We start from the raw sequence: 72,089 nt of genomic DNA, 5'->3' as shown, positions 1-72,089 counted from the left end.
TCTTGGAGGTGAGGTCATTAAGAGGGGCTGCAATGGAGCCATAGTTCTTTATGAACCTCCTATAGTACCCAGTGAGGCCTAAAAAGGCTCTCACCTGAGTCTGAGTAGTAGGGGGAACCCAATCTATAATAGTTTGGATTTTCCCCTGAAGTGGTGCAATCTGTTCTCCACCAACCAGGTGTCCCAGATGAACCACCTTCCCCTGCCCTATCTGGCACTTTGAAGCCTTGATAGTGAGGCCTGCCTTTTGCAGGGCCTCTAAAACTTCCCATATGTGGACCAGGTGATCATCCCAGCTGGAGCTAAAGACAGCTATATCGTCCAGATATGCTGCACTAAAAGCTTCCAGCCCTTGCAGGACGGTGTCACCAACCTTTGAAAAGTGGCAGGTGCATTTTTCAATCCAAAAGGCATTACTGTGAATTGGTAATGGCCTCCAATGGTTGAAAATGCAGTTTTAGGTTTTGTATCTTTTGATAATTTGATCTGCCAATACCCTGCAGTAAAGTTAAAAGTGCTTAGATACTTGGCAGATGCCAGTGTATCTATGAGCTCATCTGCCCTGGGTATAGGGTGAGCATCAGTTTTGGTTACCTGGTTGAGACCTCTGTAGTCAACACAAAACCGCATTTCCTTCTTTCCATCCTTGGAATGAGGTTTTGGTACCAGTACCACAGGAGAAGCCCATGGACTTTCAGAGTGCTCAACCACTCTCAGTTCTAACATTTTCTGCACCTCTTGCTTTATGCAGTCTCTGACATGGTCAGGCTGCCTATAGATCTTACTTTTGACAGGCAAGCTGCCTCCAGTATCTATAGTGTGCTCACACCAAGAAGTGGTACCTGGCACAGTAGAGAAGAGTTCAGAAAACTGACCCAGGAGATTTATGCAGTGGTATTTCTGGTCAGCAGTAAGACAATCTGCCAGTACAACACCTTCCACTAGAGCATCTTGTTCTGTCGAAGAGAAGAGATCAGGGAGAGGGTCACTGTCTTCTTCCTGTCCCTCATCAGTTGCAATGAGCAGGGTGAGATCAGCCCTGTCATAGTAGGGTTTCAGGAGATTGACATGGAGCACCCTAAGGGGACTCCTGGCAGTGCCTAAGTCAACTAAGTAGGTGACTTCACCCTTCTTTTCAACAATTGTGTGGGGTCCACTCCATTTATCTTGGAGTGCTCTTGGGGCCACAGGCTCCAAGACCCACACTTTCTGCCCTGGTTGGTACTGAACCAAAACAGCCTTCTGATCATGCCATTGCTTCTGGAGTTCTTGGCTGGCCTGAAGGTTTTTACTGGCCTTTTTCATGTACTCAGCCATCCTTGATCTGAGGCCAAGTACATAGTCCACTATGTCTTGCTTTGGAGCTTTTAAAGGTTGTTCCCAACCCTCCTTAACAAGTGTTAGAGGACCTCTCACAGGGTGACCAAATAGGAGTTCAAAGGGGCTGAAGCCCACTCCTTTCTGGGGTACCTCCCTGTAAGCAAAAAGAAGGCATGGTAAAAGGATATCCCATCTCCTGCAGAGTTTTTCAGGGAGTCCCATAATCATGCCTTTGAGAGTTTTGTTAAATCTCTCCACCAGTCCATTTGTTTGTGGATGATAGGGTGTGGTGAACGTGTATGTAACACCACACTCCTTCCACATGGCCTTTAAGTAAGCAGACATGAAATTGCTTCCCCTGCCTGATACCACCTCTTTTGGGAAGCCCACCCTGGAAAAGATTCCCAGGAGGGCCTTTGCCACTGCAGGAGCTGTAGTGGTCCTTAGAGGAATTGCTTCAGGATATCTGGTGGCATGGTCCACTACCACCAAGATAAACCTATTGCCTGGAGCAGTAGGAGGGTCAAGGGGGCCAACTATGTCAACCCCTACCCTTTCAAAGGGAACCCCAACCACAGGCAGTGGAATAAGGGGTGCCTTTGGAGTGCCACCTGTCTTGCCACTGGCTTGACAGGTTTCACAGGACTTACAAAATTCCTTTGTGTCCTCTGACATTCTAGGCCAATGAAACAATGGAACAAGCCTGTCCCAAGTTTTCATTTGCCCCAAATGTCCAGCTAAGGGAATGTCGTGAGCAAGAGTTAGGAGGAACTTTCTGTACTCCTGAGGAATTACCAATCTCCTGGCAGTTCCAGGTTTTGGATCCCTTGCTTCAGTGTACAAGAGGTTGTCCTCCCAGTAAACTCTGTGTGAGTCACTGACATCCCCATTTGCTTGTTTGACAGCCTGCTGTCTTAGACCCTCTAGTGTGGGACAGGTCTGCTGTGCCACACTCAGCTCCTCCCTGGCAGGCCCCCCTTCACCCAAAAGCTCAGCAGTGTCTGCTTCCAGCTCCTCTGGTGTAGGTTCTGCACAGGGCAGAAATTCTTCTTCATCAGAATTAGAATCCACTGTAGAGGGAGGGATAGTAGGTAGTGCCTTACTTTTACTAGCCCTAGTTTTAGGGAGCACTTGGTCCATTGTTCCAGGATCCAAGTCACCCTGTCCTTTTTGCTTTTTGGCCTGAGCCCTGGTTAAAGCAAAAATATGCCCTGGGATGCCCAGCATTGCTGCATGGGCCTCCAACTCCACATCTGACCAAGCTGATGTCTCCAAATCATTTCCTAGTAGACAGTCTACAGGTAAATCTGAGGCTACCACAACTTTCTTTGGACCAGTAACCCCCCCCAGTTGAGATTTACAACAGCCATGGGGTGGCTAAGTGTGTTGTTGTGAGCATCGGTTACTTGGTACTGGTGACCAAGTAGGTGTTGTTCAGGGTGGACCAGTTTCTCTATTACCATTGTAACACTGGCACCTGTGTCCCTGTAGGCCTGAACCTCAACACCATTTATTAGGGGTAGTTGCTTGTACTTATCCATGTTAAGGGGACAAGCAACCAAGGTGGCTAAATCAATAGCCCCCTCAGAGACTAACACAGCCTCTGTGGTCTCCCTAATCAGACCAACCCCAACTAAGTTACCAATAGTGAACCCAGCTACTCCCTTGGATTGGCTATTAGTAGGTTTGCTCCCTCCACCACTGCTATTAGTAGGGACACTAGGTGTAGCAGTAGGGGTTGTAGTGGTAGGAGGCTTGGTGCTTTTCTTTGGACAACTGGGATCTGTTGTCCAATGGCCTTTTATTTTACATAAATAGCATCATGGTTTCTTTTCATTGTTTTGATTAGAAGAGGATTTGGGCCCAGCACCCCCACCAGAGTGTTTTTGTGGGCCTGATGAAGACTCATTTTTAGATTTGTCCCCACCCTTCTCAGAAGACTTACCATCCTTCTTCTTATTGCCATCTTTGTCACCCCCTGTATGAACTTTTCTGTTCACCCTTGTTCTGACCCATTTGTCTGCCTTCTTTCCCAATTCTTGGGGAGAGGTCAGATCAGAGTCCACCAAGTACTGGTGCAACAAATCAGACACACAATTATTAGGAATATGCTCTCTCAGGATTAAGTTACACAGGTTGTCATAATCAGTAAGTTTACTGCCATGTAACCACCCCTCCAAGGCCTTCACTGAATTGTCAACAAAGTCTACCCAGTCTTGTGAAGACTCCTTTTGGTCTCTCTGAACTTCATCCTGTACTGTTCAGTGGTTAAGCCATAACCATCCAGGAGTGCATTCTTAAGAACTGCAAAATTACTGGCATCACTTTCTTTCACAGTAAGGAGCCTATCCCTACCCTTTCCACTAAATGATAGCCATAGGATAGCAGCCCACTGCCTTTGTAGGACATCCTGTACAACACAGGCCCTCTCAAGTGCAGCAAACCACTTGTTAATGTCATCCCCCTCCTTATAAGGGGGAACTATCTTGTGCAGATTCCTGGAATGATGCTCTCTTGCAGGATGACTATGGGGAATACTGCTGCTGCCACCATGGGTTTCCAACCCAATTTTCTGTCTTTCTCTTTCTATCTCTAAGGACTGCCTATCTAAATCCAGCTGTTGCTTCTTGAGCTTCAGCCTGGATTCCTCCACTCTCAATCTATTGAGCTCCCTTTCTAACACTCTGTCATCAGGGTGGGTGGGAGGGACATGCCTAGAAACAGAAGTATGATGAGATTGAACAGAAGGAGACCTGGCCCTAACAGATGGCACCCTAATAGCTTGACTAACAGAAACAGCACTTCTACTATGATGAGAAGGGATACTCTTACTGTGATGTGAGACAACACTATCAGTATGGTGTGACTCTACATCAGTACCAGCTATGCTAGGTGGCTTGCTAGGGGGCAGGCTTGGAAGTTTCCCTCCCACATCTTTTGCTAGGGGTGCCCCAGAATCAGAGTGGGAACCATCAGCTAACTTTTCAACAGGAGTGCCAGCTCTGGCCTTATCCTGTTCAACAAGCATGTTAACCAACAGTTCTCTAGGGGGATTTGTGGTTCTAAAAATTCTGGACCCATGTAATTTACTTTGCCACAGCAGTACGATTTTAGTATCAAAAGACCGATAATGACTAGTACACTAAGCATGAGCATTTTCGCTCAATTCCAGCAGCGTTTTCACCTCGAAATCGCCATTTTCGTCCTGCACTCGTGGCTCCCTTTTTTTACACGGCAGCCATTTTTTAAAGTTGCCCTCACATAGGCTTATAATACAGTCAGATTTGATTCCAAGGACACGTACACCTTGATTGACTTTTCTCTGACCTGGGCAAACTGGAACCATTCCCTCAGGCCAAACCTGTTTGGTCAGTCCCTCTCCCAGTGGCCGAATCAGATAGCATCAAGGCACACCATGCCATAAAACCCTTATTATCGCTCACACACCCTGCCTAATCTTGCTCACACCTGCACCTGCTCTTTTCTCCTTCTTACTTTACAAGGGGGAGGTGCCCGTTTTTATTGGGGGTCCACACTTATCTGATGTAAAATACTAGGCCTTGCCGGGTAATTTATTATGGGTTGGATGACATGAAATATGAGGTTTCATCATGACACTGTTTTTTCCTTTGTAGTGAAAACATGTGAATGACCAACCAAAATGTCAAGAATGTTTGCCTGAAGCTTAAAAAACTGTATATAAGGAAACCTGACTTTGCATTGAAACACAGTCTCCTGAGAACATACAAACCGTGCTGTTGTACTTCTAGGACGCTTGTTACTTGGCTGCAGCCAATAAATTCGATCTTTGACTTCACCTAGAAGACTCTGAGTTTCTGTGGTCTGAATCAGGAAAGTACCCGAGGTCTTTGGGTGTACCCTGGCACCGCTGGGTTACCGGATCAGTACCGGTTCTGAAAAACCCAGTACCTCAGTTGGCGCCCAACGTGGGGCGATACCAGGGGTACCGGTCCAAGCCTGAGGTCCGTGGGGAGCTTCGTGTGAAAATTCTGGAGGAAGGCCGCCACTTCATCGATCCCTGCATGTCGACGTGGTCCGAAAGTCTTTGCTGCGAGGTTCCCCGCTTCCCGACGGCTACGAAGGACTGCTGCCCTGGCTATCGCCCTGATTTGGACCCTTGATGTTTGGTAGAGCGAAACGATAAGACGAGTCTTCTGGTGACGTCATCGATATTTTCAGTTAAGTATAAGTGGAGCGTCTCCCAGTCCTTAGTTGGACACTTGGTTTGGTCCTTAAGTTGGACATTTGGTTTGGTATCCCTTTGGGATCACTTTGATTTGGAACTTGCAAGTACCAAAGCCGAAGGACTAGTGTATTCACGAGACTATCGTAAACGATAATCCTTTGAAGTTTGAAGCTAGACTAGTGAGCGAAGATGCCTGGTCTTAGCAGACTTGGAAATTTGTTTTGTCTTGGTTGTAAAAGGGACTCCCGGTTGGAGGACTCATGTCCGGTTCCTCCGATTGGAACTCCAACCTATGAACTATATGTGAAGCACGGAGTAGGCCCCATCACGTTTAATAAAGTATGGGTCCGCTATTCTTGGAAATAATTGAGAAAAGTTTTCTTTTTTTCTTGTGAATATGACTTACAACTAGGATCTGCAAACGGTTCTGTAAGTAAATTGCGACGGCGCTATTTATGAAAAATGGCTAAAGCGCGCTGTATTGTGTGTACTGAGTGTTTTCTGTTTATACCTGAAATGAGCTCAATGTGTGTTTGTGGGTCTTCTTGATGTTTACAGTTTGTTAAGTAAAATGTTGGTTAATTAATATTAAGTAGAAACTTAGAAAAAATCCAGAAATGAACCATGTGATGTGCTAACATAGCTATATGTTGCTCTTTAATTTATAGAATGAGCAATTGTGCACATATACAAAACTGCCGTTAAATGCTTAATAAATTAGAAAACACATTCAATAGATATAAATAGGGCCCCAAAAAAAAACGAAATTATCTATTTTTGCACAAAAAAAAATATATACATTTACAGCATTTTTCTTAGATGCATTGTATTAGATGTTCACAGGCAAACTTTTCAGCTGCAGTATATTTGATAGGAATGTTCAATTCAGCCAGCACTTTCCCAGTTAAACATGGGTGGAATTTTGCATAACCTTCCTTTTAAATGAAAGTGGTGCAAAAATGTGACGCATTTCAAGTTAGGCTTATGCGCTTAGGCTTGTGAGTTAATGTATCCCAAATAATAGGCAAGGGATGCAGCTTGCTTTTATATGTGGAATTATCACAAAAAAAAGAATAATTGGGTTTTTATTTTATTTTTTAAAAGAAAATTATTAATTATGGAAAAATTATTTAAAAAATAAGTGCCTTTCAAAATCGTTTTTTAATATTTATAAAGCTTAATACCTATACTATGACCTCCTAACATTAAAATTTAATTTAAGTTATGTTGCACCGCTAAAATGACATTTGTATGTGCAATTTTCCCTTGGCGCAGGAGCAAACAAGCTAATTTCTATAATGTATAAGTTAATATTTTCAATGGCTGACTCATGGATTGTGTAATAGACATTCTGGTAATGCATATTATGCAAGAAAATTGTAGGATATTGATTTTTTAATGCCTAAAATATCAAAGTCGATTTTATGGCAAAATCACTGTTTAAACTGCATTTTCTTTCATTCAGAGTACTTTTTAAAGTGTCTCAGGCTTCAGTAAATGCATACATTTAGGTTTGATATATATTTGCAGGTTGTGCCTTCTTATGATTCAATGAGTCAATGTGCCAGTACAAAGGCTTGTTTTAATATCAAGGTTGAAGGTTCTAACTTCAGCTGGGCCTACTGAGACGTTCATTCATTCGAGGTTGATGAAATATGTACCATTGCATGGGATTGCAACAAGCATTTATTCTAACAACTGGTATGTGTGTTATTAAGGTTTGTGAATTATTCACAGTAAATGTAGTTTAATAATCTGGAAATAGAGATAATTGTTTTTTTAGCGCCTAAAAAGGATTTATTTTTATTTTTAAATAGAGTGTATTATTGCAGGTTAGAAGGAAAATAGGAAGGCCTACTGTCTTTGACAGATTCAGAGTGGCAGAAGCTAGGAGAGCTACAGAGGCTGGCTCAAGTCACCCTGCTGAGATGCTATCTTTAGTTTTCCCATAAACAATGGAGGAGGCTGTCATGTTGACACTTGTGACCTTTTAAATTAGGGCCTTGTCTCTGTGAAATGCAGAATGACCCTACGGGCCTCTAAAAGTGGGATTTCTGGTTTCTCCAGAAGAACATCAATACAATTAAAGAACTTAATTCAAAAGGGAAAATATAAAAAAAAGGGGTTTCTTCGAAAGTCCCAACATCATGTTAAATGCTCTGCAGAACTGATACATTTGTGTCTCCGCTCTAAAAAAATAAAATGATGCCTGCTAGTTGCTTTTACTTGACAGAAAACGAAGTGTTGCATTAAGTCTTAGACAGAAAATAAGATGCAGCCCTTTTCTAAAATTTTGAAGGCTACATGCCTTAATGAGAACGATTTGCCAATTAAGACTTATTTTTCACAGTGGAAATTGTAGGTGCCAAATTAATATGGAGTGTCAGTGTAACAATGTTTACTTTTAGAAAGGTAAAACTAAGGTGGCTTGATGTTGCGAAGTAACTGACAAGAGGGTAACAGTTAAGCAATGGAAATTTATTTTCATGTATTTGGTCCTATCATGAATTGTTCTTGCTGGTCCTGTATGTTAGAAGAGAAACAGTAAAGTTATATTTGACAGCAGATTTCCATTGCCTGGTGATCTACTGTCAAAAGGAGGGTAAGGATTTTAAACCTGACAAATTAAACAGGCCCAAATATTGGGTTTTGGGCTGCAGGTTTACAGTGCATAAAGTACATGACATGGTGTTGTGTGTCACCGCTTATTCACACATGTTATTGTTTTGTCTATGCTTTTTGTGCTTGATACACAGCAAGTATATCTGATGGCTTGACGTTTTGTGCATTTTTATTATTTTTTATTTGTTTTTTGCATGTTTGTTGCTGCTTTTGATACTATTACAAGCTCCCCTGTGTTGTGAGGGGATGGTCATGACGATGCCCATCGCTACGCAACAGTTGGTTGAACTTGTTCTGGTTACTAAATTCCACAGATAATGATATTTCATGCTGTGAACATAAAAGACAACACTTCACCAGTGCATGTCTATTTGACTATAATGGTATTGAAGGAAAATAAAAAGAGGTATACAGGATCAAAGTGTGTCACCTGCAGTTAGTCACGTTACTGCCCCTTCCCTTAAAGGAACAGGCAGCCCTACATTTATGTAGCCTTGATTGGACCTAAGGATGAAATTATAGATCTGTGACTCAAGGTGGCCTAATTTCTATATTACATTAGTTAATGATGTTCTGTTTCCTAAGTAGCATATGGCTTTTGTTCCTTAAAAGAAAACCAGGTTTTCATTTTTTCCTGAAGAAGGAACTGAAACATTAGCTAGGAGTACCGTATATGGTGTAGTCGCCAACGGTAGAGTTAAAATTTGTGTAACTTTGGCCTTTGTGTATCACCCGTACTCTCGGTGTTGTGTCACATGCCTGACTATCACCCAAATAATTTTTTTGGTTCTTCCTATAGATTTTTTCTTTTGTTACTTCCCCTGACCAATGTCGCATCATGCTTACTTATTGAGATTTTAGCTATGTCCTAGTCCCATTTCTCTTTTTCGAATTCCTTTCACCAGTCAGCCCTTTTATTATTATTGATGTATTGTTCAGGTTCACATTTCCAGACTGCAGTGATGTACCAGGGACCCCCATGTTATGTATAATTCCCTTTGGTATGACCAGACTGGTTTTCAAGAATTTGCCTTAGGCCTGCTTCAATGTTTTCCAGCCTGACTGTCAGGGTAGCGATAGACTGGTTAACTGACTCAATATTATAGTAAGACAAGTTTTCCATTTCAATAGGAGATATCTTATGTTTACCTTTTTGAACATGACGAATTTTCAATGTCTATTTTAATTTGGTTTTCGGTTCCCTTCTGTTCCTGCTACTTTAATTTTTGGTGGGATCAGATGTGTCCTAATCATGCAAATATCAGGACCCTCTAGTTCTTGTCTTTTTGTTTGCACATTTGACTATTAGCCTGTGTATTGCATAGTGCACCTGATGCACAGTTTTTAAAGGAAGGTTTCTACATGTCCCTGATAATCGGTATCATGTGATTTCTCTATTGAGATGTTCTAAGGTAAGGAGGAACACCTAGACTTAATCATTGAGGAAAATATGTGTTTACCCCATTAGACAATGCCACTGTGTGAGGAAATCCATTCAGACAGAATTCTCATGTAGCTATAGATGGCAGAGAATAATGGAGAGAACCCAATTAAAGATGCTAGAGACCCTGTTTTGCCCTTCTGCCTTTGTCTTTGTATTTTATGCCCATGGTGTATGGCTACTCCTTTGAAGATTGCAGACCACCTGCTTGCAGTCCCCTTGCTAAAAACCATGAACTGTTTTTTTACTAAATTGAAGGAAACTAACAACTGTGGCACATTTCCTACGTCACTAGATTCTGCGGGTATCAAGTCATAATAACCTGCAGGACATTGATTTAAGCCTAATTCCCATCAGTGACAGCTACAGATGAAAGACGGACGTCTTGGCCCTACAGTCTCAGCACCCAGAAAGTAGCAAAGCTGGACAGCGATCGCCAGCACATGGTATCGTACTTGCTCCATCAGACGGCGTTGGACATCACAAAACCAAAGTTTCAGTGTAAAAGAGCTAAAGAGAAGGATTCCTGTTGTTGATAGCAGAGCTGTTTTGAGGTTTCATTTCTCTACCTGTCATGTGCTGGTAACCTCTGACAGTGTGCAGTCCCTTGAGCCCCTTGGCCTGAGTTTTGGCCACACACCCCCTTTTCTTTGCTCCAACGGAAGAAGGGCAGTGCACCGGAGATTTCAAGTTTGGAAAAAGGCACTATATTGTGGTGCCCATGAAAGAGCAGCTTGAGCGTCCTCAGACACTAAATAATGAGTGTTGGAGTCTGAAAGTGCTGCTGAGCTTGAGCTATTTCCCAATTAATGGTGCTTGGGTCTGCACGAGATGATTTGTGCCCTTGATCAATGAAGAGCACATTGTTTGTAGTGTCTGCCACAGAGGAGAGACACTGGTGCATTGCTTTAAGACATTGAGACTTTCGAGTGAGCTGTGGGTGTTTGCCAGGAGGGCACTCCAACTAAGCAGTACTTTTCTCACGAAGAGGCCTGAATTGAGAGGCCCATGCGAAAGAAAACAACAAAAGAAAATTTGATGGACAATAGAAGCCTGCCAGAGAGGCTTTTTGAACGGACTCTGGGCATAGTTGGTTTCACAAGAGGTTTCCATGTGATTGTATAGACTAGGTGTTAGGAGACTGATTGTTTTGCTGGCATTGTTTTAAAGTACTATTCTGTTTAGTAAAAGCAAAATAAAGTCCGTTTTCTGTGGAAAGAGTACCCCCTTTTCACCTTAGAGCATTGATGAGAGTCACCACTGTTCCACCTGAACATACAAAAATTACTGAAATGCAGAGGAGCCCTAAAAATGTTACTAGATAATTTTAGGATTTGCTTTTTGGTTAGGGTTGTGAAAAATTATTATTTCATTTGTAATAGTGGTCACTACTTTCTCCTGTTGTCTATATGTTCTTAATAACGTGTTTTCTAGTGTCTTTTAAACATGACGTTGTCATTTATGGGTGGGATTGTTTTTCTCTACTCAATTGACTTCTGCACCCACTTCCCAACCTATGTCTTTTCCTACTATTGTTTCTTTGCACTCTTTTCACCCTTTTCCTGAACATGAGCAGGTTAGAAGATCAGAATTCGTAAGCAATTCTTTTGTACAGCTTCTGCATCAACACTAGTTAGTATTGAACATCACTAATTGTTGGGTGTGTGATCTTATGCCACCTACTGCAGATAGAGGTATTCCTTGTTTTGTCCTGCCATATGTGGCCTTTTGTGCTACTTCATGTTCGAGGAGACCTGTCCAGAGAGAATTACCAAGTACTAGAATTTTGCTCCAGCAACATCTCCATGGCCTTATAAACATAGCCCTGGACTCAGATTAGCATGAGAATAGGTTTATTGCCTATGTAAGGGCAAAAGGAGGGTTTGTGGTTCTAAAAATTCTGGACCCATGTAATTTACTTTGCCACAGCAGTACGATTTTAGTATCAAAAGACCGATAATGACTAGTACACTAAGCATGAGCATTTTCGCTCAATTCCAGCAGCGTTTTCACCTCGAAATCGCCATTTTCGTCCTGCACTCGTGGCTCCCATTTTATACACGGCAGCCATTTTTAAAAGTTGCCCTTATAATACAGTCAGATTTGATTCCAAGGACACGTACACCTTGATTGACTTTTCTCTGACCTGGGCAAACTGGAACCATTGCCTCAGGCCAAACCTGTTTGGTCAGTCCCTCTCCCAGTGGCCGAATCAGATAGCATCAAGGCACACCATGCCATAAAACCCTTATTATCGCTCACACACCCTGCCTAATCTTGCTCACACCTGCACCTGCTCTTTTCTCCTTCTTACTTTACGAGGGGGAGGTGCCCGTTTTTATTGGGGGTCCACACTTATCTGATGTAAAATACTAGGCCTTGCCGGGTAATTTATTATGGGTTGGATGACATGAAATATGAGGTTTCATCATGACACTGTTTTTTCCTTTGTAGTGAAAACATGTGAATGACCAACCAAAATGTCAAGAATGTTTGCCTGAAGCTTAAAAAACTGTATATAAGGAAACCTGACTTTGCATTGAAACACAGTCTCCTGAGAACATACAAACCGTGCTGTTGTACTTCTAGGACGCTTGTTACTTGGCTGCAGCCAATAAATTCGATCTTTGACTTCACCTAGAAGACTCTGAGTTTCTGTGGTCTGAATCAGGAAAGTACCCGAGGTCTTTGGGTGTACCCTGGCACCGCTGGGTTACCGGATCAGTACCGGTTCTGAAAAACCCAGTACCTCAGATTCTTCCCTACACTTAAACCTCTTTCTATGCAGAGACTCCTTGCTCCTTTCCAGCTAAGGTGATCATAAGCAAGTTTGGACAGATCAACAGTTTGGCCTGTGCCAGACATTTTTAGAAAGTGTTTAAGTGACAGAAAAAGTGAGGAAAAAAGTTTTTCAGAACTTTTGGAAAGACAGAAAAAAAACCTTTTAAACTTTTTAAGAACTTTTGAGACAGTTTAGAGGTACTTTCCAGCCCTTAGAAAAGAAGGGAAAAGAGGCAATGCAAAACTTTTTGGTTAGGTGTACATACACTGAACTTGTTTTGTATATTTTTCTCTTATGAAAAGTACAATGACAAAAGTGGTAAGTAGTTACAAAGCACTGATCCCACCACTGCACAACCAATGTAGGAGGCTGGACTGGCTTGTAGTGAGTTCCAAGGGGTACTTACACCTTGCACCAGGCCCAGGTATCCCTTATTAGAGTATAGGGTGTCCAGCAGCTTAGGCTGATAGATAATGGTAGCTTAGCAGAGCAGCTTAGGCTGAACTAGGAGACGAGTGAAGCTCCTACAGTACCACTAGTGTCATATGCACAATATCATAAGAAAACACAATACACCGATATACTAAAAATAAAGGTACTTTATTTTTATGACAATATGCCAAAGTATCTCAGTGAGTACCCTCAGTATGAGGATAGCAAATATACACAAGATATATGTACACAATACCAAAAATATGCAGTATAGTCTTAGAAAACAGTGCAAACAATGTATAGTTACAACAGGATGCAATAGGGACACATAGGGATAGGGGCAACACAAACCATATACTCCAAAAGTGGAATGCGAACCACAAATGGACCCCAAACCTATGTGACCTTGTAGAGGGTCGCTGGGACTGTAAGAAAACAGTGAGGGTTAGAAAAATAGCCCACCCCAAGACCCTGAAAAGTGAGTGCAAAGTGCACTAAAGTTCCCCAAAGGACATAGAAGTCGTGATAGGGGAATTCTGCAGGAAAGACACAAACCAGCAATGCAACAACGATGGATTTCCAAACGAGGGTACCTATGGAACAAGGGGACCAAGTCCAAAAGTTACAAGCAAGTCGGAGATGGGCAGATACCCAGGAAATGCCAGCTGTGGGTGCAAAGAAGCTGCTACTGGACAGTAGAAGCTGAGGATTCTGCAGGAACGACAAGGGCTAGGAACTTCCCCTTTGGAGGATGGATGTCACACTTCGTGAAGATTCGTGCAGAAGTGTTTTCCCGCCGAAAGACAGCAGACAAGCCTTGCTAGCTGCAAATCGTGCGGTTAGGGTTTTTGGATGCTGCTGTGGCCCAGGAGGGACCAGGATGTCGGCAATTGCGTCAGGGGACAAAGGGGGCTTCCAGCAGGAAAAGGAGCCCTCTCAGAAGCAGGCAGCACCTGCAGAAGTGCCGGAACAGGCACTACGAAGAGGAGTGAAACGGTGCTCACCCAAAGTTGCACAAAGGAGTCCCACACCGACGGAGGACAACTTAGAAAGTCGTGCAATGCAAGTTAGAGTGCCGTGGACCCAGGCTTGGCTGTGCACAAAGGATTTCCGCCAGAAGTGCACAGAGGCCGGAGTAGCTGCAAAAGACGTGTTTCCCCGCAATGCAGTCTGGTGTGGGGAGGCAAGGACTTACCTCCACCAAACTTGGACTGAAGAGTCACTGGACTTGTGGGAGTCACTTGGACAGAGTTGCTGGATTCAAGGGACCTCGCTCGTCGTGCTGAGAGGAGACCCAGAGGACCGGTAATGCAGTTCTTTGGTGCCTGCGGTTGCAGGGGGAAGATTCCGTCGACCCACGGGAGATTTCTTCGGAGCTTCTAGTGCAGAGAGGAGGCAGACTACCCCCACAGCATGCACCACCAGGAAAACAGTCGAGAAGGCGGCAGGATCAGCTTTACAGAGTTGCAGTAGTCGTCTTTGCTACTTTGTTGCAGTTTTGCAGGCTTCCAGCGCGGTCAGCAGTTGATTCCTTGGCAGAAGGTGAAGAGAGAGATGCACAGGAACTCTGATGAGCTCTTGCATTCGTTATCTAAGGAATTCCCCAAATCAGAGACCCTAAATAGCCAGAAAAGAGGGTTTGGCTACTTAGAAGAGAGGATAGGCTAGCAACACCTGAAGGAGCCTATCAGAAGGAGTCTCTGACGTCACCTGCTGGCCCTGGCCACTCAGAGCAGTCCAGTGTGCCAGCAGCACCTCTGTTTCCAAGATGGCAGAGGTCTGGAGCACACTGGAGGAGCTCTGGGCACCTCCCAGGGGAGGTGGAGGTCAGGGGAGTGGTCACTCCCCTTTCCTTTGTCCAGTTTCGCGCCAGAGCAGGGCTGAGGGGTCCCTGAACCGGTGTAGACTGGCATATGCAGAAATGGGCACCATCTGTGCCCATGAAAGCATTTCCAGAGGCTGGGGGAGGCTACTCCTCCCCTGCCTGAACACCTTTTTCCAAAGGGAGAGGGTGTAACACCCTCTCTCCGAGGAAGTCCTTTGTTCTGCCATCCTGGGCCAAGCCTGGCTGGACCCCAGGAGGGCAGAAACCTGTCTGAGGGGTTGGCAGAAGCAGCAGCTGCAGTGAAACCCCTGAAAAGGCAGTTTGGCAGTACCAGGGTCTGTGCTACAGACCCGTGGGATCATGGGATTGTGCCAACTATGTCAGGATGGCATAGAGGGGGCAATTCCATGATCATAGACATGTTACATGGCCATATGCGGAGTTTACATTGTGAAGCTACACATAGGTAGTGACCTATATGTAGTGCACGCATGTAATGGTGTCCCCGCACTCACAAAGTCCGGGGAATTGGCCCTGAACAATGTGGGGGTACCTTGGCTAGTGCCAGGGTGCCCACACACTAAGTAACTTAGCACCCAACCTTTACCAGGTAAAGGTTAGACATATAGGTGACTTATAAATTACTTAAGTGCAGTGTAAAATGGCTGTGAAATAACGTGGACGTTATTTCACTCAGGCTGCAGTGGCAGGCCTGTGTAAGAATTGTCAGAGCTCCCTATGGGTGGCAAAAGAAATGCTGCAGCCCATAGGGATCTCCTGGAACCCCAATACCCTGGGTACCTTAGTACCATATACTAGGGAATTATAAGGGTGTTCCAGTAAGCCAATGTAAATTGGTAAAATTGGTCACTAGCCTGTTAGTGACAATTTGAAAGAAATGAGAGAGCATAACCACTGAGGTTCTGGTTAGCAGAGCCTCAGTGAGACAGTTAGGCACCACACAGGGAACACATACCTATAGGCCACAAACTTATGAGCACTGGGGTCCTGAATAGCAGGGTCCCAGTGACACATAACAAACATACTGAAAACATAGGGTTTTCACTATGAGCACTGGGCCCTTGCTGGCAGGATCCCAGTGAGACAGTGAAAACACCCTGACATACACTCACAAACAGGCCAAAAGTGGGGGTAACAAGGCTAGAAAGAGGCTACTTTCTCACACAACCCCCCCCCAAACGAAGGACAATAAGGCTAACCTTGGCCAGTTGAGACTTTATTGTCTAAGTGGTGATAAGTAGAGAGTAGCTCTGCAATAGACTGGTTACTCCCTTTATCATCCACTATATGGTTACTTCCCTGTGGGGATGTAAACCACCCTGTTTGAAGTTTTTTAGCTAAGCAACAATGTGAAGATGTATTTTCAGAGTTTCTATCAGTAAGTTTTAGTTTAGAGCAGTGGGAATTGTCCACTGAACCTATTTGTAGTGATGGAAATGCCAGACAGGGATGCTGTCTCAGAAAAGCCATAGCTGGGCAAAAACTTTGTCCATATGGCTGGAAGAGAGAACAGGGATGCTGTTTCTCTTGGGTTGGAGCAGGGCAGGGGTGCTGTCCTATGAGCTCCACACTATGGCAGGGATGCTGTCCTAAGTGTTGTGAGGCAGTGCAGAGTTTCTGCACTAAAGTTTCTCTGGGAGGGTTGGAGGGATGCTCCATGTTAACTAAAATGGTGCTCTTTTTCTCACCAACTTTTAGTTATCCCACAGAGAAGTACTTCTACCTCAGGGAGTACAGTTTTGCCAACTGATGATTCCCTTGGAACAGGTGCCACCCCAGGAGAGGTTTCTCCCACCACAGGAATGGTATCCTGAATGGTAGGGTGGTTAGGGGATACTGTGATACCCCTTTTACCTGTTGTTGGAGAGGGATCCTGAGTTTTCAGGCCTTCTCTCCTTTGCTTTTTCATTTCAGTAGAAATGAGAGGGAACAATTCCTCTGGGATGCCCAGCATGGCTGCATGGGCATACAACTCTACATCAGCCCAACCTGTGGCCTCTAGGTCATTACCTAAGAGACAGTCTACAGGTAAGCTAGGTGATACCACCACCTGCTAGGGCCAGTAACTCCACCCCAACTAAATTGAATTATAGCTAAGGGAAGAAACTTAGTGGAGTTATGGACATCAATAATCTTATACTGTTGTCCAATGATGTGTTGATCAGGGTGCACTAGGTTTTCAGTCACCAAAGTGATACTGGCACCTGTGTCCCTGTAGGCCAAGGCCTCAACACCATTTATTGAAACTGTCTGCCTGTACTTATCCATTGTAAGGGGACAAGCAGCCAGTGTGGCAAGGCCAATGCCACTAGGTGTGACAGAAACTGTCTTGGGACTGACTACCCCAGTTTCTACTATGGACCCATAAGTGAACCCAACTACACCCTTAACTTGACTGTTGCCAGCAGTCCCACCACTAGTACCACTACTGCTAGGGGCACTAGAGCTTGATGTATTAGTGGTGGTAGGCTCAGGGGGTTTACCTGGACAGGACTTATCCCCTGGCCTATGGCCTCTGTTTTTACACACAAAGCACCAAGGCTTTTTAAATTGTGTAGGTTGAGAAGAAGAGGAAGAATTTGTTTTATCTCCACCCCCTGAAGAGTGTTTAAGATTTGAAGTGGAATCTTTGGTTTTACCCTTATCCCCATGCTTATCTTGAGATTTTTCACCATCTTTCTTCTTAGTGTTCTCTTTGTCACCCCCTGTATGAACTTTTATGTTCACCCTTGTTCTGACCCATTTGTCTGCCTTCTTTCCCAATTCTTGGGGAGAGGTCAGATCAGAGTCCACCAAGTACTGGTGCAACAAATCAGACACACAATTATTAAGAATATGCTCTCTCAGGATCAAGTTATACAGGCTGTCATAATCAGTAACTTTACTGCCATGTAACCACCCCTCCAAGGCCTTCACTGAATGGTCAATGAAATCAACCCAGTCTTGTGAAGACTCCTTTTTGGTCTCTCTGAACTTTATCCTGTATTGTTCAGTGGTTAAGCCATAACCATCCAGGAGTGCATTCTTAAGAACTTTGTAATCATTGGCTTCACTTTCTTTCACAGTAAGGAGCCTATCCCTACCTTTTCCACTAAATGATAGCCATAGGATAGCAGCCCACTGCCTTTGAGGGACATCCTGTACAGCACAGGCCCTCTCAAGTGCAGCAAACCACTTGTTAATGTCATCCCCCTCCTTATAAGGGGGAACTATCTTATGCAGATTCCTGGAATCATGCTCTTTTGCAGGATGACTATGGGGAATACTGCTGCTGCCACCATGGGTTTCAAAACCCAACTTCTGTCTTTCCTTCTCTAGTTCTAAAGACTGTCTATCCAAATCCAGCTGTTGCTTCTTAAGCTTCAGTCTGGTTTGTTCCACCCTCAACTTATTGAGTTCCCTTTCTAACAATCTGTCATCAGGGTTGGTGGGAGGGACATTTCTAGATACAGAGGTATGATGGGAATGAACAGAAGGAGACCTGTCCCTTACAGAGGGCACCCTAACAGCTTGGCTGACAGTGTAATGTGAGAGCACATCATCTGTATGATGTAACTCCACCTCAGTACCAACTATGCTAGACTGTCTTGTAATGGGAAGGCTAAGAAGTTTCTTTCCTGAACCTTTACCTGGGGGAGTCCCTGGATCAGATTGAGAACCATTAGCTACTTTTTCAACAGATGGGGCACTTTTAGCCTTATCTTGTTCTCTAAGCATGTTAAGTAACAGTTCCAAGGAAGGATTCTTCCCTACACTCAAACCTCTCTCTATGCAGAGACTCCTTGCTCCTTTCCAGCTAAGGTGATCATATGCAAGTTTGGACAGATCAACATTTTGGCCTGTGCCAGACATTTTTAGAGATAGTTAAAGTGATAGAAAAAGAGAGAAAAAGTTTTCAGAACTTTTTAGAAAGACAGAAAAAACTTTTTTAACTTTTAAGAACTTTTTGAAAGTTTAGAAGTACTTTTCAGCACTTTAGAAAAGAGTGAAAAGAGGAAATGCAAAACTTTTTAGTTATGTGTACACACACTGAACTTGTTTTGTATATTTTTCTCTTATGAAAAGTACAATGACAAGAGTGGTAAGTAGTCTCAAAGCACTTATCCCACCGCTGCACAACTAATGTAGGAGGCTGGACTGGCTTGTAGTGAGTACCAAGGGGTACTTGCACCTTGCACCAGGCCCAGTTATCCCTTATTAGTGTATAGGGTGTCTAGCAGCTTAGGCTGATAGATAATGGTAGCTTAGCAGAGCAGCTTAGGCTGAACTAGGAGACGTGTGAAGCTCCTACAGTACCACAAGTGTCACTTGCACAATATCATAAGAAAACACAATACACAGTTATACTAAAAATAAAGGTACTTTATTTTTATGACAATATGCCAAAGTATCTTAGAGTGTACCCTCAGTGAGAGGATAGGAAATACACACAAGATATATGTACACAATACCAAAAATATGCAGTATAGCCTTAGAAAACAGTGCAAACAATGTATAATTACAATAGGATGCAATGGGGACACATAGGGAAAGGGGCAACACAAACCATATACTCCAAAAGTGGAATGCGAACCACAAATGGACCCCAAACCTATGTGACCTTGTAGAGGGTCGCTGGGACTATTAGAAAATAGTGAGAGTTAGAAAATTAGCCCTCCCCAAGACCCTGAAAAGTGAGTGCAAAGTGCACTAAAGTTCCCCTAAGGACAAAGAAGTCGTGTTAGAGGAATAATGCAGGAAAGACACAAACCAACAATACAACAACGATGGATTTCCAATCTAGGGTACCTGTGGAACAAGGGGACCAAGTCCAAAAGTCACAAGCAAGTCGGAGATGGGCAGATGCCCAGGAAATGCCAGCTGTGGGTGCAAAGAAGCTTCTACTGGACAGAAGAAGCTGAGGTTTCTGCAGGAACAAAAAGGGCTAGAGACTTCCCCTTTGGAGGACGGATCCCACTCGCAGTGGAGAGTCGCGCAGAAGTGTTTTCCCGCCGAAAGAATACCAACAAGCCTTGCTAGCTGCAAATCGTGCAGTTAGCGTTTTTGGACGGTGCTGTGGCCCAGGAGGGACCAGGAAGTCGCAAATTGGACCAGGAAGTAGAGGAGACGTCGAGCAAGACAAGGAGCCCTCTTAGCAGCAGGTAGCACCCGGAGAAGTGCCAGAAACAGGCACTACGAGGATGCGTGAAATGGTGCTCACCCGAAGTTACACAAAGGAGTCCCACGTCGCCGGAGACCAACTTAGAAAGTCGTGCAATGCAGGTTAGAGTGCCGTGGACCCAGGCTTGGCTGTGCACAAAGGATTTCCGCCGGAAGTGCACAGGGGCCGGAGTAGCTGCAAAAGTCGCGGTTCCCAGCAATGCAGTCTAGCGAGGTGAGGCAAGGACTTACCTCCACCAAACTTGGACTGAAGAGTCACTGGACTGTGGGAGTCACTTGGACAGAGTTGCTGGATTCAAGGGACCTCGCTCGTCATGCTGAGAGGAGACCCAAGGGACCGGTAATGCAGCTTTTTGGTACCTGCGGTTGCAGGGGGAAGATTCCGTCGACCCACGGGAGATTTCTTCGGAGCTTCTAGTGCAGAGAGTAGGCAGACTACCCCCACAGCATGCACCACCAGGAAAACAGTCGAGAAGGCGGCAGGATCAGCGTTACAGAGTTGCAGTAGTCGTCTTTGCTACTTTGTTGCAGTTTTGCAGGCTTCCAGCGCGGTCAGCAGTCGATTCCTTGGCAGAAGGTGAAGAGAGAGATGCAGAGGAACTCTGATGAGCTCTTGCATTCGTTATCTAAAGTTTCCCCAGAGACAGAGACCCTAAATAGCCAGAAAAGAGGGTTTGGCTACTTAGGAGAGAGGATAGGCTACTAACACCTGAAGGAGCCTATCAGAAGGAGTCTCTGACGTCACCTGGTGGCACTGGCTACTCAGAGCAGTCCAGTGTGCCAGCAGCACCTCTGTTTCCAAGATGGCAGAGGTCTGGAGCACACTGGAGGAGCTCTGGACACCTCCCAGGGGAGGTGCAGGTCAGGGGTGTGGTCACTCCCCTTTCCTTTGTCCAGTTTCGCGCCAGAGCAGGGCTAAGGGGTCCCCTGAACCGGTGTAGACTGACTTATGCAGAATTGGGCACATCTGTGCCCAAGAAAGCATTTCCAGAGGCTGGGGGAGGCTACTCCTCCCCTGCCTTCACACCATTTTCCAAAGGGAGAGGGTGTAACACCCTCTCTCAGAGGAAGTCCTTTGTTCTGCCATCCTGGGACAAGCCTGGCTTGACCCCAGGGGGGCAGAAACCTGTCTGAGGGGTTGGCAGCAGCAGCAGCTGCAGTGAAACCCCAGGAAAGGCAGTTTGGCAGTGCCAGGGTCTGTGCTACAGACCACTGGGATCATGGAATTGTGCCAACAATGCCAGGATGGCATAGAGGGGGCAATTCCATGATCTTAGACATGTTACATGGCCATATTCGGAGTTACCATTGTGAAGCTACTTATAGGTAGTGACCTATATGTAGTGCACGCGTGTAATGGTGTCCCCGCACTCACAAAGTCCGGGTAATTGGCCCTGAACAATGTGGGGGCACCTTGGCTAGTGCCAGGGTGCCCTCACACTAAGTAACTTTGCACCTAACCTTTACCAGGTAAAGGTTAGACATATAGGTGACTTATAAGTTACTTAAGTGCAGTGTAAAATGGCTGTGAAATAACGTGGACGTTATTTCACTCAGGCTGCAGTGGCAGGCCTGTGTAAGAATTGTCAGAGTTCCCTATGGGTGGCAAAAGAAATGCTGCAGCCCATAGGGATCTCCTGAAACCCCAATACCCTGGGTACCTTAGTACCATATACTAGGGAATTATAAGGGTGTTCCAGTAAGCCAATGTAAATTGGTAAAATTGGTCACTAGCCTGTTAGTGACAATTTGAAAGAAATGAGAGAGCATAACCACTGAGGTTCTGGTTAGCAGAGCCTCAGTGAGACAGTTAGGCACCACACAGGGAACACATACCTATAGGCCACAAACTTATGAGCACTGGGATCCTGACTAGCAGGGTCCCAGTGACACATAACAAACATACTGAAAACATAGGGTTTTCACTATGAGCACTGGGCCCCGGCTGGCAGGATCCCAGTGAGACAGTGAAAACACCCTGACATACACTCACAAACAGGCCAAAAGTGGGGGAAACAAGGCTAGAAAGAGGCTACTTTCTCACAACGGAGTGTTGAAACTTTTCAAATACTCACCCCCAGTCACAGATCTGGGTTTACTCCATCAGTAGTTTGCTCGTCACGTCACCCCAGTTTGGACCCAGCCATATGCAAATTGGTCTTGACCCTGTTTGTAGGAGGCTGGACTGGCTTGTAGTGAGTACCAAGGGGTACTTGCACCTTGCACCAGGCCCAGTTATCCCTTATTAGTGTATAGGGTGTCTAGCAGCTTAGGCTGAAAGATAATGGTAGCTTAGTAGAGCAGCTTAGGCTGAACTAGGAGACGTGTGAAGCTACCACAGTACTACAAGTGTCACTTGCACAATATCATAAGAAAACACAATACACAGTTATACTTAAAAATAAAGGTACTTTATTTTTTATGACAATATGCCAAAGTATCTTAGAGTGTACCCTCAGTGAGAGGATAGGAAATATACACAAGATATATATACACAATAGCAAAAATATGCAGTATAGTCTTAGAAAACAGTGCAAACAATGTATAGTTACAATAGGATGCAATGGGGAAACATACGATAGGGGCAACACAAACCATATACTCCAAAAGTGGAATGCGAACCACGAATGGACCCCAAACCTATGTGACCTTGTAGAGGGTCGCTGGGACTATTAGAAAATAGTGAGAGTTAGAAAAATAACCCTCCCCAAGACCCTGAAAAGTGAGTGCAAAGTGCACTAAAGTTCCCCTAAGGACAAAGAAGTCGTGTTAGAGGAATAATGCAGGAAAGACACAAACCAACAATGCAACAACTGTGGATTTCCAATCTAGGGTACCTGTGGAACAAGGGGACCAAGTCCAAAAGTCACAAGCAAGTCAGAGATGGGCAGATGCCCAGGAAATGCCAGCTGCGGGTGCACAGAAGCTTCTACTGGACAGAAGAAGCTGAGGTTTCTGCAGGAACGAAAAGGGCTAGAGACTTCCCCTTTGGTGGACGGATTCCTCTTGCCGTGGAGAGTCGTGCTGAAGTGTTTTCCTGCCGAAAGAACGCCAACAAGCCTTGCTAGCTGCAAATCGTACGGTTAGCGTTTTTGGACGCTGCTGTGGCCCTGGAGGGACCAGGAGGTCGCAAATTGGACCAGGAGAGAGAGGGGACGACGAGCAAGACAAGGAGCCCTATCAGCAGCAGGTAGCACCCAGAGAAGTGCCAGAAACAGGCACTACGAGGATGCGTGAAACGGTGCTCACCCGAAGTCGCACAAAGAAGTCCCACGTCACCGGAGAACAACTTAGGAGGTCATGCAATGCAGGTTAGAGTGCCGTGGACCCAGGCTGGACTGTGCACAAAGGATTTCCGCCGGAAGTGCACGGAGGCCGGAGTAGCTGCAAAAGTCGCTGTTCCCAGCAATGCAGTCTAGTGAGGTGAGGCAAGGACTTACCTCCACCAAACTTGGACTGAAGAGTCACTGGACTGTGGGGGCCACTTGGACAGAGTTGCTGGATTCGAGGGACGTCGCTCGTCGTGCTGAGAGGAGAACCAAGGAACCGGTATTGCAGCTTTTTGGTGCCTGCGGTTGCAGGTGGAAGATTCCGTCGACCCACGGGAGATTTCTTCGGAGCTTCTGGTGCAGAGAGGAGGCAGACTACCCCCACAGCATGCACAAGCAGGAAAACAGTCGAGAAGGCGGCAGGATCAGCGTTACAGAGTTGCAATAGTCGTCTTAGCTACTTTGTTGCAGTTTTGCAGGCTTCCAGCGCGGTCAGCAGTCGATTCCTTATCAGAAGGTGAAGAGAGAGATGCAGAGGAACTTGGCTGAGCTCCTGCATTCGTTATCTAAAGTTTCCCCAGAGACAGAGACCCTAAATAGCCAGAAAAGAGGGTTTGGCTACCTAGGAGAGAGGATAGGCTAGCAACACCTGAAGGAGCCTATCACAAGGAGTCTCTGACGTCACCTGGTGGCACTGGCCACTCAGAGCAGTCCAGTGTGCCAGCAGCACCTCTGTTTCCAAGATGGCAGAGGTCTGGAGCACACTGGAGGAGCTCTGGACACCTCCCAGGGGAGGTGCAGGTCAGGGGAGTGGTCACTCCCCTTTCCTTTGTCCAGTTTCGTGCCAGAACAGGGCTAAGGGGTCCCCTGAACCGGTGTAGACTGGCTTATGCAGAATTGGGCACATCTGTGCCCAACAAAGCATTTCCAGAGGCTGGGGGAGGCTACTCCTCCCCTGCCTTCACACCATTTTCCAAAGGGAGAGGGTGTCACACCCTCTCTCAGAGGAAGTTCTTTGTTCTGCCATCCTGGGCCAGGCCTGGCTGGACCCCAGGAGGGCAGATGCCTGTCTGAGGGGTTGGCAGCAGCAGCAGCTGCAGTGAAACCCCAGGAAGGGCAGTTTGGCAGTACCAGGGTCTGTGCTACAGACCACTGGGATCATGGGATTGTGCCAACCATGCCAGGATGGCATAGAGGGGGAATTCCATGATCATAGACATGTTACATGGCCATATTCGGAGTTACCATTGTGAAGCTACATATAGGTAGTGACCTATATGTAGTGCACGCGTGTAATGGTGTCCCCGCACTCACAAAGTTCAGGGAATTGGCTCTGAACAATGTGGGGGCACCTTGGCTAGTGCCAGGGTGCCCTCACACTAAGTAACTTTGCACCTAACCTTTACCAGGTAAAGGTTAGACATATAGGTGACTTAAGTGCAGTGTAAAATGGCTGTGAAATAACGTGGACGTTATTTCACTCAGGCTGCAGTGGCAGGCCTGTGTAAGAATTGTCAGAGCTCCCCATGGGTGGCAAAAGAAATGCTGCAGCCCATAGGGATCTCCTGGAACCCCAATACCCTGGGTACCTCAGTACCATATACTAGGGAATTATAAGGGTGTTCCAGTAACCCAATGTAAATTGGTAAAATTGGTCACTAGCCTGTTAGTGACAATTTGTAAAGAGAGAGCATAACCACTGAGGTTCTGGTTAGCAGAGCCTCAGTGAGACAGTTAGGCATCACACAGGGAACACATACCTATAGGTCACAACCTTATGAGCACTGGGGCCCTGACTAGCAGGGTCCCAGTGACACATAACAAACATACTGAAAACATAGGGTTTTCACTATGAGCACTGGGCCCTGGCAAGCAGGATACCAGTGATACAGTGAAAACACCCTGACATACACTCACAAACAGGCCCAAAGTGGGGGTAACAAGGCTAGAAAGAGGCTACTTTCTCACACAACCCCCCCCCCCCAAAACGAAGGACAATAAGGCTAACCTTGGCCAGTTGAGACTTTATTGTCTAAGTGGTGATAAGTAGAGAGTAGCTCTGCAATAGACTGGTTACTCCCTTTATCATCCACTATATGGTTAATTTCCTGTGGGGATGTAAACCACCCTGTTTGAAGTTTTTTAGCTAAGCAACAATGTGAAGATGTATTTTCAGAGTTTCTATTAGTAAGTTTTAGTTTAGAGCAGTGGGAATTGTCCACTGAACCTATTTGTAGTGATGGAAATGCCAGACAGGGATGCTGTCTCAGAAAAGCCATGGCTGGGCAAAAACTTTGTCCATATGGCTGGAAGAGAGAACAGGGATGCTGTTTCTCTTGAGTTGGAGCAGGGCAGGGATGCTGTCCTATGAGCTCCACACTAGGGCAGGGATGCTGTCCTAAGTGTTGTGAGGCAGTGCAGGGTTTCTGCACTAAAGTTTCTCTGGGAGGGTTGGAGGGATGCTCCATGTTAACTAAAATGGTGCTCTTTTTGTCACCAATGTTAGTTATCCCACAGAGAGGTACTTCTACCTCAGGGAGTCCAGCTTTGCCAGCTGATGATTCCCTTGGAACAGGTGCCACCCCAGGAGAGGTTTCTCCCACCACAGGAATGGTATCCTGAATGGCAGGGTGGTTAGGGGATACTGTGATACCCTTTTTACCTGTTGATGGAGAGGGATCCTGAGTTTTCAGGCCTTCTCTCCTTTGCTTTTTCATTTCAGTAGAAATGAGAGGGAACAATTCCTCAGGGATGCCCAGCATGGCTGCATGGGCATAAAACTCTACATCAGCCCAACCTGAGGCCTCTAGGTCATTACCTAAGAGACAATCTACAGGTAAGCTAGGTGATACCACCACCTGCTTAGGGCCAGTAACTCCACTCCAACTAAACTGAATTATAGCTAAGGGAAGAAACTTAGTGGAGTTATGGACATCAATAATCTTATACTGTTGTCCAATGATGTGTTGATCAGGATGCACTAGGTTTTCAGTCACCAAAGTGATACTGGCACCTGTGTCCCTGTAGGCCAAGGCCTAAACATCATTTATTGAAACTGTCTGCCTGTACTTATCCATTGTAAGGGGACAAGCAGCCAGTGTGGCAAGGCCAATGCCACTAGGTGTGACAGAAACTGTCTTGGGACTGACTACCCCAGTTTCTACTATGGACCCATAAGTGAACCCAACTACACCCTTTGCTTGACTGTTGCCAGCAGTCCCACCACTAGTACCACTACTGCTAGGGGCACTAGAGCTTGATGTATTAGTGGTGGTAGGCTCAGGGGGTTTACCTGGACAGGACTTATCCCCTGGCCTATAGCCTCTATTTTTACACACAAAGCACCAAGGCTTTTTAAATTGTGTAGGTTGAGAAGAAGAGGAAGAATTTGTTTCATCCCCACCCCCAGAAGAGTGTTTAAGATTTGAAGTGGGATCTTTGGTTTTACCCTTATCCCCATGCTTATCTTGAGATTTTTCACCATCTTTCTTCTTATTGTTCTCCTTGTCACCACCTGTATGAACTTTTCTGTTCACCCTTGTTCTGACCCATTTGTCTCCCTTCTTTCCCAATTCTTGGGGAGAGGTCAGATCAGAGTCCACCAAGTACTGGTGCAATAAATCAGACACACAATTATTAAGAATATGCTCTCTCAGGATCAAGTTATACAGGCTGTCATAATCAGTCACTTTACTGCCATGTAACCACCCCTCCAAGGCCTTCACTGAATGGTCAATGAAATCAACCCAGTCTTGTGAAGACTCCTTTTTGGTCTCTCTGAACTTTATCCTGTATTGTTCAGTGGTTAAGCCATAACCATCCAGGAGTGCATTCTTAAGAACTGTAAAATTATTGGCATCACTTTCTTTCACAGTAAGGAGCCTATCCCTACCTTTTCCACTAAATGATAGCCATAGGATAGCAGCCCACTGCCTTTGAGGGACATCCTGTACAACACAGGCCCTCTCAAGTGCAGCAAACCACTTGTTAATGTCACCCCCCTCCTTATAAGGGGGAACTATCTTGTGCAGATTCCTGGAATCATGCTCTTTTGCAGGATGACTATGGGGAATACTGCTGCTGCCACCATGGGTTTCTAAACCCAACTTCCGTCTTTCCTTCTCTAGTTCAAAAGACTGTCTATCCAAATCCAGCTGTTGCTTTTTAAGCTTCAGTCTGGTTTGTTCCACCCTCAACTTATTGAGTTCCCTCTCTAACATTCTGTCATCAGGGTTGGTGGGAGGGACATTCCTAGATACAGAGGTATGATGGGAATGAACAGAAGGAGACCTGTCCCTTACAGAAGCCACCCTAACAGCTTGGCTAACAGAAACATTACTACCAGTATGGTGAGAATAAATGGTTTTGCTATGATGTGAGACAACACTATTTGTATGGTGTGGCTCATCATCATTACCAACTATGCTAGACTGTCTAGAAATGGGCAGGCTAGGAAGTTTCTTTCCTGAATCTTTTCCTGGGGGAGTCCCTGAATCAGATTGGGAACTATTAGGTACTTTTTCAACAGATGGGGCACCTATAGCCTTATCTTGTTCTCTAAGCATGTTAAGTAACAGTTCCAAGGAAGGATTCTTCCCTACACTCAAACCTCTCTCTATGCAGAGACTCCTTGCTCCTTTCCAGCTAAGGTGATCATATGCAAGTTTGGACAGATCAACATTTTGGCCTGTGCCAGACATTTTTAGAGAGAGTTAAAGTGATAGAAAAAGAGAAAAAAGTTTTCAGAACTTTTTAGAAAGACAGAAAAAATACTTTTTAAACTTTTAAGAACTTTTTGAAAGTTTAGAAGTACTTTTCAGCACTTAGAAAAGAGTGAAAAGAGGAAATGCAAAACTTTTTGGCTATGTGTATATACACTGACCTTGTTTTGTATATTTTTCTCTTATGAAAAGTACAATGACAAGAGTGGTAAGTAGTCTCAAAGCACTTATCCCACCGCTGCACAACCAATGTAGGAGGCTGGACTGGCTTGTAGTGAGTACCAAGGGGTACTTGCACCTTGCACCAGGCCCAGTTATCCCTTATTAGTGTATAGGGTGTCTAGCAGCTTAGGCTGATAGATAATGGTAGCTTAGCAGAGCAGCTTAGGCTGAACTAGGAGACGTGTGAAGCTACCACAGTACCACAAGTGTCACTTGCACATTATCATCAGAAAACACAATACACAGTTATACTAAAAATAAAGGTACTTTATTTTTTATGACAATATGCCAAAGTATCTTAGAGTGTACCCTCAGTGAGAGGATAGGAAATATACACAAGATATATATACACAATAGCAAAAATATGCAGTATAGTCTTAGAAAACAGTGCAAACAATGTATAGTTACAATAGGATGCAAAGGGGAAACATAGGGATAGGAGCAACACAAACCATATACTCCAAAAGTGGAATGCGAACCACGAATGGACCCCAAACCTATGTGACCTTGTAGAGGGTCGCTGGGACTATTAGAAAATAGTGAGAGTTAGAAAAATAATCCTCCCCAAGACCCTGAAAAGTGAGTGCAAAGTGCACTAAAGTTCCCCTAAGGACAAAGAAGTCGTGTTAGAGGAATAATGCAGGAAAGACACAAACCAACAATGCAACAACTGTGGATTTCCACTCTAGGGTACCTGTGGAACAAGGGGACCAACTCCAAAAGTCACAAGCAAGTCGGAGATGGGCAGATGCCCAGGAAATGCCAGCTGCGGGTGCAAAGAAGCTTCTACTGGACAGAAGAAGCTGAGGTTTCTGCAGGAACGAAAAGGGCTAGAGACTTCCCCTTTGGTGGACTGATCCCTCTTGCCGTGGAGAGTCGTGCAGAAGTGTTTTCCCGCCGAAAGAACGCCAACAAGCCTTGCTAGCTACAAATCGTGCGGTTAGCTTTTCAAGACGCTGCTGTGGCCCTGGAGGGACCAGGAGGTCGCAAATTGGACTAGGAGAGAGAGGAGACGTCGAGCAAGACAATGAGCCCTCTCAGCAGCAGGTAGCTCCCGGAGAAGTGCCAGAAACAGGCCCTACGAGGATGCGTGAAACGGTGCTCACCCGAAGGCGCACAAAGAAGTCCCACGTCGCCGGAGAACAACTTAGGAGGTCGTGCAATGCAGGTTAGAGTGCCGTTGACCCAGGCTGGACTGTGCACAAAGGATTTCCGCCGGAAGTGCACGGAGGCCGGAGTAGCTGCAAAAGTCGCGGTTCCCAGCAATGCAGTCTAGCGAGGTGAGGCAAGGACTTACCTCCACCAAACTTGGACTGAAGAGTCACTGGACTGTGGGGGCCACTTGGACAGAGTTGCTGGATTCGAGGGACGTCGCTAGTCGTGCTGAGAGGAGACCCAAGGGACCGGTAATGCAGCTTTTTGGTGCCTGCGGTTGCAGGGGGAAGATTCCGTCGACCCACGGGAGATTTCTTAGGAGCTTCTGGTGCAGAGAGGAGGCAGACTACCCCCACAGCATGCACAAGCAGGAAAACAGTCGAGAAGGCGGCAGGATCAGCGTTACAGAGTTGCAGTAGTCGTCTTAGCTACTTTGTTGCAGTTTTGCAGGTTTCCAGCGCGGTCAGCAGTCGATTCCTTATCAGAAGGTGAAGAGAGAGATGCAGAGGAACTCGGCTGAGCTCTTGCATTCGTTATCTAAAGTTTCCCCAGAGACAGAGACCCTAAATAGCCAGAAAAGAGGGTTTGGCTACCTAGGAGAGAGGATAGGCTAGCAACACCTGAAGGAGCCTATCACAAGGAGTCTCTGACATCACCTGGTGGCACTGGCCACTCAGAGCAGTCCAGTGTGCCAGCAGCACCTCTGTTTCCAAGATGGCAGAGGTCTGGAGCACACTGGAGGAGCTCTGGACACCTCCCAGGGGAGGTGCAGGTCAGGGGAGTGGTCACTCCCCTTTCCTTTGTTCAGTTTCGCGCCAGAGCAGGGCTAAGGGGTCCCCTGAACCGGTGTAGACTGGCTTATGCAGAATTGGACACATCTGTGCCCAACAAAGCATTTCCAGAGGCTGGGGGAGGCTACTCCTCCCCTGCCTTCACACCATTTTCCAAAGGGAGAGGGTGTCGAACCCTCTCTCAGAGGAAGTTCTTTGTTCTGCCATCCTGGGCCAGGCCTGGCTGGACCCCAGGAGGGCAGATGCCTGTCTGAGGGGTTGGCAGCAGCAGCAGCTGCAGTGAAACCCCAGGAAGGGCAGTTTGGCAGTACCAGGGTCTGTGCTACAGACCACTGGGATCATGGGATTGTGCCAACCATGCCAGGTTGGCATAGAGGGGGCAATTCCATGATCATAGACATGTTACATGGCCATATTCGGAGTTACCATTGTGAAGCTACATATAGGTAGTGACCTATATGTAGTGCACGCGTGTAATGGTGTCCCCGCACTCACAAAGTTCAGGGAATTGGCTCTGAACAATGTGGGGGCACCTTGGCTAGTGCCAGGGTGCCCTCACACTAAGTAACTTTGCACCTAACCTTTACCAGGTAAAGGTTAGACATATAGGTGACTTATAAGTTACTTAAGTGCAGTGTAAAATGGCTGTGAAATAACGTGGACGTTATTTCACTCAGGCTGCAGTGGCAGGCCTGTGTAAGAATTGTCAGAGCTCCCCATGGGTGGCAAAAGAAATGCTGCAGCCCATAGGGATCTCCTGGAACCCCAGTACCCTGGGTACCTCAGTACCATATACTAGGGAATTATAAGGGTGTTCCAGTAAGCCAATGTAAATTGGTAAAATTGGTCACTAGCCTGTTAGTGACAATTTGTAAAGAGAGAGCATAACCACTGAGGTTCTGGTTAGCAGAGCCTCAGTGAGACAGTTAGGCATCACACAGGGAACACATACCTATAGGTCACAACCTTATGAGCACTGGGGCCCTGACTAGCAGGGTCCCAGTGACACATAACAAACATACTGAAAACATAGGGTTTTCACTATGAGCACTGGGCCCTGGCAAGCAGGATACCAGTGATACAGTGAAAACACCCTGACATACACTCACAAACAGGCCCAAAGTGGGGGTAACAAGGCTAGAAAGAGGCTACTTTCTCACACAACCCCCCCCCCCAAACAAAGGACAATAAGGCTAACCTTGGCCAGTTGAGACTTTATTGTCTAAGTGGTGATAAGTAGAGAGTAGCTCTGCAATAGACTGGTTACTCCCTTTATCATCCACTATATGGTTACTTCCCTGTGGGGATGTAAACCACCCTGTTTGAAGTTTTTTAGCTAAGCAACAATGTGAAGATGTATTTTCAGAGTTTCTATTAGTAAGTTTTAGTTTAGAGCAGTGGGAATTGTCCACTGAACCTATTTGTAGTGATGGAAATGCCAGACAGGGATGCTGTCTCAGAAAAGCCATGGCTGGGCAAAAACTTTGTCCATATGGCTGGAAGAGAGAACAGGGATGCTGTTTCTCTTGAGTTGGAGCAGGGCAGGGATGCTGTCCTATGAGCTCCACACTAGGGCAGGGATGCTGTCCTAAGTGTTGTGAGGCAGTGCAGGGTTTCTGCACTAAAGTTTCTCTGGGAGGGTTGGAGGGATGCTCCATGTTAACTAAAATGGTGCTCTTTTTGTCACCAATGTTAGTTATCCCACAGAGAGGTACTTCTACCTCAGGGAGTCCAGCTTTGCCAGCTGATGATTCCCTTGGAACAGGTGCCACCCCAGGAGAGGTTTCTCCCACCACAGGAATGGTATCCTGAATGGCAGGGTGGTTAGGGGATACTGTGATACCTTTTTTACCTGTTGATGGAGAGGGATCCTGAGTTTTCAGGCCTTCTCTCCTTTGCTTTTTCATTTCAGTAGAAATGAGAGGGAACAATTCCTCAGGGATGCCCAGCATGGCTGCATGGGCATAAAACTCTACATCAGCCCAACCTGAGGCCTCTAGGTCATTACCTAAGAGACAATCTACAGGTAAGCTGGGTGATACCACCACCTGCTTAGGGCCAGTAACTCCACCCCAACTAAACTGAATTATAGCTAAGGGAAGAAACTTAGTGGAGTTATGGACATCAATAATCTTATACTGTTGTCCAATGATGTGTTGATCAGGATGCACTAGGTTTTCAGTCACCAAAGTGATACTGGCACCTGTGTCCCTGTAGGCCAAGGCCTCAACACCATTTATTGAAACTGTCTGCCTGTACTTATCCATTGTAAGGGGACAAGCAGCCAGTGTGGCAAGGCCAATGCCACTAGGTGTGACAGAAACTGTCTTGGGACTGACTACCCCAGTTTCTACTATGGACCCATAAGTGAACCCAACTACACCCTTTGCTTGACTGTTGCCAGCAGTTCCACCACTAGTACCACTACTGCTAGGGGCACTAGAGCTTGATGTATTAGTGGTGGTAGGCTCAGGGGGTTTACCTGGACAGGACTTATCCCCTGGCCTATGGCCTCTATTTTTACACACAAAGCACCAAGGCTTTTTAAATTGTGTAGGTTGAGAAGAAGAGGAAGAATTTGTTTTATCCCCACCCCCTGAAGAGTGTTTAAGATTTGAAGTGGGATCTTTGGTTTTACCCTTATCCCCATGCTTATCTTGAGATTTTTCACCATCTTTCTTCTTATTGTTCTCCTTGTCACCACCTGTATGAACTTTTCTGTTCACCCTTGTTCTGACCCATTTGTCTGCCTTCTTTCCCAATTCTTGGGGAGAGGTCAGATCAGAGTCCACCAAGTACTGGTGCAACAAATCAGACACACAATTATTAAGAATATGCTCTCTCAGGATCAAGTTATACAGGCTGTCATAATCAGTCACTTTACTGCCATGTAACCACCCCTCCAAGGCCTTCACTGAATGGTCAATGAAATCAACCCAGTCTTGTGAAGACTCCTTTTTGGTCTCTCTAAACTTTATCCTGTATTGTTCAGTGGTTAAGCCATAACCATCCAGGAGTGTATTCTTAAGAACTGTAAAATTATTGGCATCACTTTCTTTCACAGTAAGGAGCCTATCCCTACCTTTTCCACTAAATGATAGCCATAGGATAGCAGCCCACTGCCTTTGAGGGACATCCTGTACAACACAGGCCCTCTCAAGTGCAGCAAACCACTTGTTAATGTCATCCCCCTCCTTATAAGGGGGAACTATCTTGTGCAGATTCCTGGAATCATGCTCTTTTGCAGGATGACTATGGGGAATACTGCTGCTGCCACCATGGGTTTCTAAACCCAACTTCTGTCTTTCCTTCTCTAGTTCAAAAGACTGTCTATCCAAATCCAGCTGTTGCTTTTTAAGCTTCAGTCTGGTTTGTTCCACCCTCAACTTATTGAGTTCCCTCTCTAACATTCTGTCATCAGGGTTGGTGGGAGGGACATTCCTAGATACAGAGGTATGATGGGAATGAACAGAAGGAGACCTGTCCCTTACAGAAGCCACCCTAACAGCTTGGCTAACAGAAACATTACTACCAGTATGGTGAGAATAAATGCTTTTGCTATGATGTGAGACAACACTATTTGTATGGTGTGGCTCATCATCATTACCAACTATGCTAGACTGTCTAGTAATGGGCAGGCTAGGAAGTTTCTTTCCTGAATCTTTTCCTGGGGGAGTCCCTGAATCAGATTGGGAACTATTAGGTACTTTTTCAACAGATGGGGCACCTATAGCCTTATCTTGTTCTCTAAGCATGTTAAGTAACAGTTCCAAGGAAGGATTCTTCCCTACACTCAAACCTCTCTCTATGCAGAGACTCCTTGCTCCTTTCCAGCTAAGGTGATCATATGCAAGTTTGGACAGATCAACATTTTGGCCTGTGCCAGACATTTTTAGAGAGAGTTAAAGTGATAGAAAAAGAGAAAAAAGTTTTCAGAACTTTTTAGAAAGACAGAAAAAAAACTTTTTAAACTTTTAAGAACTTTTTGAAAGTTTAGAAGTACTTTTCAGCACTTAGAAAAGAGTGAAAAGAGGAAATGCAAAACTTTTTGGCTATGTGTATATACACTGACCTTGTTTTGTATATTTTTCTCTTATGAAAAGTACAATGACAAGAGTGGTAAGTAGTCTCAAAGCACTTATCCCACCGCTGCACAACCAATGTAGGAGGCTGGACTGGCTTGTAGTTTGTACCAAGGGGTACTTGCACCTTGCACCAGGCCCAGTTATCCCTTATTAGTGTATAGGGTGTCTAGCAGTTTAGGCTGATAGATAATGGTAGCTTAGCAGAGCAGCTTAGGCTGAACTAGGAGACGTGTGAAGCTACCACAGTACCACAAGTGTCACTTGCACAATATCATAAGAAAACACAATACACAGTTATACTAAAAATAAAGGTACTTTATTTTTTATGACAATATGCCAAAGTATCTTAGAGTGTACCCTCAGTGAGAGGATAGGAAATATACACAAGATATATATACACAATAGCAAAAATATGCAGTATAGTCTTAGAAAACAGTGCAAACAATGTATAGTTACAATAGGATGCAAAGGGGAAACATAGGGATAGGGGCAACACAAACCATATACTCCAAAAGTGGAATGCGAACCACGAATGGACCCCAAACCTATGTGACCTTGTAGAGGGTCGCTGGGACTATTAGAAAATAGTGAGAGTTAGAAAAATAACCCTCCCCAAGACCCTGAAAAGTGAGTGCAAAGTGCACTAAAGTTCCCCTAAGGACAAAGAAGTCGTGTTAGAGGAATAATGCAGGAAAGACACAAACCAACAATGCAACAACTGTGGATTTCCAATCTAGGGTACCTGTGGAACAAGGGGACCAAGTCCAAAAGTCACAAGCAAGTCGGAGATGGGCAGATGCCCAGGAAATGCCAGCTGCGGGAGCAAAGAAGCTTCTACTGGACAGAAGAAGCTGAGGTTTCTGCAGGAATGAAAAGGGCTAGAGACTTCCCCTTTGGTGGACGGATCCTTCTCGCCGTGAAGAGTCGTGCAGAAGTGTTTTCCCGCCGAAAGAACGCCAACAAGCCTTGCTAGCTGCAAATCGTGTGGTTAGCGTTTTTGGACACTGCTGTGGCCCTGGAGGGACCAGGAGGTCGCAAATTGGACCAGGAGAGAGAGGGGACATCGTGCAAGACAAGGAGCCCTCTCAGCAGCAGGTAGCATCCGGAGAAGTGCCAGAAACAGGCACTACGAAGATGCGTGAAACGGTGCTCACCCGAAGTCGCACAAAGAAGTCCCACGTCGCCGGAGAACAACTTAGGAGGTCGTGCAATGCAGGTTAGAGTGCCGTGGACCCAGGCTGGACTGTGCACACAGGATTTCCGCCGGAAGTGCACGGAGGCAGGAGTAGCTGCAAAAGTCGCGGTTCCCAGCAATGCAGTCTAGCGAGGTGAGGCAAGGACTTACCTCCACCAAACTTGGACTGAAGAGTCACTGGACTGTGGGGGCCACTAGGACAGAGTTGCTGGATTCGAGGGACGTCGCTCGTCGTGCTGAGAGGAGACCCAAGGGACCGGTAACGCAGCTTTTTGGTGCCTGCGGTTGCAGGGGGAAGATTCCGTCGACCCACGGGAGATTTCTTCGGAGCTTCTGGTGCAGAGAGGAGGCAGACTACCCCCACAGCATGCACAAGCAGGAAAACAGTCGAGAAGGCGGCAGGATCAGCGTTACAGAGTTGCAGTAGTCGTCTTATCTACTTTGTTGCAGTTTTGCAGGTTTCCAGCGCGGTCAGCAGTCGATTCCTTATCAGAAGGTGAAGAGAGAGATGCAGAGGAACTCGGCTGAGCTCTTGCATTCGTTATCTAAAGTTTCCCCAGAGACAGAGACCCTAAATAGCCAGAAAAGAGGGTTTGGCTACCTAGGAGAGAGGATAGGCTAGCAACACCTGAAGGAGCCTATCACAAGGAGTCTCTGACGTCACCTGGTGGCACTGGCCACTCAGAGCAGTCCAGTGTGCCAGCAGCACCTCTGTTTCCAAGATGGCAGAGGTCTGGAGCACACTGGAGGAGCTCTGGACACCTCCCAGGGGAGGTGCAGGTCAGGGGAGTGGTCACTCCCCTTTCCTTTGTTCAGTTTCGCGCCAGAGCAGGGCTAAGGGGTCCCCTGAACCGGTGTAGACTGGCTTATGCAGAATTGGGCACATCTGTGCCCAACAAAGCATTTCCAGAGGCTGGGGGAGGCTACTCCTCCCCTGCCTTCACACCATTTTCCAAAGGGAGAGGGTGTCACACCCTCTCTCAGAGGAAGTTCTTTGTTCTGCCATCCTGGGCCAGGCCTGGCTGGACCCCAGGAGGGCAGATGCCTGTCTGAGGGGTTGGCAGCAGCTGCAGTGAAACCCCAGGAAGGGCAGTTTGGCAGTACCAGGGTCTGTGCTACAGACCACTGGGATCATGGGATTGTGCCAACCATGCCAGGTTGGCATAGAGGGGGCAATTCCATGATCATAGACATGTTACATGGCCATATTCGGAGTTACCATTGTGAAGCTACATATAGGTAGTGACCTATATGTAGTGCACGCGTGTAATGGTGTCCCCGCACTCACAAAGTTCAGGGAATTGGCTCTGAACAATGTGGGGGCACCTTGGCTAGTGCCAGGGTGCCCTCACACTAAGTAACTTTGCACCTAACCTTTACCAGGTAAAGGTTAGACATATAGGTGACTTATAAGTTACTTAAGTGCAGTGTAAAATGGCTGTGAAATAACGTGGACGTTATTTCACTCAGGCTGCAGTGGCAGGCCTGTGTAAGAATTGTCAGAGCTCCCCATGGGTGGCAAAAGAAATGCTGCAGCCCATAGGGATCTCCTGGAACCCCAGTACCCTGGGTACCTCAGTACCATATACTAGGGAATTATAAGGGTGTTCCAGTAAGCCAATGTAAATTGGTAAAATTGGTCACTAGCCTGTTAGTGACAATTTGTAAAGAGAGAGCATAACCACTGAGGTTCTGGTTAGCAGAGCCTCAGTGAGACAGTTAGGCATCACACAGGGAACACATACCTATAGGTCACAACCTTATGAGCACTGGGGCCCTGACTAGCAGGGTCCCAGTGACACATAACAAACATACTGAAAACATAGGGTTTTCACTATGAGCACTGGGCCCTGGCAAGCAGGATACCAGTGATACAGTGAAAACACCCTGAAATACACTCACAAACAGGCCCAAAGTGGGGGTAACAAGGCTAGAAAGAGGCTACTTTCCCTGCCTGCTTTCCCAATTCTTGGGGAGAGGTCAGATCTGAGTCTACCAAGTACTGGTGCAACAAGTCAGACACACAATTATTAAAAATATGCTCTCTCAAAATAAGATTATATAGGCTTTCATAGTCAGTCACCTTACTACCATGTAACCATCCCTCCAAGGCCTTCACTGAACAGTCTACAACGTCTGTCCAGTCTTGAGAGAACTCTTTTCTGGTATATCTGAACTTTATCCTGTATTGTTCAGTGGTTAAGCCAAATCCATCTAAGAGTGCATCTTTCAAAACATTGTAATTGTTGGCATCACTCTCTCTGACAGTCAGGAGCTTATTCCTACCTTTACCAGTGAAAGATCGCCACAAGATACCAGCCCACTGCCTTTCAGGGACCAACTGTACCATACAGGCCCTCTCAAGAGCAGCAAACCACTTGTTTATGTCATCCCCCTCCTTGTAATGAGGGGACAATTTTGTGCAGGTTTCTTGAATCTGTTTCTCTAACAGGATGACAATCAAGAACACTGCTGCTGCCACCATGGAGAACTAACCCCAACTTCTGTCTCTCCCTCTCTACATCTAGAGACTCCCTGTCTAAGGCCAACTGTTGCTGTCTCAGCTTCAGTCTGGCCTCTTCCAACCTCAGCTTTCTAAGTTCCCTGTCTAGGGGGTTATCCTCAGGGTGGGAGGCTTCGGACACAGAGGTGATGTGGGAATTGGCAGAAGTGGACCTGTCTCTAACTGTCTGAACTCTAGTTACCTGGCCTTTTGGAGTGAAAGGTGCCCTACTGATGTGTGACCCCCTCCCACTACCAGCTTCACTAGATGGCCTGTTAGCTGACCGGTCTTTGGAGGAACCCTCCCCAGAGTCATCGGGCCCTCCCCTGATTCTACCTGGGTACCCTCCTCCTCTACCTCCTGATCCTGGGATGGGCCAGACTGGTTCTGGTCACTTCCTAGGAGAAGGCCAAGGAGAAGATCTTTGGTAGGGTTCTTACCAATACTTAAACTTCTTTCTATGCAGAGACCCCTCAAACTTTTTAAGTTTAAATTGCCATAAATTGTCTGGTCAATTTTGGGAGTGGCCTCTACTACAGTCGTAGTTGCAAGAAAGAGTTTAGGCTAGAGAGAAAAAAGTTTAGAAACTTTTTAAAGAAAAGAGAAAAACTTTTTCAAAGTTTTCAAAACTTTTTAGAAAGTTTTTAGAAAGAGAGTTAGACTGTTTAGGTTAACTGTGTATATTTTTGAGTATTTGGAATCTGTTTTTCTTGTGAAAAGCACCAATGACAAAGTGGTAAAGCACTTACAAGTACTTATCCCACCGCTGCACCACCAATGTAAGAGGCTGACCTGGCTTATAGTGGGTACCTGATGGTACTTACACCTTGTGCCAGGTCCAGTTATTCCTTATTAGTAGATTAGTAGTGTTCTGGCAGCTTAGGCTGATAGAGGTAGCTATAGCATAGCAGCTTAGGCTGAACTAGGAGACATGCAAAGCTCCTACTATGCCACTTATATCATATAGATACTATATAATAAGAAACACAATACTCCGAGTTATTAAAATAAAGGCACTTTTTTTGTGACAATGTGCCAAAAATATCTCAGAGGATAGACTCCCTTAGGAGGTAAGTAAAATACACAAAATATACACACAAACCAAAATCAGATAAGCAAAACAGTCAGAAAGTAGTGCAAACAACTGTATAAGGCAATAGGATGCAATAGGCCTAGAGGCAACACAAACCATATACTAAGAAAGTGGAATGCGAACCACTAATGGACCCCTAGGCTAGTGTAGTATGTAGAGGGTCACTGGGAGTGTAAGAAAACACTAGGGGTGTCCAAGATACCCACCCCAAAACCCTGCAAAGTAAGGCTAAAGTATCACTATTTCCCCAGAAACACACTAAAGTCGTGATAGAGGATTTTTTTATAAAGACCACAACAGACTGCAAAGCACTGAAGACGGATTCCTGGACCTGAGGACCTTTCAAAGGAAGGGGACCAAGTCCAAGAGTTGTGAAAGTGTCCGGGTGGGGCAGGAGCCTGCTAAACCCCAGATGAAGGTGCAAAATGGCTGCCTCTGGATGGAAGAAGCTGAAGATTCTGCAACAACTAAAGATGCTAGGAACTTCTCCTTCGTGCAGAAGATGTCCAACTGAGTTCTGAAGGATGCAGAGTTGTTTCTTTGGCAAAAGACTGCAAACAAGCCCTCCTAGCTGCAAAGGTCACGTTTGAAGAAAAAGGGTGCTGCCTGGGCCCAGGAAGGACCAGGATGTCGTCACTTGGGAGAGGAGACAGAGGGGGCCCTCAGCAATGTAGAGAGCCCATGCACAAGAAGGTAGCACCCCCAGAAGTCCTAGAACATGGGTTCAAGAAGTCTTAGCATGGCAGTGTGAGAAAGTAGCCTCTTTCTAGCCTTGTTACCCCCACTTTTGGCCTGTTTGTGAGTGTATGTCAGGGTGTTTTCACTGTCTCACTGGGATCCTGCTAGCCAGGGCCCAGTGCTCATAGTGAAAACCCTATGTTTTCAGTATGTTTGTTATGTGTCACTGGGACCCTGCTAGTCAGGACCCCAGTGCTCATAGGTTTCTGGCCTATATGTATGTGTTCCCTGTGTGGTGCCTAACTGTCTCACTGAGGCTCTGCTAATCAGAACCTCAGTGGTTATGCTCTCTCATTTCTTTCCAAATTGTCACTAACAGGCTAGTGACCATTTTTACCAATTTACATTGGCTTACTGGAACACCCTTATAATTCCCTAGTATATGGTACTGAGGTACCCAGGGTATTGGGGTTCCAGGAGATCCCTATGGGCTGCAGCATTTCTTTTGCCACCCATAGGGAGCTCTGACAATTCTTACACAGGCCTGCCACTGCAGCCTGAGTGAAATAATGTCCACGTTATTTCACAGCCATTTTACACTGCACTTAAGTAACTTATAAGTCACCTATATGTCTAACCTTTACCTGGTAAAGGTTAGGTGCAAAGTTACTTAGTGTGAGGGCACCCTGGCACTAGCCAAGGTGCCCCCACATTGTTCAGAGCCAATTCCCTGAACTTTGTGAGTGCGGGGACACCATTACACGCGTGCACTACATATAGGTCACTACCTATATGTAGCTTCACAATGGTAACTCCGAATATGGCCATGTAACATGTCTATGATCATGGAACTGCCCCCTCTATGCCATCCTGGCATTGTTGGTACAATTCCATGATCCCAGTGGTCTGTAGCACAGACCCTGGTACTGCCAAACTGCCCTTCCTGGGGTTTCACTGCAGCTGCTGCTGCTGCCAACCCCTCAGACAGGCATCTGCCCTCCTGGGGTCCAGCCAGGCCTGGCCCAGGATGGCAGAACAAAGAACTTCCTCTGAGAGAGGGTGTGACACCCTCTCCCTTTGGAAAATGGTGTGAAGGCAGGGTAGGAGTAGCCTCCCCCAGCCTCTGGAAATGCTTTGTTGGGCACAGAGGTGCCCAATTCTGCATAAGCCAGTCTACACCGGTTCAGGGACCCCTTAGCCCCTGCTCTGGCGCGAAACTGGACAAAGGAAAGGGGAGTGACCACTCCCCTGACCTGCACCTCCCCTGGGAGGTGTCCAGAGCTCCTCCAGTGTGCTCCAGACCTCTGCCATCTTGGAAACAGAGGTGCTGCTGGCACACTGGACTGCTCTGAGTGGCCAGTGCCACCAGGTGACGTCAGAGACTCCTGCTGATAGGCTCCTTCAGGTGTTAGTAGCCTATCCTCTCTCCTAGGTAGCCAAACCCTCTTTTCTGGCTATTCAGGGTCTCTGTCTCTGGGGAAACTTCAGATAACGAATGCATGAGCTCAGCCGAGTTCCTCTGCATCTCTCTCTTCACCTTCTGATAAGGAATCGACTGCTGACCGCGCTGGAAGCCTGCAAACCTGCAACATAGTAGCAAAGACGACTACTGCAACTCTGTAACGCTGATCCTGCCGCCTTCTCGACTGTTTTCCTGCTTGTGCATGCTGTGGGGGTAGTCTGCCTCCTCTCTGCACCAGAAGCTCCGAAGAAATCTCCTGTGGGTCGACGGAATCTTCCCCCTGCAACCGCAGGCACCAAAAAGCTGCATTACCGGTCCCTTGGGTCTCCTCTCAGCACGACGAGCGAGGTCCCTCGAATCCAGCGACTCTGTCCAAGTGACCCCCACAGTCCAGTGACTCTTCGGTCCAAGTTTGGTGGAGGTAAGTCCTTGCCTCACCTCACTGGGCTGCATTGCTGGGAACCGCGACTTTTGCAGCTACTCCGGCCCCTGTGCACTTGCGGCGGAAATCCTTTGTGCACAGCCAAGCCTGGGTCCACGGCACTCTAACCTGCATTGCACGACTTTCTAAGTTGGTCTCCGGCGACGTGGGACTCCTTTGTGCAACTTCGGCGAGCACCGTTTCACGCATCCTCGTAGTGCCTGTTTCTGGCACTTCTCTGGGTGCTAACTGCTTTAGAGTGGGCTCCTTGTCTTGCGCGACGTCCCCTCTCTCTGCTGGTCCAACTTGCGACCTCCTGGTCCCTCCTGGGCCTCAGCAGCATCCAAAAACGCTAACCGCACGATTTGCAGCTACCAAGGCTTGTTGGCGTTCTTTCGGCGGGAAAACACTTCTGCACGACTCTCCACGGCGAGAGGGATCGGTCCACCAAAGGGGAAGTCTCTAGACGATTTCATTCCTGCAGAAACCTCAGCTTCTTCTGTCCAGTAGAAGCTTCTTTGCACCCGCAGCTGGCATTTCCTGGGCATCTGCCCATCTCCGACTTGCTTGTGACTTTTGGACTTGGTCCCCTTGTTCCACAGGTACCCTAGATTGGAAATCCACAGTTGTTGCATTGCTGGTTTGTGTCTTTCCTGCATTATTCCTCTAACACGACTTCTTTGTCCTTAGGGGAACTTTAGTGCAGTTTGCACTCACTTTTCAGGGTCTTGGGGAGGGTTATTTTTCAAATTCTCACTATTTTCTAATAGTCCCAGCGACCCTCTACAAGGTCACATAGGTTTGGGGTCCATTCGTGGTTCGCATTCCACTTTTGGAGTATATGGTTTGTGTTGCCCCTATCCCTATGTTTCCCCATTGCATCCTATTGTAACTATACATTGTTTGCACTGTTTTCTAAGACTATACTGCATATTTTTGCTATTGTGTATATATATCTTGTGTATATTTCCTATCCTCTCACTGAGGGTACACTCTAAGATACTGTGGCATATTGTCATAAAAATAAAGTACCTTTATTTTTAGTATAACTGTGTATTGTGTTTTCTTATGATTTTGTGCATATGACACTAAGTGGTACTGTAGTAGCTTCACACGTCTCCTAGTTCAGCCTAAGCTGCTCTGCTAAGCTACCATTATCTATCAGCCTAAGCTGCTAGACACCCTATACACTAATAAGGGATAACTGGGCCTGGTGCAAGGTGCAAGTACCCCTTGGTACTCACTACAAGCCAGTCCAGCCTCCTACATTGGTTGTGCAGTGGTGGGATAAGTGCTTTGAGACTGCTTACCACTCTTGTCATTGTACTTTTCATAAGAGAAAAATATACAAAACATGGTCAGTGTATATACACATAGCCAAAAAGTTTTGCATTTCCTCTTTTCACTCTTTTCTAAGTGCTGAAAAGTACTTCTAACTTTCTAAAAAGTTCTAAAAAGTTTAACAAGTTTTTTTTCTCTGTCTTTCTAAAAGCTCTGACAAACTTTTTATCTTTTACTATCACTTTAACTCTCTCTAAAAATGTCTGGCACAGGCCAAAATGTTGATCTGTCCAAACTTGCATATGACAACCTTAGCTGGAAAAGAGCAAGGAGTATCTGTATAGAGAGAGGTTTGAGTGTAGGGAAGAATCCTTCCTTGGAACTGTTACTTAACATGCTTAGAGAACAGGATAAGGCCATAGGTGCCTCATCTGTTGAAAAAGTACCTAATAGTTCCCAATCTGATTCAGGGACTCCCCCAGGAAAAGATTCAGGAAAGAAACTTCCTAGCCTGCCCATTACTAGACAGTCTAGCATAGTTGGTAATGATGATGAGCCACACCATACAAATAGTGTTGTCTCACATCAGAACAAAAGCATTTATTCTCACCATACTGGTAGTAATGTTTCTGTTAGCCAAGCTGTTAGGGTGGCTTCTGTAAGGGACAGGTCTCCTTCTGTTCATTCCCATCATACCTCTGTATCTAGGAATGTCCCTCCCACCAACCCTGATGACAGAATGTTAGAGAGGGAACTCAATAAGTTGAGGGTGGAACAAACCAGACTGAAGCTTAAAAAGCAACAGCTGGATTTGGATAGACAGTCTTTTGAACTAGAGAAGGAAAGACAGAAGTTGGGTTTAGAAACCCATGGTGGCAGCAGCAGTATTCCCCATAGTCATCCTGCAAAAGAGCATGATTCCAGGAATCTGCACAAGATAGTTCCCCCTTATAAGGAGGGGGATGACATTAACAAGTGGTTTGCTGCACTTGAGAGGGCCTGTGTTGTACAGGATGTCCCTCAAAGGCAGTGGGCTGCTATCCTATGGCTATCATTTAGTGGAAAAGGTAGGGATAGGCTCCTTACTGTGAAAGAAAGTGATGCCAATAATTTTACAGTTCTTAAGAATGCACTCCTGGATGGTTATGGCTTAACCACTGAACAATACAGGATAAAGTTCAGAGAGACCAAAAAGGAGTCTTCACAAGACTGGGTTGATTTCATTGACCATTCAGTGAAGGCCTTGGAGGGGTGGTTACATGGCAGTAAAGTTACTGATTATGAAAGCCTGTATAACACAATCCTGAGAGAGCATATACTTAATAATTGTGTGTCTGATTTGTTGCACCAGTACCTGGTAGACTCTGATCTGACCTCTCCCCAAGAATTGGGAAAGAAGGCAGACAAATGGGTCAGAACAAGGGTGAACAGAAAAGTTCATACAGGGGGTGACAAAGATGGCAATAAGAAGAAAGATGGTGAAAAATCTCAAGATAAGCATGGGGATAAGGGTAAAACCAAAGATCCCACTTCAAATCTTAAACACTCTTCAGAGGGTGGGGATAAAACTAATTCTTCCTCTTCTTCTCAACCTGCACACATTAAAAAGCCTTGGTGCTTTGTGTGTAAAAACAGAGGCCATATGCCAGGGGATAAGTCCTGTCCAGGTAAACCCCCTGAGCCTACCACCACTAATACATCAAGCTCTAGTGCCCCTAGCAGTAGTGGTGATAGTGGTGGGACTGCTGGCAACAGTCAAGTTAAGGGTGTAGTTGGGTTCACTTTTGGGTCCATAGTAGAAACTGGGGTAGTCACTCCCAAGACAGTTTCTGTCACACCTAGTGGCATTGGCCTTGCCACACTGGCTGCTTGTCCCCTTACAATGGATAAGTACAGGCAGACAGTTTCAATAAATGGTGTTGAGGCCTTGGCCTACAGGGACACAGGTGCCAGTATCACTTTGGTGACTGAAAACCTAGTGCACCCTGATCAACACATCATTGGACACAGTATAAGATTATTGATGTCCATAACTCCACTAAGTTTCTTCCCTTAGCTATAATTCAGTTTAGTTGGGGTGGAGTTACTGGCCCTAAGCAGGTGGTGGTATCACCTAGCTTACCTGTAGACTGTCTCTTAGGTAATGACCTAGAGGCCTCAGGTTGGGCTGATGTAGAGTTTTATGCCCATGCAGCCATGCTGGGCATCCCTGAGGAATTGTTCCCTCTCATTTCTACTGAAATGAAAAAGCAAAGGAGAGAAGGCCTGAAAACTCAGGATCCCTCTCCATCAACAGGTAAAAAGGGTATCACAGTATCCCCTAACCACCCTACCATTCAGGATACCATTCCTGTGGTGGGAGAAACCTCTCCTGGGGTGGCACCTGTTCCAAGGGAATCATCAGTTGGCAAAACTGTACTCCCTGAGTTGGAAGTACCTCTCTGTGGGATAACTAACATTGGTGAGAAAAAGAGCACCATTTTAGTTAACATGGAGCATCCCTCCAACCCTCCCAGAGAAACTTTAGTGCAGAAACTCTGCACTGCCTCACAACACTTAGGACAGCATCCCTGCCCTAGTGTGGAGCTCATAGGACAGCATCCCTGCCCTGCTCCAACTCAAGAGAAACAGCATCCCTGTTCTCTCTTCCAGCCATATGGACAAAGTTTTTGCCGAGCTATGGCTTTTCTGAGACAGCATCCCTGTCTGGCATTTCCATCACTACAAATAGGTTCAGTGGACAATTCCCACTGCTCTAACCTAAAACTTACTGATAGAACCTCTGAAAATACATCTTCACATTGTTGCTTAGCTAAAAAACTTCAAACAGGGTGGTTTACATCCCCACAGGGAAGTAACCATATAGTGGATGATAAAGGGAGTAACCAGTCTATTGCAGAGCTACTCTCTACTTATCACCACTTAGACAATAAAGTCTCAACTGGCCAAGGTTAGCCTTATTGTCCTTCGTTTGGGGGGGGGGGGTTGTGTGAGAAAGTAGCCTCTTTCTAGCCTTGTTACCCCCACTTTTGGCCTGTTTGTGAGTGTATGTCAGGGTGTTTTCACTGTCTCACTGGGATCCTGCTAGCCAGGGCCCAGTGCTCATAGTGAAAACCCTATGTTTTCAGTATGTTTTTTATGTGTCACTGGGACCCTGCTAGTCAGGACCCCAGTGCTCATAAGTTTGTGGCCTATATGTATGTGTTCCCTGTGTGGTGCCTAACTGTCTCACTGAGGCTCTGCTAATCAGAACCTCAGTGGTTATGCTCTCTCATTTCTTTCCAAATTGTCACTAACAGGCTAGTGACCATTTTTACCAATTTACATTGGCTTACTGGAACACCCTTATAATTCCCTAGTATATGGTACTGAGGTACCCAGGGTATTGGGGTTCCAGGAGATCCCTATGGGCTGCAGCATTTCTTTTGCCACCCATAGGGAGCTCTGACAATTCTTACACAGGCCTGCCACTGCAGCCTGAGTGAAATAATGTCCACGTTATTTCACAGCCATTTTACACTGCACTTAAGTAACTTATAAGTCACCTATATGTCTAACCTTTACCTGGTAAAGGTTAGGTGCAAAGTTACTTAGTGTGAGGGCACCCTGGCACTAGCCAAGGTGCCCCCACATTGTTCAGAGCCAATTCCCTGAACTTTGTGAGTGCGGGGACACCATTACACGCGTGCACTACATATAGGTCACTACCTATATGTAGCTTCACAATGGTAACTCCGAATATGGCCATGTAACATGTCTATGATCATGGAATTGCCCCCTCTATGCCATCCTGGCATTGTTGGTACAATTCCATGATCCCAGTGGTCTGTAGCACAGACCCTGGTACTGCCAAACTGCCCTTCCTGGGGTTTCACTGCAGCTGCTGCTGCTGCCAACCCCTCAGACAGGCATCTGCCCTCCTGGGGTCCAGCCAGGCCTGGCCCAGGATGGCATAACAAAGAACTTCCTCTGAGAGAGGGTGTGACACCCTCTCCCTTTGGAAAATGGTGTGAAGGCAGGGGAGGAGTAGCCTCCCCCAGCCTCTGGAAATGCTTTGTTGGGCACAGAGGTGCCCAATTCTGCATAAGCCAGTCTACACCGGTTCAGGGACCCCTTAGCCCCTGCTCTGGCGCGAAACTGGACAAAGGAAAGGGGAGTGACCACTCCCCTGACCTGCACCTCCCCTGGGAGGTGTCCAGAGCTCCTCCAGTGTGCTCCAGACCTCTGCCATCTTGGAAACAGAGGTGCTGCTGGCACACTGGACTGCTCTGAGTGGCCAGTGCCACCAGGTGACGTCAGAGACTCCTGCTGATAGGCTCCTTCAGGTGTTAGTAGCCTATCCTCTCTCCTAGGTAGCCAAACCCTCTTTTCTGGCTATTTAGGGTCTCTGTCTCTGGGGAAACTTCAGATAACGAATGCATGAGCTCAGCCGAGTTCCTCTGCATCTCTCTCTTCACCTTCTGATAAGGAATCGACTGCTGACCGCGCTGGAAGCCTGCAAACCTGCAACATAGTAGCAAAGACGACTACTGCAACTCTGTAACGCTGATCCTGCCGCCTTCTCAACTGTTTTCCTGCTTTTGCATGCTGTGGGGGTAGTCTGCCTCCTCTCTGCACCAGAAGCTCCGAAGAAATCTCCCGTGGGTCGACGGAATCTTCCCCCTGCAACCGCAGGCACCAAAAAGCTGCATTACCGGTCCCTTGGGTCTCCTCTCAGCACGACGAGCAAGGTCCCTCGAATCCAGCGACTCTGTCCAAGTGACCCCCACAGTCCAGTGACTCTTCGGTCCAAGTTTGGTGGAGGTAAGTCCTTGCCTCACCTCGCTGGGCTGCATTGCTGGGAACCGCGACTTTTGCAGCTACTCCGGCCCCTGTGCACTTCCGGCAGAAATCCTTTGTGCACAGCCAAGCCTGGGTCCACGGCACTCTAACCTGCATTGCACGACTTTCTAAGTTGGTCTCCGGCGACGTGGGACTCCTTTGTGCAACTTCGGCGAGCACCATTTCACGCATCCTCGTAGTGCCTGTTTCTGGCACTTCTCTGGGAGCTACCTGCTTCAGAGAGGGCTCTTTGTCTTGCACGACGTCCCCTCTCTCTGTTGGTCCAATTTGCGACCTCCTGGTCCCTCCTGGGCTTCAGCAGCATCCAAAAACGCTAACCGCACGATTTGCAGCTAGCAAGGCTTGTTGGCGTTCTTTCGGCGGGAAAACACTTCTGCACGACTCTCCACGGCGAGAGGGATCCGTCCACCAAAGGGGAAGTCTCTAGCCCTTTTCGTTCCTGCAGAAACCTCCGCTTCTTCTGTCCAGTAGAAGCTTCTTTGCACCCGCAGCTGGCATTTCCTGGGCATCTGCCCATCACCGACTTGCTTGTGACTTTTGGACTTGGTCCCCTTGTTCCACAGGTACCCTAGATTGGAAATCCACAGTTGTTGCATTGCTGGTTTGTGTCTTTCCTGCATTATTCCTCTAACACGACTTCTTTGTCCTTAGGGGAACTTTAGTGCACTTTGCACTCACTTTTCAGGGTCTTGGGGAGGGTTATTTTTCTAACTCTCACTATTTTCTAATAGTCCCAGCGACCCTCTACAAGGTCACATAGGTTTGGGGTCCATTCGTGGTTCGCATTCCACTTTTGGAGTATATGGTTTGTGTTGCCCCTATCCCTATGTTTCCCCATTGCATCCTATTGTAACTATACATTGTTTGCACTGTTTTCTAAGACTATACTGCATATTTTTGCTATTGTGTATATATATCTTGTGTATATTTCCTATCCTCTCACTGAGGGTACACTCTAAGATACTTTGGCATATTGTCATAAAAATAAAGTACCTTTATTTTTAGTATAACTGTGTATTGTGTTTTCTTATGATATTGTGCATATGAAACTAAGTGGTACTGTAGTAGCTTCACACGTCTCCTAGTTCAGCCTAAGCTGCTCTGCTAAGCTACCATTATCTATCAGCCTAAGCTGCTAGACACCCTATACACTAATAAGGGATAACTGGGCCTGGTGCAAGGTGCAAGTACCCCTTGGTACTCACTACAAGCCAGTCCAGCCTCCTACAGGCAGTCATCTCAACACTACAAAAAAGGGTCCCATGAAGCCGGAGGTCAACTCAGAGAGTTGAGCAATGCAGGACAGAGTGCTGGGGACCTGGGCTTGGCTGTGCACAAAGGATTCCTTGGAAAAGTGCACAGTAGCCCTAGCACCTGCAGTTCACGCGGTGCAGAGGATTACTGTCTGGAAAGGGGAGGTAAGGACTTACCTCCTCCAAGTTTGGACAGTTGGACCACTGGACAGTCTGGGTCACTTGGGTCCACCACCTGTGTTCCAGGGGCCACGCTCGTCAGGATGAGAAGGGTCCCAGAGTACCAGTAACGCTGAAGTTTGGTGCCTGCTGGAGCAGGGGGAAGGTTCCGTCAACCCACAGGAGATTTCTTCGTGGCTTCCAGTGCAGGATGAAGGCAGACAGATCCCAAAGCATGCACCACCAGGAAACAGTCAAGAAAGCCAGCAGGATTGGGCGCTACAATGTCGCTGGTAGTCTTCTTGCTACTTTGTTGCAGTTTTGCAGGCGTCCTGGAGCAGTCAGCAGTCGATCCTTGGCAGAAGTCAAAGAGAGAGGTGCAGAGGAACTCTGGTGAATTCTTTCAAGTCGTTATCTGAGGAAAAGCCCACAGGAGAGACCCTAAATAGCCCTGAGAGGAGGACTGGCCACCTATTGAGGTAAGCACCTATCAGGAGGGGTATCTGACGTCACCTGCTGGCACTGGCCACTCAGAGGCCTCCAGAGTGCACTCACACCTCTGGATTCAAGATGGCAGAGGTCATGGACACACTGGAGGAGCTCTGGGCACCACCCCTGGGGTGGTGATGGACAGGGGAGTGGTCACTCCCCTTTCCTTTGTCCAGTTTCGCACCAGAGGAGGGACTGGGGGTTCCCTAAACCGGTGTAGACTGGCGTATGCAAGGAGGGCACCATCTGTGCCCTTCAAAGCATTTCCAGAGGCTGGGAGAGGCTACCCCTCCCCAGCCTTTAACATCTGTTTCCAAAGGGAGAGGGTGTAACACCCTCTCTCAGATTAAATCCTTTGTTCTACCTTCCTGGGACTGGGCTGCCCAGACCCTAGGAGGGCAGAACCCTGTCTGTGGGGTGGCAGCAGCGGTAGCTGCAGAGAAAACCCCAGAGAGCTGGTTTGGCAGTACCCGGGGTCCATAGTGGAGCCCCGGGGATGCATGGGGTTGGCACCCCAATACCAGATTTGGCATCGGGGGACAATTCCATGATCTTAGACATGTTACATGGCCATATTCGGAGTTACCATTGTGAAGCTACATATAGGTATCAACCTATATGTAGTGCACACATGTAATGGTGTCCCCGCACTCACAAAGTCCGGGGAAATTGCCCTGAACTATGTGGGGGCACCTTTGCTAGTGCAAGGGTGTCCTCACACTTAGTAACTTTGCACCTAACCTCCACTAAGTGAAGGTTAGACATATAGGTGACTTATAAGTTAATTAAGTGCAGTGTAAAATGGCTGTGAAATAACATGTGTTATTTCACTCAGGCTGCAGTGGCAGTCCTGTGTAAGATTTGTCTGAGCTCCCTATGGGTGGCAAAAGAAATGCTGCAGCCCAAAGGGATCTCCTGGAACTCCAATACCCTGGGTACCTGGGTACCATATACTAGGTAATTATAAGGGTGTTCCAGTGTGCCAATTAGAATTGGCGAAAATTGTCACTAGCCTATAGTGACAATTTTAAAGGCAGAAAGAGCATAAGCACTGAGGTTCTGATTAGCAGAGCCTCAGTGACACAGTTAGTCACTACACAGGTACCCACATTCAGGCCACAAACTATGAGCACTGGGGTCCTGGCCACCGGGATCCCAGTAAGACAGGCAAAAACAAACTGACATACATGTAAAAATGGGGGTAACATGCCAGGCAAGATGGTACTTTCCTACATCCTCTATCCATCACCACCCCAGGGGTGGTGCCCAGAGCTCCTCCAGTGTGTCCCTGGTGTTAGACATCTTGTTTTCCAAGGTCTGGGAACACCCTGGAGATCTCTGAGTGGCCAGTGCCAGCAGGTGACATCAGAGACCCCTCCTGATAGGTGCATACCTGGTTAGGTAACCAATGCCCCTCTCAGGGCTATTTAGGGCCTCTCCTGTGGGTTCCTCTTCAAATTTAGCTTGCAAGACTCATCCAGGCAACCTCTGCATCTTCTGCTTCAGCTTCTGACCATCAGATCAACCGCAGACTGCTCCAGAAACCGCGGTAACTGCAACAAAGTATCCAGGCTGACTCCTGTGACCTTCAACTTCAGCTCCAGCCGGCATTTGCAACAGTTTCCAAGGTGTGCACGCTCTGAGGACTCCCTGTCTTCACCTTGCACCAGAAGAACCGAAGGAATCTCCAGTGGAGTGACGGAGTCACTTCCCTGCTCCTGAAGGCAGCTTCCAAGACGACGACCAGTTCTCTGGGACTCCTTTCCTGGCGACGAGCGTGCAACCTGGAACACAGGTGGTGGACCAACGCGACCCAGATTGTCCTAAGGTCCAAGTTTGGTGGAGGTAAGAGCTTGCCTTCACGGTTTGCGACAGTACCCCTGTGCACTGCGTCACCTCCAGCTCCTTGGGCTCCTGTGCACTTCTTCCAAAAATCCTTCATGCACAGGGTAGCCCATATCCCCAGCCATTCATCCTGCGACGCACAACTTGCTGAGTTGTTCTCTGGTGGCGTAGGACCTTCTTTTGTTGTGCTGCTCCAACCGCAATTTGCGTTTCTTTGTCGCCATGTCCTGGGACTCCTGTATGTGCTGCCTGGTCATCTGTGGCCTCTCTGCAGTGTAGCGAGGCCCCTCTGCCTCCTCAGTCCAAGTTGAGGCCCTCAGGTCCCGCCTGGGTCCAGGCAGCGCCATTTTGACGCAAACAGCGACCTTGCTTGAATCAAGGCTTGTTGAACTAATCCAGTGACGCAAACAGCCTGCATCCAACATCTCGACGTGGGACATTCCTGCACCATGCAGGAACCCACAGCCATCTTCTTTGGTGCTCTTCTGCAGACTTCTTCTAACTGCAGATTCCTCTTTTGCACCATTTTCTAGGTTGGCAGGGGCTCCTGTCCTTCCTGGAATCTTCTGCGACTTCTAGACTTGTTCTCCTCTCTTCGTTGGGAGTGTAAAATACCCCACCCCAGATCTCAGGAAAGCAGAAGTAAAGTACAGCAAGTTTCCTCAGAACACACTACAAGTTGTGATGAAGAATTATGCAAGAACAAAGCAAGACTGCAAGCAACAAACAATGGATTCCTGGACCTGAAGAATTGTGGAGAGAGGAGACCAAGTCCAGAAGTCGAAGAAGAGTCCAAGAAGCACAGGAGCCCATGCCAACCTGGAAGAAGGTGTAAAAGTGGATTCTCTGCCTGGAAGAAAAGTACAGAAATGCACCAAAGAAGATAGCTGCACGTTCCTGCTTGGTGCAGGAGGTGTCCCTGTAGGAAAGTACCATCTTGCCTGGCATGTTACCCCCATTTTTCACTGTATATATGTTGTTTTAGTTGTATGTGTCACTGGGACCCTGCCAGCCAGGGCCCCAGTGCTCATAAGTGTGCCTGAATATGTTACCTGTGTAGTGACTAACTGTCTAACTGAGGCTCTGCTATCCAGAACCTCAGTGGTTATGCTCTCTCATTTCTTTCAAATTGTCACTAACAGGCTAGTGACCAATTTCACCAATTTACATTGGCTTACTGGAACACCCTTATAATTCCCTAGGGTATTGGGGTTCCAGGAGATTGCTATGGGCTGCAGCATTTCTTTTGCCACCCATAGGGAGCTCTGACAATTCTTACACAGGCCTGCCACTGCAGCCTGAGTGAAATAACGTCCACGTTATTTCACAGCCATTTACCATTGCACTTAAGTAACTTATAAGTCACCTATATGTCTAACCTTTACCTGGTAAAGGTTAGGTGCAAAGTTACTTAGTGTGAGGGCACCCTGGCACTAGCCAAGGTGCCCCCACATTGTCCAGGGCCAATTCCCCGGACTTTGTGAGTGCGGGGACACCATTACACGCGTGCACTACACATAGGTCACTACCTATGTGTAGCTTCACAATGGTAACTCCGAATATGGCCATGTAACATGTCTATGATCATGGAATTGCCCCCTCTATGCCATCCTGGCATAGTTGGCACAATCCCATGATCCCAGTGGTCTGTAGCACAGACCCTGGTACTGCCAAACTGCCTTTTCAGGGGTTTCACTGCAGCTGCTGCTGCTGCCAACCCCTCAGACAGGTTTCTGCCCTCCTGGGGTCAAGCCAGGCTTGTCCCAGGATGGCAGAACAAAGGACTTCCTCTGAGAGAGGGTGTTACACCCTCTCCCTTTGGAAAATGGTGTGAAGGCAGGGGAGGAGTAGCCTCCCCCAGCCTCTGGAAATGCTTTCATGGGCACAGATGGTGCCCATTTCTGCATAAGCCAGTCCACACCGGTTCAGGGACCCCTTAGCCCTGCTCTGGCACGAAACTGGACAAAGGAAAGGGGAGTGACCACTCCCCTGACCTGCACCTCCCCTGGGAGGTGTCCAGAGCTCCTCCAGTGTGCTCCAGACCTCTGCCATCTTGGAAACAGAGGTGCTGCTGGCACACTGGACTGCTCTGAGTGGCCAGGGCCAGCAGGTGACGTCAGAGACTCCTTCTGATAGGCTCCTTCGGGTGTTGCTAGCCTATCCTCTCTCCTAAGTAGCCAAACCCTCTTTTCTGGCTATTTAGGGTCTCTGCTTTGGGGATTTCCTTAGATAACGAATGCAAGAGCTCATCAGAGTTCCTCTGCATCTCTCTCTTCACCTTCTGCCAAGGAATCGACTGCTGACCGCGCTGGAAGCCTGCAAAACTGCAACAAAGTAGCAAAGACGACTACTGCAACTCTGTAACGCTGATCCTGCCGCCTTCTCAACTGTTTTCCTGGTGCTGCATGCTGTGGGGGTAGTCTGCCTCCTCTCTGCACTAGAAGCTCCAAAGAAATCTCCCGTGGGTCGACAGAATCTTCCCCCTGCTACCGCAGGCACCAAAGAACTGCATCACCGGTCCCCTGGGTCTCCTCTCAGCACGACGAGCGAGGTCCCTTGAATCCAGCAACTGCGTCCAAGTGACTCCCACAGTCCAGTGACTCTTCAGTCCTAGTTTGGTGGAGGTAAGTCCTTGCCTCCCCACGCCAGACTGCATTGCTGGGAACCACGACTTTTGCAACTACTCCGGACTCTGTGCACTTCCGGCGGAAATCCTTTGTGCACAACCAAGCCTGGATCCACGGCACTCTAACCTGCATTGCACGACTTTCTAAGTTGGTCTCCGGTGACGTGGGACTCCTTTGTGCAACTTCGGGTGAGCACTGTTTCACTCTTCTTCAAAGTGCCTGTTCCAGCACTTCTGCGGGTGCTGCCTGCTTCTGAGAGGGCTCCTTGTCTTGCTCGACGCCCCCTCTGTCCCCAGACGCAATCGGCAACATCCTGGTCCCTCCTGGGCCACAGCAGCATCCAAAAACGCTAACAGCACGACTTGCAGCTAGCAAAGCTTGTTGGCGGTCTTTTGGCAGAAAAACACTTCTGCATGACTCTCCATGGCGTGGGGGATCCATCCTCCAAAGGGGAAGTCTCTAGCCCTTGTCGTTCTTGCAGAATCTTCAACTTCTACTGTCCAGTAGCAGCTTCTTTGCACCCACAGCTGGCATTTCCTGGGCATCTGCCCATCTCCAACTTGCTTGTGACTTTTGGACTTGGTCCCCTTGTTCCACAGGTACCCTTGACTGGAAATCCATCGTTGTTGCATTGCTGGTTTGTGTCTTTCCTGCAGAATTCCCCTATCACGACTTCTATGTCCTTTGGGGAACTTTAGTGCACTTTGCACTCACTTTTCAGGGTCTTGGGGTGGGCTATTTTTCTAACCCTTACTATTTTCTAATAGTCTCAGCGACTCTCTACAGGGTCACATAGGTTTGGGGTCCATTCGTGGTTCGCATTCCACTTTTGGAGTATATGGTTTGTGTTGCCCCTATCCCTATGTGTCCCCATTGCATCCTATTGTAACTATACATTGTTTGCACTGTTTTCTAAGACTATACTGCATATTTTTGGTATTGTGTACATATATCTTGTGTATATTTGCTATCCTCATACTGAGGGTACACTCTGAGATACTTTGGCATATTGTCATAAAAATAAAGTACCTTAATTTTTAGTATATCTGTGTATTGTGTTTTCTTATGATATTGTGCAAGTGATACTAGTGGTACTGTAGGAGCTTCACTCGTCTCCTAGTTCAGCCTAAGCTGCTCTGCTAAGCTACCATTATCTATCAGCCTATGCTGCAAGACACCCTATACACTAATAAGGGATAACTGGGCCTGGTGCAAGGTGTAAGTACCCCTTGGTACTCACTACAAGCCAGTCCAGCCTCCTACATTGGTTGCGCAGCGGTGGGATAAGTGCTTTGAGACTACTTACCACTCTTGTCATTGTACTTTTCATAAGAGAAAAATATACAAAACAAGTTCAGTGTGTGTACACATAACTAAAAAGTTTTGCATTTCCTCTTTTCACTCTTTTCTAAGTGCTGAAAAGTACTTCTAAACTTGCTAAAAGTTCTTAAAAAGTTTCAAAGTTTTTTTTCTGTCTTTCCAAAAGTTCTGAAAAACTTTTTCTTCACTTTTTCTATCACTTAAACTCGTTCTAAAATGTCTGGCACAGGCCAAAATGTTGATCTGTCCAAACTTGCATATGATCACCTTAGCTGGAAAGGAGCAAGGAGTCTCTGTGTAGAAAGAGGTTTGAGTGTAGGGAAGAATCCTTCTTTGGAATTGTTGCTTAACATGCTTAGAGAACACGATAAGGCCAAAAGGGCCCCATCTGTTGAAAAAGTAGCTAATGGTTCCCAATCTGATCCTGGGACTCCCCAAGGAAAAGATTCAGGAAAGAAACTTCCTAGCCTGCCCATTACTAGACAGTCTAGCATAGTTGGTACTGATGTAGAGTCACACCATACAGATGGTGGTGTCTCACATCATAGCAAGAGTATTCCTTCTCACCACAGTATAAGTGATGTTTCTGTTAACCAAGCTGTTAGGGTGCCTTCTGTAAGGGACAGGTCTCCTTCTGTCCATTCTCACCATACTTCTGTTTCAAGGCATGTCCCTCCCACCCACCCTGATGACAGAATGTTAGAAAGGGAGCTCAATAGATTGAGAGTGGAACAAACCGGACTGAAGCTCAAGAAGCAACAACTGGATTTGGATAGACAGACCTTAGAAGTAGAGAAGGAAAGACAGAAGTTGGGTTTAGAAACCCATGGTGGCAGCAGCAGTATTCTGCAAAAGAGCATGATTCCAGGAATCTGCACAAGATAGTTCCCCCTTATAAGGAGGGGGATGACATTAACAAGTGGTTTGCTGCACTTGAGAGGGCCTGTGCTGTACAGGATGTCCCTCAAAGGCAGTGGGCTGCTATCCTATGGCTATCATTTAGTGGAAAAGGTAGGGATAGGCTCCTTACTGTGAAAGAAAATGAAGCCAATGATTACAAAGTTCTTAAGAATGCACTCATGGATGGTTATGGCTTAACCACTGAACAATACAGGATAAAGTTCAGAGAGACCAAAAAGGAGTCTTCACAAGACTGGGTTGATTTCATTGACCATTCAGTGAAGGCCTTGGAGGGGTGGTTACATGGCAGTAAAGTTACTGATTATGACAGCCTGTATAACTTGATCCTGAGAGAGCATATTCTTAATAATTGTGTGTCTGATTTGTTGCACCAGTACTTGGTGGACTCTGATCTGACCTCCCCCCAAGAATTGGGAAAGAAGGCAGACAAATGGGTCAGAACAAGGGTGAACAGAAAAGTTCATACAGGGGGTGACAAAGATGGCAATAAGAAGAAGGATGGTAAGTCTTCTGACAAGGGTGGGGACAAATCTAAAAATGAGTCTTCATCAGGCCCACAAAAACACTCTGGTGGGGGTGGTGGATCCAAATCCTCTTCTAATCAAAACAAAGAAAAGAAACCATGGTGCTCTTTATGTAAAATAAAAGGCCATTGGACAACAGATCCCAGTTGTCCAAAGAAAAGCACCAAGCCTCCTACCACTACAACCCCTACTGCTACACCTAGAGTCCCTACTAATAGCAGTGGTGGTGGGAGCAAACCTACTAATAGCCAATCTAAGGGAGTAGCTGGGCTCACCTTTGGTAACTTAGTTGGGGTTGTTCTGATTAGGGAGACCACAGAGGCTGTGTTAGTCTCTGAGGGGGCTATTGATTTAGCCACCTTGGTTGCTTGTCCCCTTAACATGGATAAGTACAAGCAACTACCCTTAATAAATGGTGTTGAGGTTCAGGCCTACAGGGACACTGGTGCCAGTGTCACAATGGTGATAGAGAAACTGGTCCACCCTGAACAACACCTACTTGGTCACCAGTACCAATTAACCGATGCTCACAACAACACCCTTAGCCACCCCATGGCTGTTGTAAATCTCAACTGGGGGGGGTTACTGGCCCAAAGAAAGTTGTGGTTGCCTCAGATTTACCTGTAGACTGTCTATTAGGGAATGATTTAGAGACATCAGCTTGGGCAGAAGTGGAGTTGGAGGCTCATGCAGCAATGCTGGGCATTCCAGGGCATATTTTTGCTTTGACAAGGGCTCAGGCCAAAAAGCAAAAAGGACAGGGAAGCTTGGATCCTGGAACAATGGACCCAGTGCTCCCTAAAGCTAGGGCTAGTAGAAGTAAAGCACTACCTACTATCCCTCCCTCTACAGTGGATTCTACTTCTGAGGAAGAAGAATTTCCACCCTGTGCAGAACCTACACCAGAGGAGCTGGAAGCAGACACTGCTGAGCTTTTGGGTGAAGGGGGGCCTGCCAGGGAGGAACTGAGTGTGGCACAGCAAACCTGTCCTACACTAGAGGGTCTAAGACAGCAAGCTGTCAAACAGGCTAATGGGGATGTCAGTGACTCTCACAGAGTTTACTGGGAGGACAACCTCTTGTACACTGAAGCAAGGGATCCAAAACCTGGAGCTGCCAGGAGATTGGTGATTCCTCAGGAGTACAGAAAGTTCCTCCTAACTCTTGCTCACGACATTCCCCTGGCTGGAAATTTGGGGCAAATGAAAACTTGGGACAGGCTTGTTCCCTTGTTTCATTGGCCTAGAATGTCTGAGGACACAAAAGATTTTTGTAAGTCCTGTGAAACCTGCCAAGCCAGTGGCAAGACAGGTGGCACTCCAAAGGCACCCCTTATTCCACTGCCTGTGGTTGGGGTTCCCTTTGAAAGGGTAGGGGTTGACATAGTTGGCCCCCTGGACCCTCCTACTGCTTCAGGCAATAGGTTTATCTTGGTGGTAGTGGACCATGCCACCAGATATCCTGAAGCAATTCCTCTAAGGACCACTACAGCTCCTGCAGTGGCAAAGGCCCTCCTGTGAATATTTTCCAGAGTGGGCTTCCCAAAAGAGGTAGTTTCAGACAGAGGAAGCAATTTCATGTCTGCTTACTTGAAGGCCATGTGGAAGGAGTGTGGGGTAACATACAAGTTCACCACACCCTATCATCCACAAACAAATGGACTGGTGGGGAGATTTAACAAAACTCTCAAAGGCATGATTATGAAAAACTCTGAAGGAGATGGGATATCATTTTACCATGCCTCCTTTTTGCCTACAGGGAGGTACCCCAGAAAGGAGTGGGCTTCAGCCCCTTTGAACTCCTCTTTGGACACCCTGTGAGGGGTCCACTAACACCTGTCAAGGAGGGTTGGGAACAACCTTTAAAAGCTCCAAAGCAAGATATAGTGGATTGTGTACTTGGCCTCAGATCAAGGATGGCTGAGTATATGAAGAAGGCCAGTAAAAACCTTCAGGACAGCCAAGAGCTCCAGAAGCAATGGCATGACCAGAAGGCTGTTTTGGTTCAGTACCAACCAGGGCAGAAAGTGTGGGTCTTGGAGCCTGTGGCCCCAAGAGCACTCCAAGATAAATGGAGTGGACCCCACACAATTGTTGAGAAAAAGGGTGAAGTCACCTACTTAGTTGACTTAGGCACTGCCAGGAGTCCCCTTAGGGTGCTCCATGTCAATCGCCTGAAACCCTACAATGACAGGGCTGATCTCACCCTGCTCATGGCAACTGATGAGGGACAAGAAGAAGACAGTGACCCTCTTCCTGATCTCTTCTCTTCCACAGAACAAGATGCTCTGGTGGAAGGGGTAGTTGTGGCTGATTGTCTTACTGCTGAGCAGAAAGACCATTGCATAAATCTCCTGGATTCGTTTTCTGAACTCTTCTCTACTGTGCCAGGTACCACTTCTTGGTGTGAGCACACTATAGATACTGGAGACAGCTTGCCTGTCAAAAGTAAGATCTATAGGCAGCCTGACCATGTCAGGGACTACATAAAGCAAGAGGTGCAGAAAATGTTAGAACTAGGAGTGGTTGAGCACTCTGAAAGTCCATGGGCTTCTCCTGTGGGACTTGTACCAAAACCTCATTCCAAAGATGGAAAGAAAGAAATGCGGTTTTGTGTAGACTACAGAGGTCTCAACCAAGTAACCAAAACTGATACTCACCCTATACCCAGGGCAGATGAGCTCATAGATACACTGGCATCTGCCAAGTATCTAAGCACTTTTGATTTGACTGCAGGGTATTGGCAGATCAAATTATCAGAAGATGCTAAAAATAAAACTGCATTTTCAACCATTGGAGGCCATTACCAGTTCACAGTAATGCCTTTTGGATTGAAAAATGCACCTGCCACTTTTCAGAGGTTGGTGAACACAGTCCTGCAAGGGCTGGAAGCTTTCAGTGCAGCATATTTGGATGATATAGCTGTCTTTAGCTCCAGCTGGGATGATCACCTGGTCCACCTATGGAAAGTTTTGGAGGTCCTGCAAAAGGCAGGACTCACTATCAAGGCTTCAAAGTGCCAGATAGGGCAGGGTAAGGTTGTTTATCTGGGACACCTTGTTGGTGGGGAACAGATTGCACCACTACAGGGGAAAATCCAAACAATTATTGATTGGGTTCCCCCTACTACTAAGACTCAGGTGAGAGCCTTCCTAGGCCTCACTGGGTATTACAGGAGGTTCATTAAGAACTATGGCTCCATTGCAGCCCCTCTTAATGACCTCACATCCAAGAAAATGCCTAAAAAGGTATTATGGACAGCAAACTGTCAGAAAGCTTTTGAGGAGCTGAAGCAGGCCATGTACTCTGCACCTGTCCTGAAAAGCCCTTGTTACTCTAAAAAATTCTATGTCCAAACTGATGCATCTGAATTAGGAGTAGGGGCAGTCCTATCACAACTTAATTCTGAGGGCCAGGATCAACCTGTTGCTTTTATTATTAGGAGGTTGACCCCTAGAGAAAAGCGTTGGTCTGCCATAGAGAGGGAGGCCTTTGCTGTGGTCTGGGCACTGAAGAAGTTGAGGCCATACCTGTTTGGCACTCACTTCATTGTTCAGACAGACCACAAACCTCTACTTTGGCTAAAACAAATGAAAGGTGAAAATCCTAAATTGTTGAGGTGGTCCATATCCCTACAGGGAATGCACTATACAGTGGAACATAGACCTGGGAGTAGCCACTCCAATGCAGATGGACTCTCCAGATATTTCCACTTAGACAATGAAGACCCATCAGGGAATGACTAGTCTTATTGTCCTTCGTTTGGGGGGGGGGGTTGTGTAGGAAAATACCATCTTGCCTGTCATGTTACCCCCATTTTTCACTGTATATATGTTGTTTTAGTTGTATGTGTCACTGGGACCCTGCCAGCCAGGGCCCCAGTGCTCATAAGTGTGCCTGAATGTGTTACCTGTGTAGTGACTAAGGGCCATATTTATACTTTTTGACGCAAAACTGCGCTAACGCAGTTTTGCGTCAAAAAAATTAGCGCCGGCTAACGCCATTCTGAAGCACCATGCGGGTGCCGTATTTATTCAATGATATTAGCCGGCGTTAGCCGCCGGCGCTGCCTGGTGTGCGTGAAAAAAAATGACGTACACCAGGCAGCGCCGGCGTAGGGGGAAAATGGAGTATGGGCGTCCAAAAATGGTGCAAGTCAGGCTGAGGCAAAAAAATCGCCTCAACCCGATTTGCGCCATTTTTTTTCGACGCCCAACCCCCATTGAAATGACCCCTGTCTTAGCAAAGACAGGAGTCATGCCCCCTTGCCCAATGGCCATGCCCAGGGGACTTCTGTCCCCTGGGCATGGTCATTGGGCATAGTGGCATGTAGGGGGACACAAATCAGGCCCCCCATGCCACAATTTTTTTTTTTTTTAAATACTTACCTGAACTTACCTTAATGTCCCTGGGGTGGGTCCCTCCATCCTTGGGTGTCCTCCTGGGGTGGGCAAGGGTGGCAGGGGGTGTCCCTGGGGGCAGGGGAGGGCACCTCTGGGCTCATTCTGAGCCCACAAGTCCCTTAACGTCTGCCCTGACCCAGGCGTTAAAATCCGGCGCTAATGCGGGTTTTTTAGACCCGCCCACTCCCGGGCGTCATTTTTGCCCGGGAGTATAAATACGACGCATATGCATCGGAGTCATTTTTTAAGACGGGAACGCCTACCTTGCATATCATTAACGCAAGGAAGGTGTTCACGCAAAAAAATGACGCTAACTCCATGAACTTTGGTGCTAGACGCGTCTAACGCCAAAGTATAAATATGGAGTTAGTTTTGCGTTGAATTTGCGTCGAAAAAAACGACGCAAAATCGGCGCAAACGGAGTATAAATATGCCCCTAACTGTCTCACTGAGGCTCTGCTATCCAGAACCTCAGGGGTTATGCTCTCTCATTTCTTTCAAATTGTCACTAACAGGTTAGTGACAAATTTTACCAATTTACATTGGCTTACTGGAACACCCTTATAATTCCCTAGTATATGGTACTGAGGTACCCAGGGTATTGGGGTTCCAGGAGATCCCTATGGGCTGCAGCATTTCTTTTGCCACCCATAGGGAGCTCTGACAATTCTTACACAGGCCTGCCACTGCAGCCTGAGTGAAATAACGTCCACGTTATTTCACAGCCATTTACCATTGCACTTAAGTAACTTATAAGTCACCTATATGTCTAACCTTTACCTGGTAAAGGTTAGGTGCAAAGTTACTTAGTGTGAGGGCACCCTGGCACTAGCCAAGGTGCCCCCACATTGTTCAGGGCAAATTCCCCGGACTTTGTGAGTGCGGGGACACCATTACACGTGTGCACTACACATAGGTCACTACCTATGTGTAGCTTCACAATGGTAACTCCGAATATGGCCATGTAACATGTCTATGATCATGGAATTGCCCCCTCTATGCCATCCTGGCATAGTTGGCACAATCCCATGATCCCAGTGGTCTGTAGCACAGACCCTGGTACTGCCAAACTGCCTTTTCAGGGGTTTCACTGCAGCTGCTGCTGCTGCCAACCCCTCAGACAGGTTTCTGCCCTCCTGGGGTCCAGCCAGGCTTGTCCCAGGATGGCAGAACAAAGGACTTCCTCTGAGAGAGGGTGTTACACCCTCTCCCTTTGGAAAATGGTGTGAAGGCAGGGGAGGAGTAGCCTCCCCCAGCCTCTGGAAATGCTTTCATGGGCACAGATGGTGCCCATTTCTGCATAAGCCAGTCCACACCGGTTCAGGGACCCCTTAGCCCTGCTCTGGCGCGAAACTGGACAAAGGAAAGGGGAGTGACCACTCCCCTGACCTGCACCTCCCCTGGGAGGTGTCCAGAGCTCCTCCAGTGTGCTCCAGACCTCTGCCATCTTGGAAACAGAGGTGCTGCTGGCACACTGGACTGCTCTGAATGGCCAGGGCCAGCAGGTGACGTCAGAGACTCCTTCTGATAGGCTCCTTCAGGTGTTGCTAGCCTATCCTCTCTCCTAAGTAGCCAAACCCTCTTTTCTGGCTATTTAGGGCCTCTGCTTTGGGGATTTCCTTAGATAACGAATGCAAGAGCTCATCAGAGTTCCTCTGCATCTCTCTCTTCACCTTCTGCCAAGGAATCGACTGCTGACCGCACTGGAAGCCTGCAAAACTGCAACAAAGTAGCAAAGACGACTACTGCAACTCTGTAACGCTGATCCTACCGCCTTCTCGAATGTTTTCCTGTTGGTGCATGCTGTGGGGGTAGTCTGCCTCCTCTCTGCACTAGAAGCTCCGAAGAAATCTCCCGTGGGTCGACGGAATCTTCCCCCTGCTACCGCAGGCACCAAAGAACTGCATCACCGGTCCCCTGGGTCTCCTCTCAGCATGACGAGCGAGGTCCCTTGAATCCAGCAACTGTGTCCAAGTGACTCCCACAGTCCAGTGAGTCTTCAGTCCACGTTTGGTGGAGGTAAGTCCTTGCCTCCCCACGCCAGACTGCATTGCTGGGAACCACGACTTTTGCAGCTACTCCGGCCTCTGTGCACTTCCTGCGGAAATCCTTTGTGCACAGCCAAGACTGGTTCCACGGCACTCTAACCTGCATTGTACGACTTTCTAAGTTGGTCTCCGGCGACGTGAGACTCCTTTGTGCAACTTTGGGTGAGCACCGTTTCACTCTTCTTCGAAGTGCCTGTTCTGGCACTTCTGCGGGTGCTGCCTGCTTCTGAGAGGGCTCTTTGTCTTGGTCCACGCCCCCTCTGTCCCCAGACCTAATTGGCGACATCCTGGTCCCTCCTGGGCCACAGCAGCATCCAAAAACGCTAACCGCACGACTTGCAGCTAGCAAGGCTTGTTGGCGGTCTTTCGGCGGGAAAACACTTCTGCACGACTCTCCACGGCGTGGGGGATCCTTCCTCCAAAGGGGAAGTCTCTAGCCCTTGTCGTTCTTGCAGAATCCTCAGCTTCTACTGTCCAGTAGCAGCTTCTTTGCACCCACTGCTGGCATTTCCTGGGCATCTGCCCATCTCCGACTTGCTTGTGACTTTTGGACTTGGTCCCCTTGTTCCACAGGTACCCTCGACTGGAAATCCATCGTTGTTGCATTGCTGGTTTGTGTCTTTCCTGCAGAATTCCCCTATCACGACTTCTTTGTCCTTTGGGGAACTTTAGTGCACTTTGCACTCACTTTTCAGGGTCTTGGGGTGGGCTATTTTTCTAACCCTTACTATTTTCTAATAGTCCCAGCGACCCTCTACAAGGTCACATAGGTTTGGGGTCCATTCGTGGTTCGCATTCCACTTTTGGAGTATATGGTTTGTGTTGCCCCTATCCCTATGTGTCCCATTGCATCCTATTGTAACTATACATTGTTTGCACTGTTTTCTAAGACTATACTGCATATTTTTGGTATTGTGTACATATATCTTGTGTATATTTGCTATCCTCATACTAAGGGTACACTCTGAGATACTTTGGCATTTTGTCATAAAAATAAAGTACCTTTATTTTTAGTATATCTGTGTATTGTGTTTTCTTATGATATTGTGCAAGTGATACTAGTGGTACTGTAGGAGCTTCACTCATCTCCTAGTTCAGCCTAAGCTGCTCTGCTAAGCTACCATTATCTATCAGCCTATGCTGCTAGACACCCTATACACTAATAAGGGATAACTGGGCCTGGTGCAAGGTGTAAGTACCCCTTGGTACTCACTACAAGCCAGTCCAGCCTCCTACAGTCCCCTGTCGAGTAGTCGGATGCAGGCTGTTTGCGTAGCTGGATTCCGCCAACAGGCCTTGGTTCAAGCAAATACACAGTTTGCGTCAAAGAGGAGCTGCCTGGACCCAGGAGGGACCTGGGGCTCTAAACTTGGACTGAGGAGACAGAGGGGGCTCTCAGCACTTTAGAGAGCCCTCAGAAGATCTGGCAGCACCCACAGGAGTCCCAGAACACGGGGACAAAGAAGATTCAAAGTGCAGTTGTCACAGTACTATACTGGAGGATCCCACACCGCCGGTAAAAAACTCAGGGAGCTGTGCTGGGGACGTGGGCTACGCTGTGCACAAATAACTTTTGGAAGAAGCGCACAGAAGCCAAACGAGCTGCAGAAGACGTGGCGCACAGGGGTACTGTCGCAGCCCGGGGAGGCAAACTCTTACCTCCACCAAATTTGGACAGGTGGACCTTTGGACAGTCTTGGTCACTTCGGTCCACCACCTGTGCTCTAGGGAGCAAGCTTGTCTTCAGGAGAGGAGTCCCAGAGTACTGGCTGTCGTCGCAGAAGGATGCCTGTTGAAGCAGGCAAGTGACTCCGTCACTCCACAGGAGATTCCTTTGGTTCTTCTGGTGCAGGGTGAAGATAGGCAGGCCTCAGAGCGTGCACACCTTGGAAACACAGTGACACTGTAAAAACACATTGACAAACAGTGCCAAATAGGCAGAAATTTGGGGTAACCATGCTAGAAAGAGGCTACTTTCTCACAGTGGTATGCTATGAAAGAATCTCACCTTTTGGCTTGAAGTGCCTCCTGATTTAACATGTATATGCAAATTGTGGCTGAGTCCATCTGGTCCTGGTATATTTTCAGTAACATACTTTTTTTTCAAACTGGTTCCTTTCTGGAAGGCTCAGTGCACCCGATGCCCCCTGATACTGGTGCAATCCAACAGGGAAGGTGTGCTTGTGCCGATTTCTGTTTCTTATCAATGCATGCTGCACAGTGCTGTGGTTAGCATTTACTTTTTTATCTTGTCTTTTCTTGTTTCCTACAGGTGTGGAGCTGTCCGAGAGTGGATGAAGAAGGTTCCAGTCTTCAGAAGAAACTACTTGCAGTAAGTAGATGGGGTTCGTAATTAGAGGGCAGCACAGGTTAATGGAGCGGCTGTTTTGATTGCTTACACCTCCGAGATTTAGTAAAGAGTATTTTTGCATTGTCTCAAGAGCAGCTCCGGGCTCATTCAGAAATGTAAAATGTGAACATTTTGGAATTCAATGTAATTAATGCTGTTTCGTGCGATCTTTATTAGTGGAAATGAAAGGATTTATGCTTTACCTATTTAGGGTTCAGGTATGTGGTTTTGAGATTTATATTGTTAAACTCACACGCTGGCAACATCGAAAGGGGTGGATTTTAATATGCATTTATAAGGGCTAAAAGTAACAAACTGACTTTTTGAAATGATTGTAACATAATGCGTAACCACTGCAAATGAGAAGGTGCAAAGCATTTTGTTTATGTTATTTAGGCAATATAAATTGCGGCACAAAATTGTTCTCAAGTAGATTGCTAAAGGCTGTTGAACAGCCGAAACACGTCTCTCCTTATGTCCGGAGCTGCCTGATTCAATAAACACGATTTTTTCGGACTTCGTGTAGAGGCTCTCTCTTATTGGGGAGATTTGTTTGCTTTTATATGGCATTAGCAGTAGGGAGTTTCCATGCCCCACCAGCAGTTAGGTGCAAGCCGGCAAACCGCAGATCTTTTAATTTGTATCGAGGTTGGCGTATCCCCACACACGGAGTGGATGACGAGATGAGGATTTGGCTGAGGCATGGGGCGAAAGTTCGGCACCGAGAGCATTGTGACTCTCTTGGGGGGAATCTCTTTTCCTGTGGCAAGCCTCCTCCCTTGTTCCGAAATTATGACCGATGTCTGGAGCTGGGCACCGTAAAGGAATTTACCGACCGGTGGGTGTAGGAAGCTGGCCTGGATTGTAGTGGGTACCAGAGGTACACCTTGTGCCAGGTCCAGTTATCCCTTATTAGTGTAGAAGAGGTGTTTCTAGCAGCTTAGCTGATAGAAGGTAGCTATGGCAAAGCAGCTTAGGCTGAACTAGGAGACATGTAAAGCACCTACTATACCACTGGTGTCATATGCACAATACCATAAGAAAACACAATACACAGAGTTACTAAAATTAAAGGTACTTTATTTTTATGACAATATGCCAAAAGTATCTCAGTGAGTACCCTCAGTATGAGGATAAGTTATATACACAAGATATATGTACACAAACCAAAATTAGGTAAGTAATAGCAAGAAAAGTAATGCAAACAGTGTAGAATCACAATAGGTTGCAATAGGAGCACATAGGTATAGGGGCAACACAAACCATATACTCCAAAAGTGGAATGCGAACCACAAATGGACCCCAAACCTATGTGAGCTTGTAGAGGGTCGCTGGGACTGTAAGAAAACAGTGAGGGTTAGAAAAATAGCCCACCCCAAGACCCTGAAAAGTAGGTGTAAAGTGCACCTACTACCCCCAGAGAGCACAGAAGTCGTGATAGGTGGATTCTGCAGGAAAAACAAACACCAGCAATGGAATGTAGGAAAGTACCATCTTGCCTGGCATGTTACCCCCATATTTCACTGTATATATGTTGTTTAAGTCTATGGGGGTCATTACAACATTGGCGGTAAAAGGCGCTTACTGCCGTGCAGAAGAACGCCAATACACCGCCGCGGCCGCGGTAGACCGCCACAGCTATTATGACACACATCTCGGAATCTGCCGAAATTCAGACACCCACACAGCACCGCCACACCAAAGGTCAGTGCTAAACATGCGGAAACAAATCCTCCACCTCCACGCCAACAGAAACATGCCCATGCTATTACGACCCACAAATCCACGCGGCGGTCTTTAAACCGCAGTATTCCATTGGCGGTACACACCGCCACGCTCAAAATACACACACCTCTACAAAACACCGCCACATTGGACAATTCCAAATACACACACCTGATACACATACAAACACCACTCCCACACACCCAACACAATATAAAATACACACCCACAAACCCCTACGACCAGAAATTCTGAAAGAAGGCCAGAGAGACAGCACAGCAATTGACAACCCCATCACACAGAGGCACACAACACCATCACTCACACAACATCCACGCACAAAACACCACACACCACTACACTCACCACACTCATCACCACATACACCACCCCACACCTCACCCACACCACCCCATGGCACGCCAAAGACACCCCCGCTTCTCCAAGGAGGAGCTCAGGGTCATGGTGGAGGAAATCGTCTGGGTAGAGCCACAGTTATTTGGCTCACAGGTACAGCACATATCCATAGCCAGGAAGATGGATTTATGGCGCAGAATAGTGGACAGGGTCAACGCCGTGGGACAGCACCCAAGAAATAGGGAGGACATCAGGAAGAGGTGGAACGACCTACGGGGGAAGGTGCGTTCCACGGTCTCCAGGCACAACATCGCGGTGCAGTGGACTGGCGGCGGACCCCCACCTCCTCCCCCACAACTAACAACATGGGAGGAGCAAGTCTTGACCATCTTGCATCCTGATGGCCTCGGAGGAGTCGGTGGAGGATGGGACACTGGTAAGTCAAATCTTACCTATCATATCCCCCACCCTACCTGAATGCTATCACACCCCCCACCCTCACACCCTCCCCTATCACTCCAACTCCTCACTAATGTACCCATAACACAAACCACCCATCCCAACACCAAGCCCTGCATGACACAACTAAGCATGGTCACCCCTCACTAAAGCATGCTCACTGCACATACCCAGAACACCCCCCCAACCATCATCACAGAAGCCCCCACACAGGAATGCTTGCACTGGGGTTCACGCACACCCACCCACTGCACACCATTACACACACACATGCAATAATCATGCTCTTATGCCCCTGCAGGAACCCGAAGGACCGTCACCTCACCAGAGGGTCCAGACAACACCACTCCACCCACAGAAGAGGCCCACAGTGACGAGAGCAGCTCTGCCCTACTGGATCTTGATGACCAGCCCGGAACATCGTGGGCCTCAGGACAGTCGGTTCCCCTTGCACAGGTACAGCCCAACACCGACCTTCCACCCTCTGGTAATACCAGCACAGCACCCACCCAGCGGGCCCAAACCTCCCTACCCAGGACAGGTCAATCAGCGGTGTGTCCACTACTACAGGGCACCCAGGCTAACCCACCACCCCAACAACAACAGGGACCTGGGGGCAGTGGTAGTGGGCACACGGTCCAGGGGACGGAGGCCCAGGAACAGAGGGGAACTGGGAGGGCTGCTGTGCAACAGAGGGAGGACAGGCCAAGGGAACCAACTCTCCACGAGGCCCTCTCCTCCATCATGGGAGCATACTACCACTGCCAGGAGACGATGGCGACGGTCCTGGACAAGTTGCAGGAGACCCTGCGCCTGCAGGAGGAGCAGTATTTGGGGTTCAGGGAGGAGCTCAGGACCATCGGCTCCGCCCTGGGCACCATCGTAGGGGTGCTGAAGGACATACAGCAGACCTTGAGGGACACAGTGGCACTCCAAGGGGCCCCTGACACTAGCCACAACGATGAACTGCCCACCACCTCCGCCGGCGCTAGTGGACAGGACGCCCCGCCACAGGACCAACACACCAGCACCCCATCCCCTGCAGACGGACAACCACCACGCAAGCGGTCCCTGAGATCCAGGAACAGGACAGAGCAAGATGGCAGGACCCCTGCCAGGAAATAAGACCACCCTGATTGTCCTCCCACGGTCCCACTTTGTTACCCTGTCCATATTCGAACTGCCCCAGCTCCACTTCCTATGCCCAGATGGGCAGTGCACCTGTGAGACTAATAGACTGGACTCTGCCATGGACATTCCTCCACCATCCCCATCACCATTTTACAACCCCCCTTCATTTTTTGAGCACTTAAATAAACACCCTTGAAACACAAAACAATCTGGAGTCAGTCTATGATTTGGTACTTTGTATTATCAATGACAGTGTCATAATGGCTGTACCATTGTAAGGCTAACATACCCATGTCACACATCACAAGCCCATGAAGGATGCAAACAGTTGACACGTAGGTTACACACCTGTGAAACTGAAATGGAAGGGTACAACTCAGTTAACAAATAGTGATTGAAATGGAGGAACAGGATAGAGGTAGACGTGTGAAAGTTAATGTAATGTTAAACCAGAAAATGTTCTCACCTGTGTGTCACTGGAAATATTGCTGTATGACTCCCTGTTGTCGTTTTCTTCTTCCTTAGCTTCATCCTCATCACTGTCCACAGGCTCCACAGCTGCTACAACACCGTCATCTGGATCATCCTCCTGCAGAAAAGGCACCTGGCGTTGCAAAGCCAAATTATGGAGCATGGAGCAGGCGATGATGATGTCGCACACCTTCTTCGGTGAGCAGAATAGGGATCCACCTGTCATATGGAGGCACCTGAACCTGGCTTTCAGGAGGCCGAAGGTGCGTTCGATCACCCTCCTAGTCCGCCCATGGGCCTCTTTGTAGCGTTCCTCTGCCCTGGTATTCCTCACTGGGATCAATAGCCAGGAAAGGTTGGGGTAACCAGAGTCCCGCAATAGCCATACACGGTGCCTCTGGAGTTGACCCATCATATCAGGGATGCTACTATTCCGCAGGATGTAGGCGTCATGCACTGAGCCAGGGAACATAGCATTTACCTGTGAGATGTACTGGTCTGCCAAACAGACCATCTGGACATTCATGGAATGATAACTCTTCCTGTTCCTTGTGGTACTGAAAATTCTGGACCCGTGTTATAAACGTCGTCGTATCACAACGATTTTGGTATCAGCAGACCGGGAATGATTAGAATAGTATGCACAAGCATAGTATTCATATTCGGGTAACAAAATCACCCGAATATCAGAGTTTCCGTCCTGAACCCTTGTGTTCCATTTAAACGACAGCCATTTTATGATTGCGCTCATATAGGCCAATGTCTAATGCTGAAAACGAGTCTGAAGGACACGTACACCTTTGCTGACTCCTCTGTGACCTGGGCAAGCTGACTCCACTGCCTGAAGCCAAACCTGTTCGGCCAGTTTCTTTCCCAGTGGCCGAATGAGATTAGTATCAAGGCACAACACATCATAAACCTTTCATCACACACAAACCATGCCTAATCTTACACACACCTGTCCCTGTTTCTTTCTTTATGACTTGCTTTACAAGGAGGAGGTGCCCGTTTATATTGGGGGTCCGTCGATATCTGATGAAAGTACTAAGCCTTGCCGGGTAATTGATTGAGGGCTGGACAAACTGGAATATGGGCTTGTCATCATAAACCTGCTATTTCTTTGTAGTGAAAATATGTGAATGGTCAACTGTAAAATAAGGAATGTTTGCCTAAAGCATAATATTTTGTATAAAAGAGAAGGTTAGCTTTGCAAAGGGAGCAGTCTCCTGAGAATATACACCGTGTTGTACTTCTAGGATACCTGTTACTGGCTGCAGCCAATAAACAAGATCTTTGACTTCACCAAGAAGACTCTGTGTTTCTGCAGTCTGAAACACGAAGGACTCGAAGTCTTAGGGTGTGTTCCCTGGCACCACTGGGTTCTGAAAAACCCAGTACTTCAGTTGGCGCCCAACGTTGGGCGATTTCAACGGTACCGGTCCAAGCCAGAGGTTCGGGAGGAGCTTCGTGTGAAAATTCTGGAGGAAGGCCGCCACTTCATCGACCCCTGTATGTCGACGTGGTCCGAAAGTCTTTGCTGCGAGGTTCCCCGCTTTCCAACGGCAACGAAGGACTGCTGCCCTGACTATCGCCCTGTTTTGGACCCTTGATGATTTGGTAGAGCGAAACGATAAACTAGTCTTCTGGTGACGTCATCGATACCTCAGTTAAGTATAAGTGGAGCGTCTCCCAGTCCTTAGTTTGGTTCTTAGTTTGGTATCCCCTTGGGATCTTTGATTTGGAACTTGCAAGTACCAAAGCCGAGGGATTTGTGTATTCAAGAGACTATCGTATTCGATAATCCTTTGAAGTTTGAAGCTAGACTAGAGAGCGAAGATGCCTGGTCTTAGCAGATATGGAAATTTGTTTTGTCTTGGTTATATTAGGGATTCCCGATTGGAGGACTCGTGTCCGGTTCCTCCGATTGGAACTCCAACCTATGAACTAGATGTGAAACATGGCATAGGCCCCCTCACATATAATGAAGTATGGATCCGATACACCAGGAAAGATGGAGTTTTAAAATGGCCCCAATATGGTAGTTTTGACACAGAGATTCTGAATAATCTGGAGGTTAAACTTTTTAAGAAGAAAGCCCGGCCGGCGATGTTTGACTCTTTCCGCCTATGGCGTAAGGAAGCCAAACAGAAGGAAATTAAATTAGCAAAGAGAAATAAGAGGGAAGAGGGTATCTCGATAATGCAAGCTGCTATGCAGTTTAAAGATGATGAAGAAGAACAGATGAATGAGCAGTTGCACAGGCACCGTAAATTGGTGACTGATAAATGTTATCCAGTTCTTCCGCTTCTTCAGCAAGATGCAGCAAAAGAACTTGAGAAAGATCCTTTAATGTCGCACTTGTTGAGGTCGCCACCCCCTTATGCGCAGAATGCTACAGCACCTCCGCAACCTTTAGCTGTGCAACCTCCGGTTATTGTGCCTCAGGTTCTTCCACAGCCGCCAGCTCCTTTTCAGTTGGC

Source organism: Pleurodeles waltl, chromosome 11, assembly GCF_031143425.1.
Source record: "Pleurodeles waltl isolate 20211129_DDA chromosome 11, aPleWal1.hap1.20221129, whole genome shotgun sequence".
Taxonomy (NCBI): Eukaryota; Metazoa; Chordata; class Amphibia; order Caudata; family Salamandridae; genus Pleurodeles; species Pleurodeles waltl.
This window is presented reverse-complemented; position numbering follows the sequence as displayed.